A 72089-nucleotide genomic window follows, 5' to 3' on the forward strand; every position below is an offset into this window, starting at 1 on the left:
CAATTCACATCGTCCTCTACGTATTGGTGTGCTTTAATTGTTGATCAAAGGTATATTTACATAAACCCTAATCTTTAAAATCAGATTTTTGTTAAGTTTTCATGGATTAGGTTGTCTATTACTCAAGTCTTGATGTTTGATGAATACTAGATGCGATAAATTGCTCGTTGTGATTGTTTAATGCGAAAACCGAATTTTTTATTGTGTGATCAGTGAATTTTTGATTTTTCAAATGTATGATATTATGTTATAATCAGATTCTTTGCGAAAAACAATTGAGTTTAGGCTTTGGATTCGCTTGATTTCGTTTCCGTATGATTAAGTTATGTCGATTTGAATTATCGTTGTGTTTTTGTTGCTTGATCAGAAATCTGGTATTGATAGAAAACGAATTGGAATGTGAGACTTATACGAATGGAAAGATAATTTAAAAACACTCAAGTTAGACTAGGATATCATGTCGTTTGCTTATGTATAGCCCAAGATATGCTAGAATTATTGTAAATGTAGTTTTATACAGCACTTGCATGAAAATAACCTTGTATGATAAAATGTGTTAACTTATGTAATTAAAACTTTTCATATTTGAAAATTAGACAAAAGGTACTTCAGTTTTCATGTGGATATCATAGGCTAATTGTATCTAGATCTTCGGATAATCGCGTGCGAATGTGACTAATTAAATGAGAATCAAATCTGTAAATTGAACACGGTTTTGTACTCTGTAGATTTTGTATATTGATTGAGAATGTATGCTTCTGGGAAATGAAACTTAACATGATATGTGACTTATTGTTAGTTTATGTCAATCTCTGAAACCTTATGCATTGGGCACAATAGAGCCATACTTTATGTGAGTTCTGATTTGAGCTGAAAACTGAATGTTCAATTTGCACGAATAAACTGTACCAATTGGCTAAACAAAAGTTGCTAGATTTTTGAAATGTGTTACTTTGATTTGTCCTTGAACTATGGCCACTAGTCTTGTATCAATTTCATGTTCCTAACTCCGGTTATAGCCAAAATGAAATCAGTGCACGGTCAGAAACTGACTTGGTAAACCCCAAATGTACCCCTTCTGATTCCTGACTTTTAATTATCGTATGAGACCCTGGCCAGACTTTTTGGAATCTATTTTAATTCTATTTTTGATCTGGAGTTTTCCATGTTTATATGAATTTTGTACTATGAGATAATGTGCTAAGTATGCTACGTGTTCATGGATTTGGTGCACAACGATAAACTGAAATTGTGAAAATGATTATTCATGACCTAAAACGTATTGTATGACTTAGGTTTGACATGTTGAATATATACAATATTTGACATGAACCTACTGATGTTGACTTTAGTTGACCACATTGACCAAGTTTGACTTTCGGTTTGACTTCGGTTCACTTTGTTTGACTTGCATGATATAGTTGACTTTTACTTTAAATCGCGTCGAGTCGAGCAATAAGACAACGTATGCTATGAAACCACACTTCTTTAAGATACATATATTGACCAACCTAAATACATATACTTAGGTTACATTACTCGGGTCTAAACCGTACAAGTCGTTTGACTTTCATTTCGAGCTTTATTCAAAGGTGAGTCTACAGTCCCGCTTTTTATATATGTTTTCAGGAATGAGAATACACACTGTTATATTTACATTTTCAAATTGATTTATATTAACATGAGTACTACACATATGCATACTGAGTTTTGTTCAAAAACCCTCTAGCTTGAATACTTTTAATACCATCCGTGTAAGCACAATTTAGATGGACGGATCCGTTAGGTTGACAATCTCACCCGCTATAAAAACAGTGGTGCATTTACTTTGAACATTAAATACATTTGAACAAGTGTATGACATTTTAGGAGGTAAAGGTGGGTATAGTGGCTTCTATACTCGGATTAATGCTAGTATTCAGGTGCTCGGTGTATGCAGCGATAGAATCTCGTGGTCAAGGAAATTAAACTATTTTTCTGATAACTGTTTTTCAGATACTATACAACGATATTTAAACTGTGGTTTACGAGAAAATGAGATAAAACCTGACAGGGTGTTGTCTACAAATGATTGAAATTTGACATGGTAGCGTCAACAAACTTTTGAAATGAGAAACGGTGTTGCCTAAAAGCTTTAACATTAAACTTTGGTAGTCTTTCACTAGTAAACGTTTTCGAAATGTTATTTCTTAAACATACTATATTGTTTACCTAAAACCTGTAGATTCACTCAACATTATTGTTGACCCATTTTACGTGTTTTATTCTCAGGTATTAATTGCTTCCGCTGTAGAATATTGCTGTTACGTGGAAGTCAAGCCAAGCACTGGGACCAGAGTTAACATTCCGTTAAAGGGATTTGACGGGGTGTTACATTTGTTATCAGAGCTTTGGCTATAGAGAACTAGGATACATTAGTGTGTCTAACCGTAGGGCGCATTAGTGAAGTATAGTCTATAGTTGTGTGTCTTGGATGACTTTTATACACCATACCTGCACTATTCGCTTCACGATGCTCCATGTAGGGCTACACATTACACCACATACATATATGCCTTATACCATACAACATGGACTTGGACTAAATATACTATATCACGAAAGACATACGTACACACGAAGCCAGATTTAACTAAATTAAGTTGACTACGCTATCTTGAACTTATGGAGTGATGTCGAATGGATATATGAGATAGCGTAATGTAATGACCGGGATTACATTACGGTGACTCATATAGAAGTTCCAACATCGCAAAATAAGGAATTGGGAGCGAGTCAAGTAGGTTACTTGGATAAACACCGTTGTGAACACAAACTGTATAACCTTAAATATGAGTAGAGACTTACACTGTGCAAACTAATTGTTATTATAACTTATAAGTAACTTGTAAGCATGACACCACTCCTCACCGCTCGACACTTCCTGCCACCACCTATCACCACCCGTCACTACAAAGACACTACTTAAACATACTTGTCATCTCATACCACTACTCAGTACTGTTTATTGCTGCTAACTACTACTCCATGCTGCCTCTGACTGCTAGTCACGACTGATCGCTACTTCTCACTGCTTGTCATTACTAAATACTACTTACTATTACCCCTTGCTACTTGCTACTTGCTACTACTCAATACTAATCATTACTACTTACCACTACCAAGCACTACTCATCACCATTAACACATCCACGCTTTACTACTCACTACTGTGCATCACAACTCAATTCTGATACGTCTTTAGAGGAGGATTCCTGGTAATAGCCCGTACAATACGTAGTAGATATTGTCCACTCGATTTCCAACTTACCTATCATTCAGTCACCCGCCGATCATGATTTTGTTTCCCAACACGAGCCTACCGATTGATAACTATTATGCCATATTGGGTGCATTAGTATACATGTATATATACTCATGATGCGAGCATGCTATCTAATAACTTATTCGCCACCGCTATCATCACTACTTATCACCATCCATCGCTACTTATCGCTAACCCCATCACTCATTACTACTAGTAATACTACTTGTCATTATATCCTTTCTCATTCTGCCCCAACGTACTTTTCTTACGCAGCAATCATTTTCGTTATACCCACAAACATTACCAACCAGCTTTGAATGCATCGACGCAAACTACACTTCATCTGTTTCCCGCGAGGCACACACGTCTGGGAGATTGTACAACCCTTTTCGAATAAATATCAAATTTTGTTCGGGTTACCATTATACCTTATTCAATTTCGTTTTCCATGAAATTATTCACGAAACTACTCTTACTCACCGATCATAATGCTTATACATGATGTCAACACCGGTGCTGATGGAAGCCTTAACGCTAGAGAAATTGGTCACAACCTTTATAACCCTGTGCCTCCCTTAGACAACATGTACTTTATAGAACTATTGAATTGGGAAATTTTAACCTCGTGGTTGAAACAAACTGGTTATCTGACGATACAACCAAGGCAGCTACGACCAGAAGATTATTCGAATTTCTTTCACCAATAATAATAGTGTACGGAGAAGAGATCAGTACACCGTCATGTTACGCTAATTACTCGAAGGTCCAGAAGTACGTGATATGAGAATGTATCGCAATTCTAGCACATGTGATTAAAGATGAGCCGACATTTAAGAGACCTGAGTATTTCCCGACCATTAGAGATTGCCCTAAGGTTACATGTCCACCCCACCGTGAAGTTGATAAAGGGTTGAATGAGTCGAACATCCGATAATTTTACACGAATAATCTACTAAATGAGAATTTAACCTGTTACCTAAGAGTCAGAAGGACTCCTTGATACCGCTAGGCCAAAGGCCCTCAGATTAATTTGGTGCCAGCAGCTGCACCCGTTACGCGTACGATATACGGACTTGCACCTTTAGAACTACAAGAGCTTCCCGTGGTGAAGAACATCAGAGTTGTAATGCCCTAATTTGCGACCGGTACTAGAAGGTGGGTCACATAGCCATGAATTTCCGAGTTGGAGCTCCAGTCTTGTTTGTTAAGAAGAAGGATGGGTCGATGAGGTTGTGTATCGACAATAGAAAATTGAACAAGTTGACAATCAAGAATCGGTATCCGCAACCGAGAATTGATGCCTTATTTGATCAGCTACAGGGATCCAATTGTTATTCGAAGATTGATTTGAGATCCGGGTATCACCAATTGAGAGTCAAAGAAGTTGATGTCCCGAAGACAGCATTTAGAACACGTTATGGACATTATGAGTTTACAGTGATGTCGTCTGGTTTGAAAAAGACACCGGTAGTGTTTCGGGACCTCATGAACCGTGTGTGTGTAAGCCATACATAGATAAATTCGTCATTGTATTTATTGATGATATATTAGTGTACTCCAAGAACAGAGAAGAGCACGAGCAGCATCTACGTTCGATATTGACTATGCTTAGAGAAGAGCAGTTATATGCAAAGTTCTTCAAGTGTGACTTTTGGTTACCTGAAGCACAATTTCTTGGTCATGTTGTAGGGGCCAATGGAATACAGGTCGATCCAGCAAAGATTGAGTCAGTTAAGAATTGGGAAACTCCAAAGACGCCAACTCAGGTCCGGTAATTTTTGGGTCAAGCTGGTTACTACCGGAGATTCATCAAAGGATTCTCTAAGATAGCCCGATCATTAACCGCGTTGACTCATAAGGGCAAGAAGTATGAGTGGTCAGAACTGCAAGAGTCTGCATTTCAGTTGTTGAAAAAGAAGTTAACAACCGCACCAGTATTGTCTCTACCCGAGGGAAGTGAAGATTTTGTTGTTTATTGTGATGCCTCACGTCAAGGAATGGGTTGCGTGCTTATGCAACGAAATAAGGTTATTGCTTATTGATCGCGTTAGTTAAAGATTCACGAGTAGAACTACACTACGCACGACCTTGAGTTAGGAGCTGTTGTCTTTGCACTTAAAATGTGGAGACACTACCTATTTGGAACCAAGTTCACTATCTTCACTGACCATAAGAGTTTACAGCACATATTCGATCAGAAGCAGCTCAACGTGAGACAGTGACGTTGGATGGAACTACTTAACGATTATAACTGCGAACTTCAATACCATCCAGGCAAGGCGTATGTTGTGGCAGATGCCTTGAGCAGAAAGAAGCGAGAGAAACCTCTTAGGGTTAACGCGCTTAACATAGTTGTCCGTACGAATCTCACATCACAAATCCGCGAAGCACAACAAGAAGCCATGAAACAAGAGAATGTTGATGTTGAATTTCTCAAAGGGATGGACAAGAAGTTTGACATCAAGGAGGAAGGAACACGGTACTTTGCTAACCGAATTTGGGTACCAAAGTTCGGTGGATTGAGAGAACTAGTGTTGGAGGAAGCACACAAGTCGAGATACTCAATTCATCTGGGATTAGATAAGATGTACCAGGATTTGAAGGCGTTTTATTGGTGGCCGAATTTGAAAGCTGACATTGCTACTTATGTCGGGAAGTGCTTGACTTGCGCTAAAGTCAAGGCTAAGCATCAGAAGCCATCAGGATTATTAATTCAACCAGAGATTCCCAAGTGGAAGTGGGAAGGAATTTCCATAGACTTCATTACGAAACTGCCGAGAATGGCAGGAGGTCACGATACTATTTGGGTTATCGTGGATCGTCTCACTAAGTCAGCACACTTTTTACCGATAAGGGAAACTGATAAAATGGAGAAGTTGGCTCAGATCTACATTAAGGAAGTCGTCTCTAGGCATGGAGTGCCTATATCCATTATATCTGACCGCGACAGCAGATTTACTTCCAGGTTTTGGCAATCGTTACAGAAAGCAATGGGGACCCGTTTAGATATGAGTACAGTATATCACCCCTAGACGGATGGCCAGAGCGAACGAACTATTCATACTTTTGAGGACATGTTGAGAGCGTGTGTCATTGATTTCGGAAATGGATGGGATAAGTATTTACCACTAGCTGAGTTCTCATACAATAACAGCTACTATGCAAGCATTACAGCTGCACCTTTCAAGGCATTATATGGAAGAAAGTGTAGATCTCCCGTTTGTTGGAGCGAGTAGGGAGATAGTCAGTTGACAGGCCCTGAGATTATTCAGGAGACAACTGAGAAAGTTCTACAGATTCAGGAACGATTGAGAATGGCTCAAAGTCGTCAAAAGAGTTACGTCGATGTTAGGCGGAAGGACATAGAGTTCCAAGTTGGTGACAAGGTTATGCTTAAGGTATCACCTTGGAAGGGTGTTGTACGATTTGAGAAATGAGGTAAACTGAGTCCTAGATATGTTGGACCGTTTGAGATAACTGAAAGAGTTGGACCAGTAGCTTACAGATTGGAACTGCCACAAGCACTCAGCGGTATTCATGACGTTTTCCATGTATCCAATCTAAATAAGTGCCTAGCCGATGATAATTTGATTATCCCTTTAGAGGAACTACGTATCGACGACAAACTTCATTTCATTGAGGAACTTGTTGAAATCTTGGGCCGTGAGGTCAAACAGTTGAAGCAAAGCAGAATTCCTATCTTTAAAGATCGGTGGAACGTGAGAAGAGGACCAGAGTTCACGTAGGAGCGTGAAGACCAGATGAGGCTGAAATATCCGCAACTGTTTCCCGAGGAAACTACTTCAGTGGACGATCACTAAAATTTCGGGACGAAATTTTCAATAACAGGTGGGTAATATAAAAACCCTGATTTTTCCGTTACTTCTGTTAACCTTCCGTTAGTTTATTTAACGGCGATTATTTAACTTTTATGCATTTACGTGTATTAAATGCGTACCTGATCTTCGAAGGGTTTTAATAATTAATATGGGTTGATATTAATTCGAATAAATATTTCGGATAATGAAATACGATAAAAACGATACGATTTTGATCATAGCTTTTTGAGCAACGAAACGCTCGGGTTTATTTTAATAATTAATTTTATTAATTATTAACTTTTTAAAATAATTAATTTATTGAGTTTTTAATAAATTAAATGATTGGTTGCGTTTAACGATCGGGTTAGCGTTCCGGGCCTTCGGTACGACTAAACGACACTTAAAACGAGCCACAAATTCACGGAATTGCAAAACGAGAGCACGGGACACCATGGCGGGTCCTAATCGGCCGAACCCCACTCCCTCCCCCCTTATATTTCTAAATTTTGAAACTTAGAGGACTTGTTTGTAATTATTATTAATTAAACCCTAATATAAATACTTAGTAGTACCCTAACTACTCAAACCCTACCCCATTCTTTTTATTCAGTTGACTTTTTTTTACTTCTCCTCTCCCTCCCAACCGTCGCCATTCATCACCATCACCATGCCTTCAATTTTCACTTTTTGATTAAACCTCGAACACGAAACTTGCAATTTACATCGTCCTCTACGTATTGGTGTGCTTTAATTGTTGATCAAAGGTATATTTACATAAACCCTAATCTTTAAAATCAGATTTTTGTTAAGGTTTCATGGATTAGGTTGTCTATTGCTCAAGTCTTGATGTTTGATGAATACTAGATGCGATAAATTGCTCGTTGTGATTGTTTAATGCGAAAACCGAATTGTTTATTGTGTGATCAGTGAATTTTTGATTTTTCAAATGTATGATATTATGTTATAATCAGATTCCTTGCGAAAAACTATTGAGTTTAGGCTTTGGATTCGCTTGGTTTCCGTATGATTAAGTTATGTCGATTTGAATTATCGTTGTGTTTTTGTTGCTTGATCAGAAATCTGGTATTGATAGAAAACGAATTGGCATGTGAGAATTATACCACTGGAAATATAATTAAAAAACACTCAAGTTAGACTAGGATATCATGTCATTTGCTTATGTATAGCCCGAGATATGCTAGAATTAGTGTAAATGTAGTTTTATACAGCACTTGCATAAAAATAACTTTGTATTATAAAATGTGTTAACTTCTGTGATTAAAGCTTTGCATATTTCAAAAATATACAAAAAGTAATTCATCTTTCATGTGGATATCATACGCTAATTGTATATAGATCTTCGGATAATCGCGTGCGAATGTGACTAGCTAAATGAGAATCGAATCTGTAAATTGAACACGGTTTTGTACTCTGTGGATTTTGTATATTGATTGAGCATGTATGATTCTGGTAAATGAAACGTAACATTATATGTGACTTATTGTTAGTTTATATCAATCTCTGAAACCTTATGCATTGGGCACAATAGAGCCATACTTTATGTGAGTTCTGATTTGAGCTGAAAACTGAATGTTCAACTTTCACGAATAAACTGTACCAATTGGCTAAACAAACGTTGCTAGATATTTGATATGTGTTTCTTTGATTTGTCCTTGAACTATGGCCACTGGTCTTGTATCAATTGCATGTTCCTAACTCCGGTTATAGCCAAAATGAAATCAGTGCGCGGTCAGAAACTAACTTGGTAAACCCCAAATGTACCCCTTCTGATTCCAGACTTTTAATTATCGTATGAGACCCTGGCCAGACTTTTTGGAATCAATTTTAAGTCTATTTATTATATGGAGTTTTCCATATTTATGTGAATTTTTTACTATGAGATAATGTGCTAAGTATGCTACGTGTTCATGGATTTGGTGCACAACGATAAACTGAAATTGTGAAAATGATTATTCATGACCTAAAACGTATTGTATGACTTAGGTTTGCCATGTTGACCAATATTTGACATGAACCTACTGATGTTGACTTTAGTTGACCACATTGACCAACGTATGCTATAGTTGACTTTGTTTGACTTGCATGATATAGTTGACTTTTACTTTAAATCGCGTCGAGTCGAGTAATAAGACAACGTATGCTATGAAACCACACTTGTTTAAGATACATATCTTGACCAACCTATATACATATACTTAGGTTACATTACTCGGGTCTAAACCGTAGAAGTCGTTTGTCTTTCATTCCGAGCTTTATTCAAAGGTGAGTCTACAGTCCCGCTTTTTATATATGTTTTCAGGGATGAGAATACACGCTGTTTTATTTTCATTTTCAAATTGCTTTATATTGACATGAGTACTACACATATGCATACTGAGTTTTGTTCAAAAAGCCTCTAGCTTGAATACTTTTAATACCATCGGTGTAAGCACAATTTAGATGGACGGATCCGTTAGGTTGACAACCTCACCCGCTATAAAAACAGTGGTGCATTTACTTTGAACATTAAATACATTTGAACAAGTGTATAATATTTTAGGAGGTAAAGGTGGGTATAGTGGCTTCTATACTCGGGTTAATGCTAGTATTCAGGTGCTCGGTGTATGCAGCGATAGAATCTCGTGGTCAAGGAAATTAAACTATTTTTCTGATAACTGTTTTTCAGATACTATACAACGATATTTAAACTATGGTTTACGAGCAAATGAGATAAAACCTGACAGGGTGTTGTCTACAAATGATTGAAATTTGACATGGTAGCGTCAACAAACTTTTGAAATGAGAAACGGTGTTGCCTAAAAGCTTTAACATTAAACTTTGGTAGTCTTTCACTAGTAAACGTTTTCGAAATGTTATTTCTTAAACATACTGTTTGTTTACCTAAAACCTGTAGATTCACTCAACATTATTGTTGACCCGTTTTGGGTGTTTTATTCTCAGGTATTAATTGCTTCTGCTGTAGAATATTGCTGTTACGTAGAAGTCAATCCAAGCACTGGGACCAGAGTTAACATTCCGTTAAAGGGATTTGACAGGGTGTTACAATTTAAAGGGGATAAGTTACAATTGAATGGCCGGCAGTGTGGTGTCCTACAATTCTAATTTTAAAACAACAAGAAGACAAAGTGTAACACACTATGATGAGTATCCAATGCACCCTACTTATATTTTCAACCGTTCCACTAAAGCAATCGAATATTTAATTTTTTTTAATTTGGGCCGAGCTTTCCTTTTTCTCACTTGGGGCTCATGGATCAGCTTAACAGGCTTATCAAGATTGGTCCACATACTAAGGTTTCCATTCCTAATTATATTCTAGTAATCGATCTCCTTCTATATTTTGTTAAAACGTCATCTGATTCTGCTTCAGCTTATATTCCATTTGCATATTCTATTTCCATTCATTTTATTCGAAACCACAACAAACTTCACCGCCACACTTTTCTGCTGCAGCCATATTATTACTTATGCTCTTGTTAAAACTAAAATACTGATTATGGTGGCAAGGATTGAGACGTTGGATTGCGATTAAAGATGATGATTATATTATGATAGACGATGGCATCCACAGCTATAAAGCTGAACCTGTTGTGTTGTGGTGAACAAATGGGGTATTCAAGAACGTGTGTTTCCAGTTCTTCATATTTCTTCCAGCCGCCCCAATTAATTTATATCATATAAAATGGACTCTTTAATCATATTATTACTTGGGGCGTAAACAATCAGGTTGGGCCAAGAATGTTATGTTTGTCTGTCGGGCCGTTGGTTCACCTTTCCTGCTTCTTGCTCGATTACAACTCATAGAGTTGTTACGTTTGTTTTCTATTACAAAATGGTATGATGGTGATATTTGGGTTTAAGTTTAAGAAGAAAGACAAAACGGGTTCATACATGATATATGATTATCAATACAAATTATTTCATGAAAGTAACAAGTGGTTCGTTGGTTTGAATGAGTGGTTGTGAAACAAGAGGACGAGGGATCGAGCCTGGGCGGTGGCGTTTTATTTTAAAAAAACTTGTCTTCAAAGGTTGTACTTTGTTATTTTATTACCATTATTATTATTATTGTTATTATTATTAGTTATCATTTATTATTATTATTATCATAATTATAATTATGATTATTATCATTATTATTATTATGACTAATTATTATCATTACTAGTAGTATCATTTTTATTGATATTATTATTATTATTATCACATCATTATTATTAATATAAGTAATATTATTATTATTAGGGATATAATTATTAATATTATTAGGCGTATCATTATTAGAAAAATTATTATTATTAAAAGTAACATTAATCTTTAAAATTATCATTTTAATTATTATTATTATTATCATTGTTTTAGTAATATTATAATAAAAAAATGGTATTTATATAAAAATATATTTTTACATATATATCCTAACTATATTAATATTACATATTGATTTAAATAAAATGTTATTATTATAAAATATTAACTAAGTTATATATAATAGATAAATACCTTTTAATATAATCATATATATATATATATATATATATATATATATATATATATATATATATATATATATATATATATATATATATATATATATATATATATATATATATATATATATATATATATATATATATATATAATTATCTAAAATATATAAAAAGGTATAATTAAAATTAGAAAGTATATTAAAATTAATATATAAAACTTGTTTAATTATTATTATATGTGTTAATATATATATATATAAATGATATAGGTTCGTGAATCCGAGGTCAACCCTACATTTTGTTCAATGTCGTCATATGTATTTTTACTACAAAATACAGTATGGTGAGTTTCATTTGCTCCCTTTTTAAATGCTTTTGCAATATTTATTTTGGGACTGAGAATACATGCGCTGCTTTTATAAATGTTTTACGAAATAGACACAAGTAATCGAAACTACATTCTATGGTTGGATTATCGAATCGAATATGCCCCTTTTTATCATGTCCGATGTGAGTCCCGGAATGATGGGGATATTCTATATGCATCTTGTTAAGGTCGGTTACCAGGTGTTCAATCCATATGAATGATATTTTTGTCTCTATGCATGGGACGTTTACTTATGAGAAATCTTGTGGTCTATTAAAATGATGGAAATGAATGTTTACGATAAACTAATGAACTTACCAACCTTTTGGTTGACACTTTAAAGCGTGTTTATTCTCAGGTACGAAAGAAATCTTCCGCTGTGCATTTGCTCATCTTAGAGATATTACTTGGAGTCATTCATGACATATTTTAAAAGACGTTGCATTAGAGTCGTTGCGTTCATCAAGATTATTATTAAGTCTATTATAGTTAGATATATTATGAAATGGTATGCCTGCCGTCAACTTTCGATGTAATAAAAGATTTTCTTTTCAAAAACGAATGCAATGTTCGTAAAATGTATCATATAGAGGTCAAGTACCTCGCGATGAAATCAACTGTTGTGAATCGTTTATAATTGATATGGACTTCGTCCGAATGGATTAGGACGGGTCTCTACAGTTGGTATCAGAGCGGTGGTCTTAGTGAACCAGGTTTTGCATTAGTGTGTCTAACTGATAGTCGTTAGGATGCATTATTGAGTCTGGACTTCGACCATGTCTGCATGTCAAAAGTTTTGCTTATCATTTTTGTCAGAAATCATCTGCTTATCATCCTTAGGAAATTACCTGCTCATTATTTTAGTCTAGACACGTTTTACTGCATTGACTGCATGAATAGTGTATAGACAAAATTCATATCTTAACGTATCTGACAATTCATATCTTAGCGTATCTGTTACTGTAGACCTTCCCTGATATCTCTCGTAAATTCCTCCTTAATTTAAGGGATCCTGGTACTATATATATCTATGAAAATTATGCATTGAGAATACCATCCAACTATCAATTGCTGTCACTAAACTCTTCATACCAAAAATCTTTCCTGAGATCGCGTAAGATGGCCTCTACGAATCAACCAAGTTCCTCTGACTCCGAAGATAGCGTGACAGGAGCACACCAACCAATCAACTACCATGATTACTGGAGAAAATGGGGGTGGGTTCGCGACATACCTACCCTATGGAGAAGGGAAGAAGGTACTCCATATCATGAATGGAATCTACCACCTAACCTTGGAGTACTTGACCCGCTCACTGACAAACCCTTTCGCAACACCGTTTATACCCTTTTTGCAAGAATTTTTCGTCTTGCAGCTACTATTAATAGAACTAGAGAAGATATCCAACCTCTACCTCACACTGATAATCAACCAGGGTTAGTAGAAGAAGTTAGAGAACTCCGAGCTCGAGTATTAACTTTAGAGAGCACGGTATACAATTTACAAGCACCAGCAGCATCACCAACACCAGTAACGTCACCAGCCTTGGCACCAGTACCACCAACAACCCAAGTTTCAACAATTCATGCCTCAACATCTCATTCTGTACCTCGAGTATAATCATCATTCTACGAATCGTTCTACATCATTTATCTTCGTTCAACATGACGATTATGTAATTTCCAATGTTTTAGAGATTATATATTCTTGTTCTAACGGTAAATCAAATGAGTTTAATATCATATTGACTCATTAAATCCATGATTACATCTGAAGAAAATATATATGTATATATATTTTCATAAAGATTGTAATTAAAAATTCTTTCGTACAAACTGTTAATGATGAAAATATTTTAACGGGCAGGTAATACCCGAGGAATATTTAGATTTCACATTAATAAGTTACACTGTACATTCTTCGAATCTGATTCAGCAGTCAATTACCATCCTACTTACATCCACAGATATACGAATTTGATTCAACACAGAATAACCATTTTTATTCAATTTCATATTTGGATTTTGATTTATTAAAATCCAACAAGTGGCATAATGAAGAACACATTTGACAAAATAAAAATTTGATAGAAACAAACAAATTTACTACGAAATTTTTGTTAAGAATCCACGCTAACTGTTCCTAGCTAACTGATTACATTTTATTTATCGCAGTTTATTTATCGCAATTTAATTATCGTAATTTTATTTATCGTCATTTAATTTCTGTATTTATTTTACGCACTTTAAATATCGGGACACGTATACAAGGTTTTAACATATCATATCGACGCATATATATATATATTATTTGGAATAACCATGGACACTCTATATGCAGTAATGATCGAGTTCTCTATACAGGGTTGAGGTTGATTCTACAATAATATATATACTTTGAGTTGTGATCGAGTCAGAGACATGTACACAGGTCACGATACGTATTATTTAATTCGAATATTATATATTAAACTATGTATGAATTATTGAATTGCTAACTGTGGACTATTGACTGAGGACCAACATTGGACAATTAAAATGAATTAAAATATTGATTATAACATATGAAACTAAATAATTCTTCAAGTTTGCCACTTGATTTCATCTTAAACCTCATTTGTATCTTCACGATTACATTCTACGTTCAAACCTTTCATGATTCTTGAAAACACCTCAATTTAGAGAATAAACCAACCGCACTTCATCTACGGAAGAAAAGATTGATGCACCTGAAAACACTCAGAACCTGAGTAAATGTTTAACATGTATCTGTGCTAACTCCTTTGGCTTTGTTATTACCAAAAATAACATTGCAATTCTTTTTCAAATTAGTCAATTTTGTCACAGCTCCAGCAAGTCAACTTCGATTTTCATTTGGATTAACCTTATTATAATCTTGATATATATATACGTGCTCTTTTATTGTTATCGGGGAACCTTTTATATCCCACCATATTATCAGTAGAGTTACTAGCAACCTCGTTGCTCCTTGGCTTAAATCTCTCTGACAAATCACTATATTTATCTATTGAAGTCTTATCATATACTCATCCGCATCTTGCAACGAGAACTGCCATACCAATTATCGGGAATCAGCAATCAGTACTTTGAAAACTCACAGCATATCTACATCAATAGTTATATGTATAACATTTATCTCTTAGAATTATGATCTTTCATTCTGAAATTCTGAAAAGCACTCAGTCTACAAATCAATACTCTGAATGTTGAAAAAGCTGAATGAAGCAGCAGAAACCGTAGACAACTGTAAACGACCTTAATCATCAGAAGTTTGATGATAAAGAATAGTATGTTGGAAAAGCTCAGAAAAGTTGGAATTGGAAAACAGATTGAGCTAACCACGAAGGAGACCAAGGACAAATACAAGGACCATACCCTATATTCAAAGAATCCAGGTAATTCTGGATCCATTGAAATCTTTAGAGAATATGTTGCTCCAAAGTCATGTTAAAATCTTGCGGAAAATTTTTCTTCATCAACCTTCAAACTTGAAAATTCCAAAATTTCTTCATAAATATCTTCGATATTTCTGATGATATTTTCATAAATATTCTCGTCCAAAATTATATACCTCTTCGTGCTTCCTGTGTTTCATTATATTGGAAACTTCTGCAAAATCTAAGTGTAATTTATGAATGAATTCTGGAGAAATGTAAAGAAATTGATGCATGAGTTAGTATAATATAATGACACTTGATCAACGTGATTATATTACAGTAAGTCATGTTGAGTTTCTAATGGCACATGATGATTCACAGATCATAACGTCATCATGTGCCATGTTACATTACTCTTTCATTCTGCTTAACTTCTGAACATATCAAGAACATGTTATCTTGATAGTTCTATCATTTCTCTTGAACTCTGGTAATTTAACCAATTAAAATCGTGCTATTACAATTTTTCTCTTAGAACATTAGTCATGTTCATTTGAAACTTCATACCTACAAATTCTGGAGTATTATTCGCTTGACTTAAAGTCGGGAAGAGAAAACCAAATTATGAAACTCCAAAATATAAGGGGGAATATAAAGCTCGATAACAACACATAAATTACAAACCGTGTATATCAATGTTTATCGCAACATAAAGACACGGGAGAATTAAAAACATTATAACCCCAAGGGCGAAGTAGAAGAAAACAGATTCCTTCGGTGGAAGTTGGAAAAGGAGAATGATTGTTGCGATAGTTAGGATAAGGACAAGGATCAGAACTGGATTAAGCATTTTTACAAACTTTAGAAGTATGGATTAAAGAAGAAAGTATAGGGATGGTGAAAATAATAAAATGGAAGAAGTAAATTTATAATGGAAATATCAGACAGAGTAATCGAGGCAGATCACCGTATTTAATTATAGCGATCTTAATTTCCTTATTCGCCGAAGAATCAAATCTTTTAGATTTCGAAGATTTTATTCAAATCCCTTGAATTCCGGAATTCAACCTAAATTCAACCCTGACTCTGTCAAAAGTTAAGAAAAATCTTTACTTTTCCTACTTCAATCTTTTGCGATAGCTTCACTCATACACTTCAAGTAACCGAATCGTTTAATCTATATTACTCGGTAATGATAAAACTCTATTTACCACCCATATTCGCCAGGAAAACATTTTTATTGTTAGCCATGATGACCTCACTCAAATTTCGGGACGAAATTTCTTTAACGGGTAGGCACTGTGATGACCCGAAGATTTTCGACCAAATTTAAACTTGATTTGTATTTGATCTCGACACAATAAGCAAAACCTATTAAATTGAATCTCAAAAACTTTTGAACTTTGCTCATTTAATTGTTTAAACATTTGACTATTCCCGACGATTCACGAACCATTGTTTGAAGGAGAATGAGTGTGCATATATATATAAATATAAGTGTATAATATTATTATTACTTTTAAAATTATTTATATTAATATCTATATCAGTATTATTAATATCATTAATCTAATACGAAAATAGAACACATGTAATTTTTTATATCTTTATATCACTTGTATTATTAAATATTATTGTTATTATTAAGAATTATTAATTAATACTATTATTAGGAACTAATACTTCTTATTATTAATAACATTTTTATTATTAACATTATCATTAGTTATTATTACACTTATTATTATTATTGTTATTATTAATAACATCATATTATTATTATTACTACTAATAATAATATTATTATCAAAAAATATTATTATTATTATTATCATTAAAATTTATTATAATTATTATTATTAATAGTATTATTATTATGTTAGTAGTATTAATAATAATCAGTAAATTCATGACCACTATATTTCATTCTTACTGTATTTAATTGGATTCCAATATCTAATACCAAGTACAAATCACAACTTTTATCACCATAACATCCAAAATCGGTTGAATATCCTGATCAACTTTTAATTTGTTTTAACTTGTCTCTAATGTCCATTGTGAAGCATCATTGAATCAACTTGTTTCAATCATTAACTTTGATCACTTTGCACCACACCTTCGGTTTAACCATCGGACCACAAAACACCTTCCTCATAAAAACCAAACCTCATTCTTGTTCGATCTCCTACGCCATATTTTCTTTCTTTCTTTTCTTCTTCTTTGTTGTTTTTCGTGAACCATATCTACCACCATTAACCTCATTTAACCCGTCACCAACGAGACCATTTTAAAACTCATACATCCATCACCTTATCGAACTACTACTCTTTAAGATAGGATAACCAACACCATTAAAGACTTTTATTCAATTGCAATTACCTTCTGTTTCTTGTTAAAAACAAACGCAAGTAAACATTGAAACCACCTATTGTTTTCCTATCTTTGCAACCGAAACCCAAACATCATGGTTATGCTCTTACTACTTCACTGTTTATGCATCCAAGCCACATTAAATATCACGAACACATCACCACTTTGACCATCTTTCTTTTTGTTTTCTTTTTCGTGAAACCCACTCCAACACCTCCGGTAAACTCCACCTTCACCCATCATTTAAACATCAATCACCAACTACTGCATATCTATTTTGGAATAAAGCCGACAACCCACCACCTTTTTGAGAATTTGATTCGAGATCAAACTATACTCGAACAAAACACCAAACATAATCATCACCTTCACGATAGTCTACTACGTACGGTATTATATTTTCTTGCAATCAACCTGTCATCCTAACTGCAGCAAAGCTGCTGCCATCAGACACCAAACTCACAATATTCACTCGAGAATTGGGTTGCTTTTGGACTTATAATACAACTTGGTTCCATAATAATAATATATAGGAGAACTATCAATGATTTAAAGGGGATAAGTTACAATTGAATGGCCGGCAGTGTGGTGTCTGAAAGGACCCGTTCATATACATTATAAACGATTCACAATAGTTGATTACATCGCGAGGTATTTGACCTCTATATGATACATTTTACAAACATTGCATTTGTTTTTAAAAGACAAACTTTCTTTACATCGAAAATTGACAGACATGTATACCATTTCATAATATCCACTATTCAACTATAAATTGACTTAATAATAATAATCTTTAATGAACTCAATGACTTGAATGCAACGTTCTTCGAAATATGCCATGAAAGACTCCAATTAATATCTTTAAAATGAGCAAATGCACAGCGGAAGATTTCTTTAATACTTGAGAATAAACATGCTTTAAAGTGTCAACCAAAAGGTTGGTGAGTTCATTAGTTTATCATAATCATTCATTTTCATCATTTTAATAGACCACAAGAATTTCATTTCTAGTTCTCATAAATATACGTCCCATGCATAGAGACAAAAATCATTCATATGGATTGAACACCTGGTAACCGACATTCACAATATGCATATAAGAATATCCCCATCATTCCGGGATCCTCCTTCGGACATGATATAAATTTCGAAGTACTAAAGCATCCGGTACTTTGGATGGGGCTTGTTGGGCCCAATAGATCTATCTTTAGAGTTCGCGTCAATTAGGGTATCTGTTCCCTAATTCTTAGATTACCAGACTTAATAAAAAGGGGCATATTCGATTTCGATAATTCAACCATAGAATGTAGTTTCGATTACTTGTGTCTATTTCGTAAAACAGTTATAAAAGCAGCGCATGTATTCTCAGCCCAAAAATATAAAGGGTAAAAAGACAAATGAAACTCACGCATATAAATATTGTAAAACAGTTAATAAAGCATTTGCATGTATTCTCAGCCCAAAATGTATATAAAAAGGGAATAATGAAACTCACCATACTGTATTTTGTAGTGAAAATACATATAACGTCATTGAACTAGTGCAAGGTTGGCCTCGGATTCACGAACCTAAATTAATTATATATAATTATATGTTGGTCAATATTTGTCTAACAATTAGGTCAGGTCATAGTGTACCACAATCCTAATGCTCGAGACTAATATGCAAAAGTCAACAAAAGTCAATTTGACTCAAAATGATTTCCAAAATTTATACATGATTATAATATATTTTAAATATCGTCGTTTTATATTTTTAAATATTTTTAAAAGATTTATTAGAGTAAATAATATAATTCATTTATTAATAAATAAAATTTTATATTAAAATTTATATAATAAAATATACTTTTATATATATTAAGTAATAAAATTTATAGGGTTCATTTAATATCATAAAGATAATATGATAGGTATTACTAAAGTAATTTATTACACGTAGTAAAATATGTTTGTATTACATATTTATTTGATAAAATAATATTTATAATGTTAGTAAGTAAAAGTTGTATTATTTTGTAATAATAATTATTATTATAAAAATATCAATATTTATAATTACTAAGATGATATTATGATAAAACGATAATTCTAATTATGATAACTTTAATATTTATGATAATTTTTAATATTATCTTTAAAATAATAATTCTATTTAAAATGATAATAAAAATGATATTTTATAGTAACAATGACATTTCTATTAAAATGATAATTTTTGTTAAAATGATAATTTTTGTTAAAATGATAGTTTTAATACTAACGATACTTTTAATAATAATAGTAATGATAAAAATAATAAGAACGATAATTTTATCTAAATCAATATCTTATAATATTTTAATTTCATCATGATACTCTTACTCATTATTTCCTAATCGTTTCATTTAATAGCTTTTAATCGTCTTTTATATCGTGTTCATAATAATTAATAATGATAATAATAGTAATCAAAATAATTAGGTGTTACTAATATTAGTTTTAATTACAATAATACTAATAATGATAATTACTATGACATTATTAACGATAATGATAATATAATAATAATAATAACAATAACCATTTTTAAATAATGATATATATATATTAATAATGATAATAATAATAATAATGATAATAATAATAATAATAATAATAATAATAATAATAATAATAATAATAATAATAATAATAATAATAATAATAATAATAATAATAATAATAATAATAATTAGATAATAATAATAATAATAATTAGATAATAATAATAATAATACTAATTATAACTTTAATGATAATAACGATAGTAATAATAATAATAAAAAAACAATTTTTAATGATAAATCCTTTTATTGATAAAGATAATAATAATAATAATAATAATAATAATAATAATAATAATAATAATAATAATAATAATAATAATAATAAGATAAAACTAGAACGACGATAATAACGACAATAATAACGACGATAATAATAATCATTTTTAATAATAATACAAAAATTCGATGGACTATAACTTCAAATCCGTTCATCGAAATCATTCGATATCTAAATAAAAAGTTCTTAATTTTTCGATAGCTTTCCAACGACATGCATATCTTATACCTTATCTCAGTCGCATATATAACTAATTCAGGATTCAACATAACCTAACTAAAGGCAATATCAAAAGTACAAACATGCATAATCCTATATACTCGAGCACTAGTCAGGGATACACTATTATATGTAAAAGTTAAATTATGAGTACTCACGTATCAATATTGAGATTCAATATTGCAGGAAAGGTACGTAGACGCAACGGAGATGATAAACACTATATTGACCTCATGAGCATACCCATGAACCATACCCAATCACCTCCATAGCTATAACCCATAATTTCCATAATCCAATCCCACTCGAAAAACAATTTCAAAATCACTCGGACCGCACTTCGACGTAATATTTTATGTATACTAATAATATCTTGAAATAATACGGAGTAAATATATATATGTAAATCGATTGAGAGAGTTTAGAGAAAAATATTTTCAAGTTTTTATGAAATAATGAAACCTATTAAATTCTATTTATAATAGATTTTTGAATTATTAAAGTGAATTATTAAAGTATGAATTATTAAAGTGAATTATTAAAGTATGAATTATTAAAGTGAATTATTAAAGTATGAATTATTAAAGTGAATTATTAAAGTTAAAGTAAAGTAAAAATAAAGTAAAGGTAAAGTTTAAGAATAGTAAAAGTATATAAAACTATGTACGTATAATACGCGTATAAATATATATAATATTAATTTAAATCGTTATATATATTTAATAAAATAAAATATAAATATCGTTATCTTTATCATACTGGTTAAGTAATGAGTTGTCAAAAGTGGTTCTAGATATTTATAAAAGTTATATACGTTTTAATAATAAAGTTCTTTTTAAACTGAAAACGTTTTTGTACGTTTGAAACTAAATCAAATAAATATAATAATTTTGTTTTCCAAAACCAAATATATTTTTAAGAATCATTTTGTTTAAAGGTTAAAATAATGGAAATCGTTATATCATAAAACGTTTTAGAAAAGTAGAATCATATATATTCATAATAGGTTTCAAGTTTTTAAATTACAGTCTGTTGGTGAAGCATGGGATAAAGTTCAAAGGTTAAATAAACGTATGAAATCATCTTAATGAAAAATGTCGAGTTACTTACTTGTCGATATCCAACATCTAAGTTAGTTATACTTCACGTTCTTACTTATAAATCACTTTACCATTTTCCGAATGTTGTAAAAAATAATAGATTTCTTAAATTACAGTGGACCTCATAACATAGACCCGTAATCATATCACAATGTATCTGATAAATTAATCATTTGATATTATCTTCTAATTCCATCGATAAACATATTGAAACAAATACGTTCATGTAAAGTATTATACGTTTAATACTTTATTAATATTCTCAAGTTATAATATATATACATATATATATATACATATTTATTTATATATAACGGTTCGTGAATCGTTGGAATTTGGTCGAGGTTATAATGAATGTATGAACACAATTTAAAATTCTTGAGATTTAACTTAACAAACTTTGCTTATCGTGTTGGAATAATATAAAGATAAAGTTTAAATTTGGTTGGAAATTTCTGGGTTGTCACAGTACCTACCCGTTAAAGAAATTTCGTCCCGAAATTTGAGTGGAAAGGTCGTGAATGATAATAATTATGTTTTCATGATGCATACAGGCTGAAAATTAGAGTTTTATCATCAGCGAATAATTTGGATAAACAATCCATTTATATGAAGAGTACGAATGAAGCTAACATAGAAGAGTGAAATGAGTAAGTGTAGATTCATCTTATCATTTGACGTAGATATGATTGATTTCCAGATTTCAAGGGATTTGAAGAAAATCTTTGTAATAAGATTTGATTCTCAAGTAACAAAGGGAATTAGGACCCGCTTTAAATGCGATCGTCCATTTTAATTGTTCTGTCGGAGATTTTCTTATAAATTTACCTCCTTCGTTTTCTTACAACTCACACCTTCTGTTGATGCATTTTATGCAAGTCCCTAGACATCTACCCGCGTCCATTGCAGGTACAACAGTTTACAGGCCACCATGATCGTTCGTTATTATCCTATCCGTGTTTGTATGTGGTTACAGGAACTGCAGGAACGAGATTTGGATGTTTGACTATGTTAGACTTAGTCAGATGTCCGAGTGAAGCCTCACTCGTACAGATGACAGGCTCATATGCACGGTTGATGCTGAGCTAAGTCACAATTACAACCTAAATGAGAAGACACGAGTGAGTGATCACCCGTATGGCTGATGAAGCCAACTCATATGTGTGATGGATGAATCATACGGGTGAGTCAATAGCAGGGGTATATAAAGTCTTATGTTCTTTATTTTAGGTTAAGCCTCTCATTTGTTACACACACTCAGATCTAGTGAGCTCCTCCGATTCTCTCTCAACCCAAATCACCCAGGTGGTGAATAATAGCTCTAAGTGTTGATCTAATCACAATTGATTTAGTTGTGGTATGACTAAATTAATCCCAAAAAGCTTAACCTATTCACTAGAGGGTTTGATTCATTTATTCTGTCATTGTGTGAGTTAAATCTGTTGATTTCTAAGTTCCTAGTCATGTTTCATCACCTTCTATTCTTTCCCCCTCAACTCATATTTTAAAGTATTCATCAATATGCTCCATCCAGTTCTGATTCTCGATATACTTCTAACTTTCATATCGGTCATTCTTCTTTTTCATCTACCGCCGGAAGAATCTATTTACTTCTACTATACTCTTGGGTTTATAGTGTTTCTAGTTCTCCCGTGTCTTTATATTGCTATATGCATCGATATATATGGTTTATAACTTTTGGTTTGTCATTGGACTTTATATCTTCCCTTATATTTCAAAGTCTCTGTTTCTATCTTCTATAATCATTGTCATCCACAGTTAATGCTCTCTTTTATTTGCTGCAATTTATACCCCAATTTCTATTTCGGAGTTTTGTCCTTTCGTTTCTTCTTCTTGCGATTAAGCACCGCTTGTAATGGTCCAGAATTTGCAGATATGAATTTTGAAATGAACATTGTTAATGTTCTAGGAAGAAAATTGTAATGGCACGATCTTGACTTGTCAAATTACCAGAATACCTCAGAAAAAGCCGAATCATCAAGAAATATTTTCTTGATATTTTAGAGGTTAAATAGAATACAAGAGTCGTATAACATGGCACATAATGATGTTATGATCTGTGAATCATCACGTTCCATTTAGAAACTCAGCATGAATTACTGTAATATAATCACGTTGATCAAGTGTCATTATATTATACTAACTCATGCTTCAGTTTCCAACACTACTTCAAAAATATTCATATTTTAAACTCAAAGGTTTACAGAGTATAGGAACTAAACAGTTTCCTTTTTGATGTAATACAGATAGCGCAAAGAGATAAATGATTCCAGATAAGAATAGTTATGGAAATATCTTCAGAAATATGGAGGATATTTATAATGAAAGATACGATGATATCTTAGAATTTCTAATATCAGAGGATGATGAAGTATGTTGTCTGTAAGGGTTTAGTGTCAGGAGCAAGGTATTCGTTAATGACTTCAGCAGACACTGAATCATTTGGATTCTTTGAAGGCAGGTTCAGTCTTTGTGATTTTTCCACAGCCTCCTTCATACTTTGCTCAATCCGTTTTCCAGTTCCAAAACTTCTCTATTTCTGAGCTTTGCTAATACACTAATCTTTATCATCAAACTTTTTACTGCTAAGGTCGTTTATAGTTTTTGTTACTTCATCAGCATTTCGAGAACTAGTTCGCGGTTCAGAGTGTTTTTCAGAAACTTCACATTCGAAGTATGTAAGCCTTGGAAATAGACGTTATGTATAACTGTTGGCGTCAACATGCTGTGAGATTTCAAATACTGATTTCTAATTCTCAATGATTCATATGGCAATTCTCGTTACAAGAGGCAGATGAGTAAATGATGAGGTTTCGTTAAATATAATGATTCTTCGGAATGCCCAAGATCAGTGAAGTTGTTGGTAAGTTTATTGCTAATGTGGTGGAATATGAAAGGTTCTCCGGTAACAAAAGGGTAATCACATATATCAAAATTATGATAAGGCTACTCCGAATGAAAAAATCGAAGTTGTCTTGCTGAAGCTGTGATATAATTTGCTACTTTGCAAATGAATTGCAAGGTTATTTTTGCTAATAAATGCCAAAAGATCTGACACAGATATGTGTTGAATTATGACTTTGGTTTCGAGAGCTTTTTAAGTACATAACTGTGGGTAATATGTGGTTGGATCATCATCTCGATTGCTCATTATTTGAAGTGTCTTCAGAGATTTTCGAAGGGTTTGAACACAGATTGTAATCGTTTATATACATTTGTTGTTCTAACACACTTTTGAAGTCAAAGTATAGCTTTGAAAGATGTAGGAATCTAAAAGTGATGGTACCGGTTATATCTCAAATTGAATTATGAGATTTTAAAATCAGAATATGTAATTGGGTTTGAATGAGTATGGTTGTTTTGATTTCTATGAAAGAATGTATATTATTGTGAAAGTAGGAAGTATAATTGATAATTTGCTTAATCTGATTCGAAGAATGTAACATATTAATTGTGAATTTATATATATCTCTCGGGTATTACCTACCCATTAAAAAAAATTTCACAATTAATATTTTGTACATAAGAATTTTATTACAGTCTTTATGAAAATATATATGTATATATTCTTCTCAGATGTAACATAGATTTTAATGAGTTAATACTAAATTAAACTCATTCGATTTACGGTTGGAACTAGAATTGAATAATTCCTTGAAGGCTTTAGAGGTTACATAAGTATTTCTTCAATAATATTGAAATTATGAATCAATACTTCGTTATTTGTTGAGATGTGATGTTGGTTTTTGTTAAATTCTTGTGAACTTCGCAAAGTACGAATGATGTTATCTGAAAAGTTTCGGTTACATCAATGATGAAGTGTAAAATCAAATATATACTTGATTTATTAGGAATTGGAATTTGTTGAATTGAGACAGAGATTGTAGTTAACGATGGTTAAGTCGCGGGTGAGGGACGTACATTATTGCATATTTGTAATATGAATTAACCGAGTAGTTAAGATTCACACACAATAGCTTAGCACGGAAAGATTTATTTTTTATTTCAAAATATATATATATATATAAAATATATATATAATTTCTTCAGAGGGAATGAGTTAATTCTTCATAACTTGTTGATACAATATACACGTTATTGATTCGTAATGATGTAAACAGTGATTCTTGAACTGACGGAGTTTGTGATGTTATAGGTGTTGTTGATTCTGATGTTGACTGTACTGACGATGCTGGTGACGCTAACGGTACTGTTGATGATATTGGTAAAACAAGTTTAACTTGTTAATCACACACCATTTTTGTCAGGGTTTCTACTCTTCCTTCTATCATTTTGGTTCGCTTAACTGATTTATGGTTAGGGCTAGATTAGATAATCTCTAAGACTTTAGATATTATATAATCGCCGCGGAATGTTTCTCCAATGAAGTTATGAATTAATACTTCGTCAGTTATTGTTGTTGGTACTCCTTGGTATCTATAGTGCGTATGACGTTGATGCTCGTGGGACAGATTGTGAAGTTGAGGTTTACAACGCGGTTGTGGTTGGAGGTGGTAATGGTACTGTTGGCGTTGATGATGGTGGTACTGGTTATGTTGCTGATGCTGGTGCTGGTGTTTGTAATCTCTGCACAATATTCTCCAAAGCCACTACCCGAGCGTGAAGTTCGTTGACTTCTTCTATTATTCCAGGATGATTGTCGGTCAGAACGAGCGGATAAATAAAATCTAGAATTTGATGTAGTATATAATCGTGACGAGATACCCTGGAAATGAGAGAGAAAATGGTGTCTCGAACAGGTTCGCCGGTAAGTGCTTCAGGTTCTTCGCCAAGAGGGCAATGTGATGGATGGAAAGGATCGCCTTCTTCTTGTTTCCAATGATTGAGGAGGCTACGAACCCATCCCCCAATTCATCCAGAATAGGTGATGACTGATTGGTTGATCCATTCCAGTCACACTGCTTTTGGAGCTTGAGTGAGATTCTATTTCGGAATCCGAGTGACTTGAACTGATGACAAATTCCATTTCGTACGATTGGATAAAGGATTTTTCGATATAAAATGATTTTTTGGCTATCGGGTAGTATTCTATTTACATAGGATATCTATATATAGAGATCAAAAGATTTCATAGATTATGGAGGAATTTGTGGGATATGTCAGGCAAAGTTTAAAGTAACAGATTCAATAAGATATGATTTAGCAGATACGTTAAGATATGAATTTTGTCTATACACTACTCATGCAATTAATGTAGCAAGACGTGTCTAGACTAATAATGATAAGCAGGTAATTTCCTATGGATGATAAGCAGATGATTTCCGACTAGAAATGATAAGCAAAACTTTTGACATGCAGACACGGTCGAAGTCCAGACTCACTAATGCATCCTAACGACTTATCAGTTAGACACACTAATGCAGACCTAGTTCGCTAAGACCACGGCTCTGATACCAACTGAAAGGACCCGTTCATATACATTATAAACGATTCACAATAGTTGATTACATCGCGAGGTATTTGACCTCTATATGATACATTTTACAAACATTGCATTTGTTTTTAAAAGACAAACTTTCTTTACATCGAAAATTGACAGACATGTATACCATTTCATAATATCCACTATTCAACTATAAATTGACTTAATAATAATAATCTTTAATGAACTCAATGACTTGAATGCAACGTTCTTCGAAATATGCCATGAAAGACTCCAATTAATATCTTTAAAATGAGCAAATGCACAGCGGAAGATTTCTTTAATACCTGAGAATAAACATGCTTTAAAGTGTCAACCAAAAGGTTGGTGAGTTCATTAGTTTATCATAATCATTCATTTTCATCATTTTAATAGACCACAAGAATTTCATTTCTAGTTCTCATAAATATACGTCCCATGCATAGAGACAAAAATCATTCATATGGATTGAACACCTGGTAACCGACATTCACAATATGCATATAAGAATATCCCCATCATTCCGGGATCCTCCTTCGGACATGATATAAATTTCGAAGTACTAAAGCATCCGGTACTTTGGATGGGGCTTGTTGGGCCCAATAGATCTATCTTTAGAGTTCGCGTTAATTAGGGTATCTGTTCCCTAATTCTTAGATTACCAGACTTAATAAAAAGGGGCATATTCGATTTCGATAATTCAACCATAGAATGTAGTTTCGATTACTTGTGTCTATTTCGTAAAACAGTTATAAAAGCAGCGCATGTATTCTCAGCCCAAAAATATAAAGGGTAAAAAGACAAATGAAACTCACGCATATAAATATTGTAAAACAGTTAATAAAGCATTTGCATGTATTCTCAGCCCAAAATGTATATAAAAAGGGAATAATGAAACTCACCATACTGTATTTCGTAGTGAAAATACATATAACGTCATTGAACTAGTGCAAGGTTGGCCTCGGATTCACGAACCTAAATTAATTATATATAATTATATGTTGGTCAATATTTGTCTAACAATTAGGTCAGGTCATAGTGTACCACAATCCTAATGCTCGAGACTAATATGCAAAAGTCAACAAAAGTCAATTTGACTCAAAATGATTTCCAAAATTTATACATGATTATAATATATTTTAAATATCGTCGTTTTATATTTTTAAATATTTTTAAAAGATTTATTAGAGTAAATAATATAATTCATTTATTAATAAATAAAATTTTATATTAAAATTTATATAATAAAATATACTTTTATATATATTAAGTAATAAAATTTATAGGGTTCATTTAATATCATAAAGATAATATGATAGGTATTACTAAAGTAATTTATTACACGTAGTAAAATATGTTTGTATTACATATTTATTTGATAAAATAATATCTATAATGTTAGTAAGTAAAAGTTGTATTATTTTGTAATAATAATTATTATTATAAAAATATCAATATTTATAATTACTAAGATGATATTATGATAAAACGATAATTCTAATTATGATAACTTTAATATTTATGATAATTTTTAATATTATCTTTAAAATAATAATTCTATTTAAAATGATAATAAAAATGATATTTTATAGTAACAATGACATTTCTATTAAAATGATAATTTTTGTTAAAATGATAATTTTTGTTAAAATGATAGTTTTAATACTAACGATACTTTTAATAATAATAGTAATGATAAAAATAATAAGAACGATAATTTTATCTAAATCAATATCTTATAATATTTTAATTTCATCATGATACTCTTACTCATTATTTCCTAATCATTTCATTTAATAGCTTTTAATCGTCTTTTATATCGTGTTCATAATAATGATAATAATAGTAATCAAAATAATTAGGTGTTACTAATATTAGTTTTAATTACAATAATACTAATAATGATAATTACTATGACATTATTAACGATAATGATAATATAATAATAATAATAACAATAACCATTTTTAAATAATGATATATATATATTAATAATGATAATAATAATAATAATGATAATAATAATAATAATAATAATAATAATAATAATAATAATAATAATAATAATAATAATAATAATAATTAGATAATAATAATAATAATAATTAGATAATAATAATAATAATACTAATTATAACTTTAATGATAATAACGATAGTAATAATAATAATAAAAAAACATTTTTAATGATAAATCCTTTTATTGATAAAGATAATAATAATAATAATAATAATAATAATAATAATAATAATAATAATAATAATAATAATAATAATAATAATAATAATAATAAGATAAAACTAGAACGACGATAATAACGACAATAATAACGACGATAATAATAATCATTTTTAATAATAATACAAAAATTCGATGGACTATAACTTCAAATCCGTTCATCGAAATCATTCGATATCTAAATAAAAAGTTCTTAATTTTTCGATAGCTTTCCAACGACATGCATATCTTATACCTTATCTCAGTCGCATATATAACTAATTCAGGATTCAACATAACCTAACTAAAGGCAATATCAAAAGTACAAACATGCATAATCCTATATACTCGAGCACTAGTCAGGGATACACTATTATATGTAAAAGTTAAATTATGAGTACTCACGTATCAATATTGAGATTCAATATTGCAGGAAAGGTACGTAGACGCAACGGAGATGATAAACACTATATTGACCTCATGAGCATACCCATGAACCATACCCAATCACCTCCATAGCTATAACCCATAATTTCCATAATCCAATCCCACTCGAAAAACAATTTCAAAATCACTCGGACCGCACTTCGACGTAATATTTTATGTATACTAATAATATCTTGAAATAATACGGAGTAAATATATATATGTAAATCGATTGAGAGAGTTTAGAGAAAAATATTTTCAAGTTTCTATGAAATAATGAAACCTATTAAATTCTATTTATAATAGATTTTTGAATTATTAAAGTGAATTATTAAAGTATGAATTATTAAAGTGAATTATTAAAGTATGAATTATTAAAGTGAATTATTAAAGTATGAATTATTAAAGTGAATTATTAAAGTATGAATTATTAAAGTGAATTATTAAAGTATGAATTATTAAAGTTAAAGTAAAGTAAAAATAAAGTAAAGGTAAAGTTTAAGAATAGTAAAAGTATATAAAACTATGTACCTATAATACGCGTATAAATATATATAATATTAATTTAAATCGTTATATATATTTAATAAAATAAAATATAAATATCGTTATCTTTATCATACTGGTTAAGTAATGAGTTGTCAAAAGTGGTTCTAGATATTTATAAAAGTTATATACGTTTTAATAATAAAGTTCTTTTTAAACTGAAAACGTTTTTGTACGTTTGAAACTAAATCAAATAAATATAATAATTTTGTTTTCCAAAACCAAATATATTTTTAAGAATCATTTTGTTTAAAGGTTAAAATAATGGAAATCGTTATATCATAAAACGTTTTAGAAAAGTAGAATCATATATATTCATAATAGGTTTCAAGTTTTTAAATTACAGTCTGTTGGTGAAGCATGGGATAAAGTTCAAAGGTTAAATAAACGTATGAAATCATCTTAATGAAAAATGTCGAGTTACTTACTTGTCGATATCCAACATCTAAGTTAGTTATACTTCACGTTCTTACTTATAAATCACTTTACCATTTTCCGAATGTTGTAAAAAATAATAGATTTCTTAAATTACAGTGGACCTCATAACATAGACCCGTAATCATATCACAATGTATCTGATAAATTAATCATTTGATATTATCTTCTAATTCCATCGATAAACATATTGAAACAAATACGTTCATGTAAAGTATTATACGTTTAATACTTTATTAATATTCTCAAGTTATAATATATATACATATATATATATATACATATTTATTTATATATAACGGTACGTGAATCGTTGGAATTTGGTCGAGGTTATAATGAATGTATGAACACAATTTAAAATTCTTGAGATTTAACTTAACAAACTTTGCTTATCGTGTTGGAATAATATAAAGATAAAGTTTAAATTTGGTTGGAAATTTCCGGGTTGTCACAGTGTCCTACAATTCGAATTTTAAAACAACAAGAAGACAAAGTGTAACACACTATGATGAGTATCCAATGCACCCTACTTATATTTTCAACCATTCCACTAAAGCAATCGAATACTTCATTTTTTTAAAAATTGGGCCGAGCTTTCCTTTTTCTCACTTGGGGCTCGTGGATCAGCTTAACAGGCTTATCAAGATTGGGCCACATACTAAGGTTTCCATTCCTAATTCTATTCTAGTAATCGAACTCCTTCTATATTTTGTTAAAACGTCATCTGATTCTGCTTCAGCTTATATTCCATTTCCATATTCTATTTCCATTCATTTTATTCGAAACCACAACAAACTTCACCGCCACACTTTTCTGCTGCAGCCATATTATTACTTATGCTCTTGTTAAAACTAAAATACTGATTATGGTGGAAAGGATAGAGACGTTGGATTGCGATTAAAGATGATGATTATATTATGATAGACGATGGCATCCACAGCTATAAAGCTGAACCTGTTGTGTTGTGGTGAACAAATGGGGTATTCAAGAACGTGTGTTTCCAGTTCTTCATATTTCTTCCAGACGCCCCAATTAATTTGTATCATATAAAACGGACTCTTTAATCATATTATTACTTGGGCCGTAAACAATCAGGTTGGGCCAATAATGTTATGTTTGTCTGTTGGGCCGTTGGTTCACCTTTCATAGAGTTGTTACGTTTGTTTTCTATTACAAAATGGTATGATGGTGATATTTGGGTTTAAGTTTAAGAAGAAAGATAAAATGGGTTCATACATGATATATGATTATCAATATGAATTATTTCATGAAAGTAACAAGTGGTTCGTTAGTTTGAATGAGTGGTTGTGAAACAAGAGGTCGAGGGATCGAGCCTGGGCGGTGGCGTTTTATTTTAAAAAAACTTGTCTTCAAAGGTTGTACTTTGTTATTTTATTACCATTATTATTATTGTTATTATTATTAGCTATCATTTATTATTATTATCATAATTATAATTACAATTATGATTATTATTATTATTATTATTATGACTAATTATTATCATTACTAGTAGTATCATTTTTATTGATATTATTATTATTATCACATCATTATTATTAATATAAGTAATATTATTATTATTAGGGATATAATTATTAATATTATTAGGAGTATCATTATTAGAAAAATTATTATTATTAAAAGTAACATTAATCTTTAAAATTATCATTTTCATTATTATTATTATTATCATTGTTTTAGTAATATTATAATAAATAAATGGTATTTATATAAAAATATATTTTTACATATATATCCTAACTATATTAATATTACATATTGATTTAAATAAAATGTTATTATTATAAAATATTAACTAAGTTATATATAATAGATAAATACCTTTTAATATAATTGTGACGACCCAGAAATTTCCGACCAAATTTAAACTTAACCTTTATATGTTTCCGACACGATAAGCAGAATTTGTAATGTTGAATCTCAAAAAGTTTGGAACTACATTCATGTAATCAATTACCCTTTGACCGTGTTCGATGATTCACGAACAATTATGAGTATATAGATATGTATATATAATATTTAATATTAACTGAAAACATTAACAAAGTATTAGATATATGATACTTTACATGAACGTATTTGTTTTGATATATTTATCGACAGAATTAAGAGATAATATCAAATGATTGAATTATCAGATACATTATGATATGATTACGGGCCATGTTATGAGGTCCACTGTGATTTAAGAAATCTATTCTTTTTGACAACATTCGGAAAATGGTGAAGTGATTTATAAGTAAGAACAAATGTGTCAATTTACGGGAACTAGACAAGGGTTAGTGGAAATTCCTGTTTAATTTCCAAGGCATGTTTTATAATATTTTCCTCGTGACCTTGATAAGATAACTATGTTAACTTTCATTTTATTTAATATGAAAATAAGAACGTGGAGTGTAAATAACTTAGATGTTGGATATCGACAAGTTAAGTAACTCGACATTTTTCATTAAGATGATTTCATACGTTTATTTAACCTTTGGAATTTATCCCACGCTTCACCAACAGACTGTAATTTAAGAACTTGAAACCTATTATGAATATATATAATTCTACTTTTCTAAAATATTTTATGATATAACAATTTCTATTATTTTAACCTTTTAACAAAATGATTCTTAAATATATTTAGTTTTGGAAAACAAAATTATCATATTTATTTGATTTAGTTTCAAAAGTACAAAAAAAAAACTTTTTCAGTTTAAAAAGAACTTTATTATTAAAACGTATATATCTTTTATAAATATCTAGAACCACTTTTGACAACTCATTACTTAACCAGTATGATAAAGATAACGATATTTATATTTTATTTTATTAAATATATATAATGATTTAAATTAATATTATATATATTTATACACGTATTATACGTACATAGTTTTATACGTTTACTATACTTTAACTTTACCTTTACTTTTTTTTTTACTTTACTTTAACTTTAATAATTCATACTTTAATAATTCACATTAATAATTCATACTTTAATAATTCACTTTAATAATTCATACTTTAATAATTCACTTTAATAGTTCATACTTTAATAATTCACTTTAATAATTCACTTTAATAATTCATACTTTAATAATTCACTTTAATAATTCATACATTAATAATTCACTTTAATAATTTAAAAATATACTATAAATAGAATTCAATAGGTTTCATTATTTCATAGAAATTTGAAAATATATTTCTCTAAACTCTCTCAATCGAATTACATATATATATATATATATATATATATATATATATATATATATATATATATATATATATATATATATATATTTTTTTTCTTTGTATTATTTCAACATATTATTAGTATACATAAAATAATACGATGAAGTTATATTCAGACGATTTCAAAATAAGTTTTCAAACGGGATAGAGCTAAGGAAATTATGGGTTATAGCTATGGAGGTTATGGGTATTAGTCGAGGGTATTGCTCGTGAGGTCAACCTAACGTTTATCATTTTCGTTGCGTCTACGTACTTTCCTGCAATATTGAATCACAATATTGATACGTTCGTGAATTCGAGACAAACCCTGCACTTGTTCAGTGCCGTCATATACATAATTGCTACGAAATACAATATTGTGAGTTTCATTACTCCCTTTTTATATATATTTTTGGGCTGAGAATACATGCACTGTTTTATAACTGTTTTACGAAATGGACACAAGTACTAAAAACATATTCTACGTTGAGTTGTACCACTTTGCATATTTTTCCCTAATAGCTTGGTAACTAATATTTACATGTTGTAAGAGCATGTAAGCGCGAATCCTATTGATAGATCTATCTAGTTTGACAACCCCAACCGGGCTAGTCGCTCTAGTATCGTAAACGGTTGCATAGTACTTCGTTTTTACTACACTTGGTACAGTGTAGGGAGATTTCATAATAAAGGGAATATGCCACATTAATTGTTAAGTATGGTTACCGAAGCGCTCAACAAATTATAGAATACTTTTATACACTTGCGAGTGTACGGATATTTATGGAAACTGAAATCTTGTGGTCTATTACTATTACAGAAATGATTGATTATGATAAACTAATGAACTCACAAACCTTTTGGTTGACACTTTAAAGCATGTTTATTCTCAGGTATTAAAGAAATCTTCCGCTGTGCATTAGCTCATTTTAAGGATATTACTTGGAGTCATTCATGACATACTTTGAAAGACGTTGCATTCGAGTCGTTGAGTTCATCAAGATTAATATTAAGTCAATTATAGTTGGATGTAATATGAAATGGTATGCATGCCGTCAATTTTTGATGTAAAGAAAGTTTGTCTTTTAAAAACGAATGCAATGTTTGTAAAACGTATCATATAGAGGTCAAATACCTCGCGATGTAATCAACTATTGTGAATCGTTTATAATGTATATGAACGGGTCCTTTTAATAATCATATATATATATATATATATATATATATATATATATATATATATATATATAATTATCTAAAATATATAAAAGGTATAATTAAACTATTTATTAATATAACATACAAATTAGAAAGTATATTAAAATTAATATATTAAACTTGTTTAATTATTATTATATGTGTTAATATATATATAAATGATATAGGTTTGTGAATCCGAGGACAACCCTACATTTTGTTCAATGTCGTCATATGTATTTTTACTACAAAATACAGTATGGTGAGTTTCATTTGCTCCCTTTTTAAATGCTTTTGCAATATATATTTTTGGGACTGAGAATACATGTTCTGATTTTATAAATGTTTTACGAAATAGACACAAGTAATCGAAACTACATTCTATGGTTCGAATATCGAATCAAATATGCCCCTTTTTATCATGTCCGATGTGTGTCCCGGAATGATGGGGATATTCTATATGCATCTTGTTAAGGTCGGTTACCAGGTGTTCAATCCATATGAATAATATTTTTGTCACTATGCACGGGACGTTTACTTATGAGAAATCTTGTGGTCTATTAAAATGATGGAAATGAATGTTTATGATAAACTAATGAACTCACTAACCTTTTGGTTGAAACTTTAAAGCATGTTTATTCTCAGGTACGAAAGAAATCTTCCGCTGTGCATTTGGTCATCTTAGAGATATTACTTGGAGTCATTCATGACATATTTCAAAAGACGTTGCATTAGAGTCTTTGCATTCATCAAGATTATTATTAAGTCAATTATAGTTAGATATATTATGAAATGGTATGCCTGCCGTCAACTTTCGATGTAATGAAAGATTGTCTTTTCAAAAACGAATGCAATGTTTGTAAAATGTATCATATAGAGGTCAAGTACCTCGCGATGAAATCAACTGTTGTGAATCGTTTATAATCGATATGGACTTCGTCCGGATGGATTAGGACGGGTCTCTTCATAAATGAAACTACTTTATATGGGTGAATGATCGAAGCCGAATATGCCCCTTGTTAGCTTGGTAGCCTAAGAATTTGGGAACAGACCCCCAAATTGACGCGAATCCTAAAGATAAATCTATCGGGCCCAACAAGCCCCATTCTGGAATTTGGAATGCTTTAGTACTTCGATTTTATCATGTCCGATGGGGGTCCCAGAATGATGGGGATATTCTATATGCATCTTGTTAATGTCGGTTACCAGGTGTTCACCGTATGAATGATTTTTATCTCTATGTATGGGATGTATTGAAATATGAAATCTTATGGTCTATTATTATGATTTGATAATATATCGGTTAAACCTATAACTCACTAACAATTTTTGTTGACGTTTTAAGCATGTTTATTCTCAGGTGATTATTAAGAGCTTTCGCTGTTGCACACTAAAATAAGGACAAGATTTGGAGTCCATGCTTGTATGATATTATGTAAAAACTAAATTCAAGAAACTTATTTTTGATGTAATATATTCTTATTGTAAACCATTATGTAATGGTCGTGTGTAAACGGTATATTTTAGATTATCATTATTTGATAATCTACGTAATTCTTTTTAAACCTTCATCGATAAAATAAAGGTTATGGTTGTTTTAAAAATGAATGCAGTCTTTGAAAAACGTCTCATATAGAGGTCAAAACCACGCGACGAAATCAATTAATATAGAACGTTTATAATCAATATGAACGGGACATTTTAGTTGGTATCCGAGCGTTGGTCTTAGAGAACCAGAAATTTGCATTAGTGTGTCTTATCGAGTTTGTTAGGATACATTAGTGAGTCTGGACTTCGACCGTGTTTTCTTTAAAAACGATTGCATAACACTTTTGTTGGAAACTATATATTATTAACATGTAAATATTATGTGATATATTAACCTCTTAATGTGTTTGATATTGTGTGATAGATGTCTACCACTAGTACAAATCTCATCGACTCACCTAATAATAATGAAGAGTCGAATATAATTTGAGAAGATTCACAAATTCCCGAAGAGGAACCGGAAGAAGAGGAACCGGAAGAAGAGGAATCGGAAGAAGAGGAATCAGAAGAGGAGGAACCGGAAGAGGAGGAATCGAAAGAAGTAGAGGTTCCGGAGGAAGAAATATTGATACCTATAGTAAATCGATTAAATAAAAGAAAATCATCAACCAACGGACCAAAGTTAAAAATGGTCAATGGTGTTTCCGCCGAGGAAACAAAATATTGGGAAGATTACCAATTTTCCGATGAATCGGATTCCGATGAAGATTCCGATGATGTTATAGAAATTACCTCGACCCAATTTAATATGGCAAAGGAAAATAATAAGGGAAAAGGTATAAAAATAGAGAAACCTGACTCCAACCCCGATGAACTTTGTATGTATCGGCAACGTCCGTATTTCCTAAATAGTAACAATAACCCGGGAACCTCTAAACCACCAGGCTTTTCTAAACCATTGTGGAAAATGATGGCTCGTATTAGAGGAGCACCATATATCCCTAGAAAATTAGGAAAACGAACCAAGTCCGAAGAAGAAGAAACCAGTGATTCAGATTAGAGAGTTGTAATCATGTTGTGTATTATATGTATTGTAGTGTGCTTGTACTTTTATGTTCTATGTAAAAATTTCTTGTATTGTTTGTTAATTATCTTTTACAAATATAAACCTTGTCTATTTTACAGTATAAAAACAAAATGGACGTTAAGGATAAACAAACAAAAAATTTAGAAGACCTACCAGGAGATATGATTGATGAAATCTTGTCTAGAGTCAGACAGAATTCATCAACACAATTAGTTATGGCAAAATTAGATTGTCAAACGTTTGAAGACATTCCAGGCATGCCTTAGTATATAAAAGGCTTTCCTTTGAAAGATGTGGTATATCACATTGGGGAGACTTTAAGTTACGCCAAGTTTTCTTTAATGCATTTAGTGCGGGAAACCCAGATGCAATTTTATGCTACGGGTTACGAACCTATTTTGACTCAACATATCCCAACATAGGACTCCGTTCTTTAGAAAGAGCTTCTAACATGCAACATAAAGAAGCATGTTATGCTTACGGGTTAATAATGTTCGCTTCTCATCAAATTGAGAAAAAGAACATTGGGTTGAAACTTTTAAATAAAACATTTTCACAAGTGACGGACTCAGTAGTTGGGGTAAGAAACAAGGTTTTTAGATTGCTACGAGGCTGTTGGGCATTACGAAACCCTCGTCCTTTTGACGACATGACAACATGCTGCCTAACCAATGGTCATAACGGTTACTTTCCACAAGATCAAGGATGGGAAGTCGTCTTAGTAAAACCAGAATGCATGACTTGTTTCTGGACTTATGAATTACGTGTCTTTATTTCTTTAGCTGAGCAACTTGCGTATTAACTAGAATTGCCTTTATAGCTGCCGTGTAGTAAAGTTACTGTAGTGACCCGAACTTTTCCATGTTTATATATATTAATTGAGATTGATATTTACATGATTAAATGTTTCCAACATGTTAAGAAATCAAACTTGTTAAGACTTGATTAATTGAAATATGTTTCATATAGACAATTGACCACCCAAGTTGACCGGTGATTCACGAACGTTAAAACTTGTAAAAACTATATGATGACATATATATGGATATATATATATTTAACATGATACTATGATAAGTAAACATATCATTAAGTATATTAACAATGAACTACATATGTAAAAACAAGACTACTAACTTAATGATTTTTAAACGAGACATATATGTAACGATTATCGTTGTAAAGACATTTAATGGATATATATCATATTAAGAGATATTCATACATGATAATATCATGATAAAATAATAATTTAAAATCTCATTTGATATTATAAACATTGGGTTAACAACATTTAACAAGATCGTTAACCTAAAGGTTTCAAAATAACACTTACATGTAACGACTAACGATGACTTAACGACTCAGTTAAAATGTATATACATGTAGTGTTTTAATATGTATTTATACACTTTTGAAAGACTTCAATACACTTATCAAAATACTTCTACTTAACAAAAATGCTTACAATTACATCCTCGTTCAGTTTCATCAACAATTCTACTCGTATGCACCCGTATTCGTACTCGTACAATACACAGCTTTTAGATGTATGTACTATTGGTATATTGTAACGACCCGGAAATTTCCGACCAAATTTAAACCCTAATCTCTATATGTTTCCGACACGATAAAGCAAAAACCCTAATGTTGATTCTAGCAAGTTTGAAATCTATATTTGAATAATTAGTTACCCTTTGACCATGCCTGGCGATTCACGAACAACTGTTTATAAATAGATATATATATATATAAAAATATATATAAATAAATATATTTATGTTAGTAATCATTTATATGAAATTATTATTATTATTATTATTATTATTATTATTATTATTATTATTATTATAAATATATATGTGTGACTTCTCTAATATATGTGGTATTATATATAAAATATATAAATATTAAATTTTAAAATGGGTGTAATTATTGTTATTTTATATAATACATAAATATGAAATTTAATATATATTAATTGATATAATATTATTATTTATATCATTATTATCATAAAATTTATATTATTTTTATTATCAACAATGATAATTATCATTTTCATAATTATTATTATTGTTAATATTACCATGAACATTATTATTAATAGTTATCAATTATTATTAGTAATACTAATAGAATTATTATTATTAATAAATTATATTTATTTATTATTAAAAATAATATACTCCGTAACAGATATTATAGAATTAAATCTTTTGTGTATCCACGTTTTTTTGTTGTTATCTGATTCTGTTAAAAACGATTGAAAATTTTGAACATGTCCCTATCTGCTTTTATTCACCTTGTTCTTTTCCTCTTGTATCGAATAATCTGATACCACATCTTCAGTGTAAAACAATCGACCCACATCTGCTTTCCTATCTGATATATGTTTTTTTTTTATTATTTTTTTACCGTTCTGCAACAACAAACCGGGTACCACATTTTTTTTTAAATCGAGCTATTCAGACGATTATTTGATGAATTCCAAATTATCTTAACTATCAAAAACAATTACATCAACCAGTATTAGTTAAGGCTATTAAATTAAATTGAATTTTTTTTTTTTTAGTCGTAACCTCTTTTCCTTAAACTTTTTAGCCAAAACTCGAGTTTTTAGTGAATCTTAAAATCCTTAAATGCTGTTCGTTTGGAAATAAGGTGTCTAAACGATCTGAGAAGTATCATATTCCAATTCTTCTTAACGAGTTGGAATTTAGGAGTCAAAGATCAATTTTAAAAAAAACAATCGATTATTCATCATCAAAATTTGAATTCGTTTATGTGTTTTATGTTCAATTGGTGATATAGAAAGTTTTTAGGAACGAATTAAAATCTATTTCGCATAGAAAGTTTTGTCTAAAACAGCTTCGATTTGTAAATTTGATTTTGGGCTTCATCGTGTTCACCCCGAATAAAATGCTTCTGGTTCATGTATTTTTTTTTCCGGTTCTGTTAAACCAACTCGTTAACATTCGATTATTATCTGTTCCGGATTATAATCCTAAATTAGTTACTAAATTAATTAAATTGAGAAGATACTCTGGTCGACCTTGATTTTGGGAATAGAATGAAAGAGAAGACAAATAAAAAGAATAAGTTAAATAAATTCGGGATGAGGTTTAGACAGATGAAACACGACAGAGCAATGGTTAAGGGTTATGTCGGGTGAACGGGAGGTCTAGGGTTCGAGTCTCGTATGCCTCATTCTTTTTACAGAAGCCTTTCTTTAAAGGGTATATATTTTCTTTTTATTAATGTTATTATTATTATTACTGTTATTATTATTATTATTATTATTATTATTATTATTATTATTATTATTATTATTATTATTATTATTATTATTATTATTATTATTATTATTATCATTATTAGTATCATCATTAAAATTATTATTTTAACAAAAGTAATTTTTGTTAAATTCTTCATTTTCATTATTATTATAGGTATTAACAAGTTACTTATCATTACAACTATTATTATTAATAAAATCATTATTTTTTTAGTATCATTATTGTTATTATAAGAATTATCATTATTATTATTATTATTATTATTATTATTATTATTATTATTATTATTATTATTATTATTATTATTATTATTATTATTATTTTCAATAATATGATTTTATATAATTTTTATTATCAATAATATTATCATTATTACAATAATATTATTACTACAAACAAAGTGATTATTAATATTTTCATTAAAATTAATATTTTCATTATCACTATTAAGATTATTATTATACCAAATAAGTGATATATATATATATATATATATAAGAAGAATATAGTTATACAACTATATATTGATATTTGTATAATAAATACTATTTATTTTAAGTTACTAAAATAACAATTAATACACATAATTTAACCATATTATTAATTATGTATAAAATGAAAATATATAAGTAAATAATAAAACTTATAAATTATTATAACAATTACATAACTAAATATATATATAGTAGTTGATTATGATTATATGTTTTAATAAATATATATACAAATGATATAGGTTCGTGAATCCGAGGCCAGCCTTATACTCGATCAATGATGTTATATGTATTTTTACTACAAAATACATTAGGTGAGTATATAGTCCCTTTTAAACTCTAAATATTTCGGGATGAGAATACATGTATTTTATGTTTTACGATATGGACACAAGTAACTGAAAAATATATTCTACGTTGAGTTGTACCACTGGCATACTTCCCTGTAGCTTGGTAACTAATATTTACAGCGGTATTGTAAACGCGAATCCTGTTGATAGATCTATCGGGCCTGACAACCCCAACCGGACTGGACGACCAGTATTCAACGGTTGCACAGTACTTCGTTTCGGTAACTACACTTGGTACGGTGTAGTAAGATTTCATAATAAAGGGAATATGCGACGTTGATTAAATGTTAAGTATGGTTATCAAGTGCTCAACAACTTAGAATATTTTTATTAAAATGTTTACATATGAAATCTTGTGGTCCATAGTTATAACGCTGCTAGCATCAAACCTATATATCTCACCAACTTTATGTTGACGTTTTAAAGCATGTTTATTCTCAGGTATGTATAGAATCTCCCGCTGTGCATTTGCTCATGTTAAGGACATTACTTGGAGTCGATCATCGCAATGGAACCAAATGTTGATGATTTCGTCCAGGGGATAAGGACGGGTCGTCACATATATACACTCCAATGATCAGCTCTTAGCAGCCCATGTGAGTCACCTAACACATGTGGGAACCATCATTTGGCAACTAGCATGAAATATCTCATAAAATTACAAAAATATGAGTAATCATTCATGACTTATTTACATGAAAACAAAATTACATATCCTTTATATCTAATCCATACACCAACGACCAAAAACACCTACAAACACTTTAATTCTTCAATTTTATTCATCTAATTGATCTCTCTCAAGTTCTATCTTCAAGTTCTAAGTGTTCTTCATATATTCTACAAGTTCTAGTTACATAAAATCAAGAATACTTTCAAGTTTGCTAGCTCACTTCCAATCTTGTAAGGTGATCATCCAACCTCAAGAAATCTTTGTTTATTACAGTAGGTTATCATTCTAATACAAGGTAATAATCATATTCAAACTTTGGTTCAATTTCTATAACTATAACAATCTTATTTCAAGTGATGATCTTACTTGAACTTGTTTTCGTGTCATGATTCTGCTTCAAGAACTTCGAGCCATCCAAGGATCCGTTGAAGCTAGATCCATTTTTCCCTTTTCCAGTAGGTTTATCTAAGGAACTTAAGGTAGTAATGATGTTCATAACATCATTCGATTCATACATATAAAGCTATCTTATTCGAAGGTTTAAACTTGTAATCACTAGAACAAAGTTTAGTTAATTCTAAACTTGTTCGCAAACAAAAGTTAATCCTTCTAACTTGAATTTTAAAATCAACTAAACACATGTTCTATATCTATATGATATGCTAACTTAATGATTTAAAACCTGGAAACACGAAAAACACCGTAAAACCGGATTTACGCCGTCGTAGTAACACCGCGGGCTGTTTTGGGTTAGTTAATTAAAAACTCTGATAAACTTTGATTTAAAAGTTGTTATTCTGAGAAAATGATTTTTATTATGAACATGAAACTATATCCAAAAATTATGGTTAAACTCAAAGTGGAAGTATGTTTTCTAAAATGGTCATCTAGACGTCGTTCTTTCGACTGAAATGACTACCTTTACAAAAACGACTTGTAACTTATTTTTACGACTATAAACCTATACTTTTTCTGTTTAGATTCATAAAATAGAGTTCAATATGAAACCATAGCAATTTGATTCACTCAAAACGGATTTAAAATGAAGAAGTTATGGGTAAAACAAGATTGGATAATTTTTCTCATTTTAGCTACGTGAAAATTGGTAACAAATCTATTCCAACCATAACTTAATCAACTTGTATTGTATATTATGTAATCTTGAGATACCATAGACACGTATACAATGTTTCGACCTATCATGTCGACACATCTATATATATTTCGGAACAACCATAGACACTCTATATGTGAATGTTGGAGTTAGCTATACAGGGTTGAGGTTGATTCCAAAATATATATAGTTTGAGTTGTGATCAATACTGAGATACGTATACACTGGGTCGTGGATTGATTCAAGATAATATTTATCGATTTATTTCTGTACATATAACTGTGGACAACTAGTTGTAGGTTACTAACGAGGACAGCTGACTTAATAAACTTAAAACATCAAAATATATTAAAAGTGTTATAAATATATTTTGAACATACTTTGATATATATGTATATATTGTTATAGGTTCGTGAATCAACCAGTAGCCAAGTCTTACTTTCCGACGAAGTAAAAATCTGTGAAAGTGAGTTATAGTCCCACTTTTAAAATCTAATATTTTTGGGATGAGAATACATGCAGGTTTTATAAATGATTTATAAAATAGACACAAGTACGTGAAACTACATTCTATGGTTGAATTATCGAAATCGAATATGCCCCTTTTTATTAAGTCTGGTAATCTAAGAATTAGGGAACAGACACCCTAATTGACGCGAATCCTAAAGATAGATCTATTGGGCTTAACAAACCCCATCCAAGTACCGGATACTTTAGTACTTCGAAATTTATATCATATCCGAAGGGTGTCCCGGAATGATGGGGATATTCTTATATATGCATCTTGTTAATGTCGGTTACCAGGTGTTCACCATATGAATGATTTTTATCTCTATGTATGGGATGTGTATTGAAATATGAAATCTTGTGGTCTATTATTATGATTTGATATATATAGGTTAAACCTATAACTCACCAACATTTTTTTTGACGTTTTAAGCATGTTTATTCTCAGGTGATTATTAAGAGCTTCCGCTGTCGCATACTTAAATAAGGACGAGATTTGGAGTCCATGCTTGTATGATATTGTGTACAAACTGTATTCAAGAAACTTATTTTGTTGTAACATATTTGTATTGTAAACCATTATGTAATGGTTGTGTGTAAACAGGATATTTTAGATTATCATTATTTGATAATATACGTAAAGCTTTTTAAACCTTTATTGATGAAATAAAGGTTATGGTTTGTTTTAAAATGAATGCAGTCTTTGAAAAACGTCTCATATAGAGGTCAAAACCTCGCAACGAAATCAATTAATATGGAACGTTTTTAATCAATAAGAACGGGACATTTCAGTTGGTATCCGAGCGTTGGTCTTAGAGAACCAGAATTTTGCATTAGTGTGTCTTATCGAGTTTGTTAGGATGCATTAGTGAGTCTGGACTTCGACCGTGTTTACTTGAAAAATGATTGCTTAACAAATTTTGTTGGAAACTATATATTTTTAACATGTGAATATTATGTGATATATTAATCTCTTAACGCGTTTGATATTATGTGATAGATGTCTACCTCTAGAACAAGTTCCATTGACTCACCTAATAATAATGAAGAGTCAAATGTAAATTGGAATGATTCGTGGACTAATTCACAAGTTCCCGAAGAGGAACCGGAAGAAGAGTCAGAACCGGAAGAAGAATCGGAACCGGAAGAAGAATCGAAACCGAAAGAAGAATAGGAACCGGATGAAGAAACAGAACCGGTGAGGGAAATAATAAAACGGTTAAGTAAAAGAAAATCCTCAACCAACCGACCAAGGTTAATTATGGTCAATGGTGTTTCCGCCAAGGAAGCAAAATATTGGGAGGATTACCAATTCTCCGATGAATCGGATTCCGACGAGAATTCCGATGATGTTATAGAAATTGCCCCAACTGAATTTAAAAAGGCAAAAGAAAATAATAAGGGAAATGGCATAAAAATAGAGAAATCTAATTCCAACCCCGATGAACTTTATATATATCGTCAACCCTTGAAGTCCTTAAGTTGTAACAATGACCCGGGAACCTCTAAACCACCAGGTTTTTCTAAACCAATGTGGAAAACGACGGCTCGTATTAGGGGAACATCATATATCCCTAGAAACTTGGCAAAATGAACCAAAACCGAAGAAGAAGAAGAAGAAGAAGCAAGCGAGTCGAAATAAGATAGTTGTATTCGTGTGGTGTAATATATGTAATATAGCGTGCTTATGCTTTATGATATATGTAAAAAATTGCTTGTATTAATAAATATTTTTTTTATGAATCTAACTCTTGTCTATTTTACAGTATAAAACACACAAAATGGATAGACAACCCAATATTTTAAGAGACCTACCCGGAGACATGATTGATGAAATCTTGTCTAGAGTCGGTCAGAATTCTTCGGCACAACTATTTAAGGCGAGATCAGTTTGTAAGACATTCGAAAAACGTTCCAAGAATGCCTTGGTTTATAAAAGGCTTTCGTTCGAAAGATGGGGGATATCACATTGGGAAATCCATAAGTTACGATGTGTTTACTTTGACACATATATTGCGGGGAACCCAAATGCTATTTTACGCAATGGGTTAAGAAATTATTTTGACTCAATATATCTGAATATTGGACTTCGTGATTTAGAAAAAGCGGCTAACATGCAACATAAAGAAGCATGTTATGCTTACGGATTAGTAATGTTCGCTTCTCACCAAAGTGAGAACAAGAACATTGGGCTACAACTATTAAACAAAACGTTCCCACAAGTGACGGAGTCGGTAATTGGGGTAAGAAATGAGGTTTTTAGATTGTTACGGGACTGTTGGACATTACGTAACCCTCGTCCCTTTGACGACGTTACAACACGCTGTCTTATCAACGGCCATAACGGTTATGTTCCACAAGACCAAGGATGGGAAGTAATCCTAGTAAAACCAGAATGCATGACTTGTTTCTGGACGTATGAATTATGTGTCTTTATTGCCTTTGCTGAACGACTTGTGTACTAGCTAGAATTATCTTCACAACCATCTTGTATCAAATTTATTGTGTGCTATATTTCATGCTATATGTAAAATAAGCGGTATTGTAAGTTTGTAAAATATTGTGTAAAAGTTTGAACGCGAAATATTATTATAATCAGTTTTTCATATAGAATTGTAGTAGTTGAATTGTATATTAGCTACTAAGTATGAACTTAACGGGTAGGTACTACCCGAATTTAAACTTATAAAACGCTAATATGAAGAAAAAGCTTTTATAAATGAGTTCATATTATGCTACGAAATACTATTAACTACTCTTAATATTCTGTATGATTAACTTGTTCCATTTGACTATTTTGAAGGAAATGGCACCGACTACTCGACACACCGTGAATATGAATGAGGAGGAATTCCGTACTTTTCTAGCTTCAAACATAGCCGCAGTACAGGCTGCGCTACATACCAACAATAACCTTGGATCTAGCAGTACAGGAAATCGTGTAGGATGCACCTACAAAGAATTCACTGCCTGCAAACCTTTGGAATTTGATGGAACCGAAGGACCGATCGGATTGAAATGGTGGACCGAGAAGGTCGAATCGGTGTTTGTCATAAGTAAGTGTACTGAAGAGGACAAAGTAAAGTACGATACGCATACCTTCACAGGTTCTGCGTTAACATGGTGGAATACCTATCTAGAGCAAGTGGGACAAGATGATGCGTACGCACTACCGTGGTCAGCATTCAAGCACTTGATGAACGAGAAGTACCGTCCCAGAACCGAGGTCAATAAGCTCAAGACAGAACTTAGAGGGTTACGAAACCAAGGATTTGATATTACCACGTACGAAAGACGATTCACAGAATTGTGCCTATTGTGTCCGGGAGCATTCGAAGATGAGGAAGAGAAGATCGACGCGTTTGTGAAAGGATTACCGGAAAGAATCCAAGAAGATATAAGTTCACACGAGCCCGCCTCCATACAACAGGCATGTAGAATGGCTCACAAACTAGTGAACCAGATTGAAGAAAGGATTAAAGAACAGACTGCTGAAGAGGCCAATGTGAAGCAAGTCAAAAGAAAGTGGGAGGAAAACGGTGATAAGAATCACCAATACAACAACAACAGCAATTACAACAATAATCGCAACAATTATCCCAACAATCGCAACATCAATCGCAACTACAACAAACGGCCCAACAACAACAACAACAACAACAGCAACTACAACAATCATCCCAATAACAATAATAATCGCAACAACAACAACAATCAGAAGCAGCTATGCCAAAGGTGTGAAAAGTATCACTCGGGGTTCTGCACCAAATTTTGCAACAAGTGTAAAAGAAATGGTCATAGCGCGGCGAAGTGTGAGGTCTACGGACCAGGGGTTAATAGAACGAAATGAACAAATGGTGTCAGAACGAGTAATGGTGGAGCAAGTAGTGTCAGAGCAAGTTATGCCAATGTAGTTTGTTATAAATGTGGAAAACCGGGCCACATTATTAGAAATTGCCCAAACCAGGAGAACACGAATGGACAAGGCCGCAGAAGAGTTTTCAATATTAATGCGGCAGAGGCACAGGAAGACCCGGAGCTTGTTACGGGTACGTTTCTTATTGACAATAAACCTGCTTACGTTTTATTTGATTCGGGTGCGGATAGAAGCTATATGAGTAGAGATTTTTGTGCTAAATTAAGTTGTCCATTGACGCCTTTGGATAGTAAATTTTTACTCGAATTAGCAAATGGTAAATTAATTTCAGCAGATAATATATGTCGGAATCGAGAAATTAAACTGGTTAGCGAAACATTTAAGATTGATTTGATACTAGAAGAGTTAGGGAGTTTTGATGTGATAATCGGTATGGACTGGTTGAAAGAAGTGAAAGCAGAGATCGTTTGTTACAAAAATGCAATTCGCATTATACGAGAAAAAGGAAAACCCTTAATGGTGTACGGAAAAGGGCAACACAAAGCTACATCTTATTAGTAATTTGAAGGCACAAAAACTAATAAGAAAAGGTTGCTATGTTGTTCTAGCACACGTTGAGAAAGTACAAACTGAAGAAAAGAGCATCAATGATGTTCCCATTGCAAAAGAATTTTCCGATGTATTTCTGAAAGAATTACCGGGGTTACCCCCACATCGATCCGTTGAATTTCAAATAGATCTTGTACCAGGAGCTGCACCAATAGCTCGTGCTCCTTACAGACTCGCACCCAGCGAGATGAAAGAACTGCAAAGCCAATTACAAGAACTTTTAGAGCGTGGTTTCATTCGACCAAGCACATCACCGTGGGGAGCTCCTGTTTTTTTGTCAAGAAGAAAGATGGTACATTCAGGTTGTGTATCGACTACCGAGAGTTGAACAAACTTACCATCAAGAACCGCTACCCACTACCGAGAATCGATGACTTATTTGATCAACTACAAGGCTCGTCTGTTTATTCAAAGATTGACTTACGTTCCGGGTATCATCAAATGCGGGTGAAAGAAGATGATATTCCAAAGACTGCTTTCAGAACACGTTACGGTCATTACGAGTTTATGGTCATGCCGTTTGGTTTAACTAATGCACCAGCTGTGTTCATGGACCTTATGAACCGAGTGTGTGGACCATACCTTGACAAGTTTGTCATTGTTTTCATTGATGACATACTTATTTACTCAAAGAATGACCAAGAACACGGTGAACATTTGAGAAAGGTGTTAGAAGTATTGAGGAAGGAAGAATTGTACGCTAAGTTTTCAAAGTGTGCATTTTGGTTGGAAGAAGTTCAATTCCTCGGTCACATAGTGAACAAAGAAGGTATTAAGGTGGATCCGGCAAAGATAGAAACTGTTGAAAAGTGGGAAACCCTGAAAACTCTGAAACACATATGCCAGTTTTTAGGACTAGCCGGTTACTACAGAAGGTTCATCCAAGACTTTTCCAGAATAGCAAAACCCTTGACTGCATTAACGCATAAAGGGAAGAAATTTGAATGGAATGATGAACAAGAGAAAGCGTTTCAGTTATTGAAGAAAAAGCTAACTACGGCACCTATATTGTCATTGCCTGAAGGGAATGATGATTTTGTGATTTATTGTGACGCATCAAAGCAAGGTCTCGGTTGTGTATTAATGCAACGAACGAAGGTGATTGCTTATGCGTCTAGACAATTGAAGATCCACGAACAAAATTATATGACGCATGATTTGGAATTAGGCGCGGTTGTTTTTGCATTAAAGACTTGGAGGCACTACTTATATGGGGTCAAAAGTATTATATATACCGACCACAAAAGTCTTCAACACATATTTAATCAGAAACAACTGAATATGAGGCAGCGTAGGTGGATTGAATTGTTGAATGATTATGACTTTGAGATTCGTTACCACCCGGGGAAGGCAAATGTGGTAGCCGATGCCTTGAGCAGGAAGGACAGAGAACCCATTCGAGTAAAATCTATGAATATAATGATTCATAATAACCTTACTACTCAAATAAAGGAGGCGCAACAAGGAGTTTTAAAAGAGGGAAATTTAAAGGATGAAATACCCAAAGGATCGGAGAAGCATCTTAATATTCGGGAAGACGGAACCCGATATAGGGCTGAAAGGATTTGGGTACCAAAATTTGGAGATATGAGAGAAATGGTACTTAGAGAAGCTCATAAAACCAGATACTCAATACATCCTGGAACGGGGAAGATGTACAAGGATCTCAAGAAACATTTTTGGTGGCCGGGTATGAAAGCCGATGTTGCTAAATACGTAGGAGAATGTTTGACGTGTTCTAAGGTCAAAGCTGAGCATCAGAAACCATCAGGTCTACTTCAACAACCCGAAATCCCGGAATGGAAATGGGAAAACATTACCATGGATTTCATCACTAAATTGCCAAGGACTGCAAGTGGTTTTGATACTATTTGGGTAATAGTTGATCGTCTCACCAAATCAGCACACTTCCTGCCAATAAGAGAAGATGACAAGATGGAGAAGTTAACACGACTGTATTTGAAGGAAGTCGTCTCCAGACATGGAATACCAATCTCTATTATCTCTGATAGGGATGGCAGATTTATTTCAAGATTCTGGCAGACATTACAGCAAGCATTAGGAACTCGTCTAGACATGAGTACTGCCTATCATCCACAAACTGATGGGCAAAGCGAAAGGATGATACAAACGCTTGAAGACATGCTACGAGCATGTGTTACTGATTTCGGAAACAGTTGGGATCGACATCTACCGTTAGCAGAATTTTCCTACAACAACAGCTACCATTCAAGCATTGAGATGGTGCCGTTTGAAGCACTTTATGGTAGAAAGTGCAGGTCTCTGATTTGTTGGAGTGAAGTGGGGGATAGACAGATTACGGGTCCGGAGATTATACAAGAAACTACCGAGAAGATCATCCAAATTCAACAACGATTGAAAACCGCCCAAAGTCGACAAAAGAGCTACGCTGACATTAAAAGAAAAGATATAGAATTTGAAATTGGAGAGATGGTCATGCTTAAAGTTGCACCTTGGAAAGGCGTTGTTCGATTTGGTAAATGAGGGAAATTAAATCCAAGGTATATTGGACCATTCAAGATTATTGATCGTGTCGGACCAGTAGCTTACTGACTTGAGTTACCTCAACAACTCGCGGCTGTACATAACACTTTCCATGTCTCGAATTTGAAGAAATGTTTTGCTAAAGAAGATCTCACTATTCCGTTAGATGAAATCCAAATCAACAAAAAACTTCAATTCATCGAAGAACCCGTCGAAATAATGGATCGTGAGGTTAAAAGACTTAAGCAAAACAAGATACCAATTGTTAAGGTTCGATGGAATGCTCGTAGAGGACCCGAGTTCACCTGGGAGCGTGAAGATCAGATGAAGAAGAAATACCCGCATCTATTTCCAGAAGATTCGTCAACACCTTCAACAGCTTAAAATTTCGGGACGAAATTTATTTAACGGGTAGGTACTGTAGTGACCCGAACTTTTCCATGTTTATATATATTAATTGAGATTGATATTTACATGATTAAATGTTTCCAACATGTTAAGAAATCAAACTTGTTAAGACTTGATTAATTGAAATATGTTTCATATAGACAATTGACCACCCAAGTTGACCGGTGATTTACGAACGTTAAAACTTGTAAAAACTATATGATGACATATATATGGATATATATATATTTTACATGATACTATGATAAGTAAACATATCATTAAGTATATTAACAATGAACTACATATGTAAAAACAAGACTACTAACTTAATGATTTTTAAACGAGACATATATGTAACGATTATCGTTGTAAAGACATTTAATGGATATATATCATATTAAGAGATATTCATACATGATAATATCATGATAAAATAATAATTTAAAATCTCATTTGATATTATAAATATTGGGTTAACAACATTTAACAAGATCGTTAACCTAAAGGTTTCAAAACAACACTTACATGTAACGACTAACGATGACTTAACGACTCAGTTAAAATGTATATACATGTAGTGTTTTAATATGTATTTATACACTTTTGAAAGACTTCAATACACTTATCAAAATACTTCTACTTAACAAAAATGCTTACAATTACATCCTCGTTCAGTTTCATCAACAATTCTACTCGTATGCACCCGTATTCGTACTCGTACAATACACAGCTTTTAGATGTATGTATTATTGGTATATACACTCCAATGATCAGCTCTTAGCAGCCCATGTGAGTCACCTAACACATGTGGGAACCATCATTTGGAAACTAGCATGAAATATCTATTAAAATTACAAAAATATGAGTAATCATTCATGACTTATTTACATGAAAACAAAATTACATATCCTTTATATCTAATCCATACACCAACGACCAAAAACACCTACAAACACTTTCATTCTTCAATTTTATTCATCTAATTGATCTCTCTCAAGTTCTATCTTCAAGTTCTAAGTGTTCTTCATATATTCTACAAGTTCTAGTTACATAAAATCAAGAATACTTTCAAGTTTGCTAGCTCACTTCCAATCTTGTAAGGTGATCATCCAACCTCAAGAAATCTTTGTTTCTTACAGTAGGTTATCATTCTAATACAAGGTAATAATCATATTCAAACTTTGGTTCAATTTCTATAACTATAACAATCTTATTTCAAGTGATGATCTTACTTGAACTTGTTTTCGTGTCATGATTCTGCTTCAAGAACTTCGAGCCATCCAAGGATCCGTTGAAGCTAGATCCATTTTTATCTTTTCCAGTAGGTTTATCCAAGGAACTTAAGGTAGTAATGATGTTCATAACATCATTAGATTCATACATATAAAGCTATCTTATTCGAAGGTTTAAACTTGTAATCACTAGAACAAAGTTTAGTTAATTCTAAACTTGTTCGCAAACAAAAGTTAATCCTTCTAACTTGAATTTTAAAATCAACTAAACACATGTTCTATATCTATATGATATGCTAACTTAATGATTTAAAACCTGGAAACACGAAAAACACCGTAAAACCGAATTTACGCCGTCGTAGTAACACTGCGGGCTGTTTTGGGTTAGTTAATTAAAAACTCTGATAAACTTTGATTTAAAAGTTGTTATTCTGAGAAAATGATTTTTATTATGAACATGAAACTATATCCAAAAATTATGGTTAAACTCAAAGTGGAAGTATGTTTTCTAAAATGGTCATCTAGACGTCGTTCTTTCGACTAAAATGACTACCTTTACAAAAATGAGTTGTAACTTATTTTTCCGACTATAAACCTATACTTTTCTGTTTAGATTCATAAAATAGAGTTCAATATGAAACCATAGCAATTTGATTCACTCAAAACGGATTTAAAATGAAGAAGTTATGGGTAAAATAAGATTGGATAATTTTTCTCATTTTAGCTACGTGAAAATTGGTAACAAATCTATTCCAACCATAACTTAATCAACTTGTATTGTATATTATGTAATCTTGAGATACCATAGACAGGTATACAATGTTTCGACCTATCATGTCGACACATCTATATATATTTCGGAACAACCATAGACACTCTATATGTGAATGTTGGAGTTAACTATACAGGGTTGAGCTTGATTCCAAAATATATATAGTTTGAGTTGTGATCAATACTGAGATACGTATACACTGGGTCATGGATTGATTCAAGATAATATTTATCGATTTATTTCTGTACATCTAACTGTGGACAACTAGTTGTAGGTTACTAACGAGGACAGCTGACTTAATAAACTTAAAACATCAAAATATATTAAAAGTGTTATAAATATATTTTGAACATACTTTGATATATATATGTATATATTGTTATAGGTTCGTGAATCAACCAGTGGCCAAGTCTTACTTCCCGACGAAGTAAAAATCTGTGAAAGTGAGTTATAGTCCCACTTTTAAAATCTAATATTTTTGGGATGAGAATACATGCAGGTTTTATAAATGATTTATAAAATAGACACAAGTACGTGAAACTACATTCTATGGTTGAATTATCGAAATCGAATATGCCCCTTTTTATTAAGTATGGTAATCTAAGAATTAGGGATCAGACACCCTAATTGACGCGAATCCTAAAGATAGATCTATTGGGCTTAACAAACCCCATCCAAAGTACAGGATGCTTTAGTACTTCGAAATTTATATCATATCCGAAGGGTGTCCCGGAATGATGGGGATATTCTTATATATGCATCTTGTTAATGTCGGTTACCAGGTGTTCACCATATGAATGATTTTTATCTCTATGTATGGGATGTGTATTGAAATATGAAATCTTGTGGCCTATTATTATGATTTGATATATATAGGTTAAACCTATAACTCACCAACATTTTTGTTGACGTTTTAAGCATGTTTATTCTCAGGTGATTATTAAGAGCTTCCGCTGTCGCATACTTAAATAAGGACGAGATTTGGAGTCCATGCTTGTATGATATTGTGTAAAAACTGCATTCAAGAAACTTATTTTGTTGTAACATATTTGTATTGTAAACCATTATGTAATGGTTGTGTGTAAACAGGATATTTTAGATTATCATTATTTGATAATCTACGTAAAGCTTTTTAAACCTTTATTGATGAAATAAAGGTTATGGTTTGTTTTAAAATGAATGCAGTCTTTGAAAAACGTCTCATATAGAGGTCAAAACCTCGCAACGAAATCAATTAATATGGAACATTTTTAATCAATAAGAACGGGACATTTCAGTTATTATGTGCTATATTTCATCCTATATGTATTATAGCGGTATTGTAAGTTTGTAAAATATTTTGTATAAAGTTTGAACGCGAAATATTATTGTAATAAGTTTTTCATATAGAAACGTAGTAGTTGAGTTGTATAGTAGCTAGTAAGTATGAACTTAACGGGTAGGTACTACCCGAATATAAACTATAAAATGCTAATATGAAGAAAAAACTTTTATAAATAAGTTCATATAATGCTACGAGATACTATTGACTACTCTCAAGTTCTATATGATTAACTCAATTCTTTTAGCTATTTTTGAAGGAAATGGCACCTGCGACTCATCAGAATTTGAACATGAGCGAGGAAGACTTCCGTGTTTTCCTTGCAGCAAACATAGCCTCAGTACAGGCTGCGATGCAAAATAACAATAACTCTGAATCTAGCAGTGGAACTAATTCCACAAGAAATCGTGTAGGATGCTCCTACAAAGAATTCACTGCCTGTAAACCTTTGGAATTTGATGGAACTGAAGGACTAATTGGATTGAAACGGTGGACCGAGAAAGTCGAATCGGTGTTTGCCATAAGTAAGTGTACTGAAGAGGACAAAGTTAAGTACGCTACGCATACGTTCACAGGTACTGCGTTAACGTGGTGGAACACCTATTTTGAACAGGTAGGACAAAATGCTGCTTATGCACTACCGTGGTCGGCATTCAAGCAATTGATGAACGAGCAGTACCGTCCTAGAAACGAAGTCAATAAACTCAAGGTAGAACTTAGGGAGCTACGAACACAAGGGTTCGACATTACCACATATGAACGACGATTCACAGAGTTGTGCCTATTGTGTCCGGGAGCGTTCGAAGATGAAGAAGAGAAGATCGACGCGTTTGTAAAAGGGTTACCAATAAGGATTCAAGAAGATGCGAGTTCACACGAGCCCGCTTCCATACAAAAGGCAAGTAGAATGGCGCATAAACTCATAAATCAGATTGAGGGAAGAATTAAAGAGCAAGATGCCGAAGAAGCCAACACGAAACAACTCAAGAGAAAGTGGGAAGAAACCAGTGACAAGGGTCACCAATACAACAACAACAACAATTACAACCACAACCGCAACAACAATCGCAACAATAACCGCAATCCTAACAATAACTACAACAAACGTCCCAATAACAATAACAACTACAACAACCGTTCCAACAACAATAACAATCTCAACAACAACCTCAATAACAACAACGGCAACAAAAACCAAAAATGCAAAAGGTGTGAAGAGTACCACCAGAATGGGTTATGCATGACATTTTACACCAAGTGTAAAAGAACTGGCCATGGTGCGAAAAAGTGTGAGGTCTACGGACCAAAGTTTAACAGAACTAAAGGAACAAATAGTGGTGAAACAAGTAATTCCGCCTTTGTTTGTTATGGATGTGGAAAATCGGGCCACATTAGAAGTAATTGCCCGAATCAGGGGAATACTAATGGGCAGGGCAGCGAAAGAGCTTTCAATATTAATACGACAGAAGCGCATGAAGACCCGGAGCTTGTTACGAGTACGTTTCTTATTGATAATAAATCTGCTTATGTTTTATTTGATTCGGGTGCGGATAGAAACTATATGAGTAGAGATTTTTGTGCTAAATTAAGTTGCCCATTGACGCCTTTGGATAGTAAATTTTTACTCGAATTAGCAAACGGTAAATTAATTTCAGCAAATAATATATGTCGGGATAGAGAAATTAAACTGGGGGATGAAATGTTTAAAATTGATTTAATACCAGTCGAGTTAAGGAGTTTTGATGTAATAATTAGTATGGACTGGTTGAAAAAGGTGAGAGCAGAGGTCGTTTGCTACAAAAATTCGATTCGCATTGTGCGTGAAAAAGGAAAACCATTAATGGTGTACGGAGAAAAGAACAATGCAAAATTAAATCTTATTAGTAGTTTGAAGGCGCAAAAACTAATAAGAAAAGGTTGTTACGTCATTCTAGCACGCATCAAGGAAGTTAAACCTGAAGAAAAGAACATCAGTGATGTTCCCGTCGCAAAAGAATTTCCCGATGTATTTTCGAAAGAATTACCGGGATTACCCCCACATCGATCCGTTGGATTTCAAATAGACCTTGTACCAGGAGCTGCACCAATAGCTCGAGCTCCATACAGACTCGCACCCAGCGAAATGAAAGAATTACAAAGTCAATTACAGGAACTTTTAAAGAGTGGTTTCATTCGACCAATTACATCACCATGGAGAGCTCTTGTTCTATTTGTCAAGAAGAAAGACGGTACATTCAGGTTGTGTATCGACTACCGAGAGTTGTACAAACTTACCATCAAGAACCGTTACCCATTACCGAGAATCGACGATTTATTTGATCAACTACAAGGCTCGTCAGTTTATTCAAAGATTGATTTACGTTCTGGGTATCACCAAATGCGGCTGAAGGAGGATGACATTCCGAAGACTGCTTTTAGGACGCATTATGGTCATTACGAGTTTATGGTTATGCCGTTTGGATTGACTAACACACCAGCTGTGTTCGTGGACCTCATCAACCGAGTGTGGCCATATCTTGACAAGTTTGTCATTGTCTTCATCGATGACATACTTATTTACTCGAAGAATGATCAAGAGCATGAAGAACATTTAAGAAAAGTGCTAGAGTTGCTAAGGAAAGAAAAACTGTACGCTAAGTTTTCAAAGTGTGCATTTTGGTTAGAAGAAGTTCAATTTCTCGGTCATATAGTGAATAAAGAAGGTATTCAGGTGGATCCAGCAAAGATTGAAACCGTTGAAAAGTGGGAAACCCCAAAAATTCCGAAACACATACGCCAATTTTTAGGACTAGCTGGTTACTACAGAAGGTTCATCCAAGATTTTTCCAAAATAGCAAAACCCTTGACTGCATTAACGCATAAAGGGAAGAAATTTGAATGGAAGGATGAACAAGAAAAAGCGTTTCAATTGTTGAAGAAAAAGTTAACTACGGCACCTATATTGTCATTACCTGAAGGGAATGATGATTTTGTGATATATTGTGATGCCTCAAAGCAAGGTGTCGGTTGTGTATTAATGCAACGAACGAAGGTAATTGCTTTTGCGTCTAGACAATTGAAGATTCACGAGCAGAATTATACGATGCATGATTTGGAATTAGGCGCGGTTGTTTTTGCATTAAAAACCTGGAGGCACTACTTATATGGGGTCAAAAGTATTATATATACCGACCACAAAAGTCTTCAACACATATTTAATCAGAAACAACTGAACATGAGGCAGCGCAGGTGGATTGAATTGATGAATGATTACGACTTTGAGATTTGTTACCACCCGGGGAAGGCAAATGTGGTAGCCGACGCCTTGAGCAGAAAGGACAGAGAACCTATTCGTGTAAAAGCTATGAATATAATGATTCACACTAACCGTACTACTCAAATAAAGGAGGCGCAACAAGGAGTTTTAAAAGAGGGAAACTTAAGGGATGAAATACCCAAAGGATCGGAGAAGCATCTTAATATTCGGGAAGACGGAACCCGGTATAGGGCTGAAAGAATTTGGGTACCAAAATTTGGAGATATGAGAGAAATGGTACGTAGAGAAGCTCATAAAACCAGATACTCAATAAATCCTGGAACGGGGAAGATGTACAAAGATCTCAAGAAATATTTTTGGTGGCCAGGTATGAAAGCCGATGTTTCTAAATACGTAGAGGAATGTTTGACGTGTTTTAAGGTCAAATTTGAGCATTAGAGACCATCAGGTCTACTTCAACAACCCGAAATCCCAGAATGGAAATGGAAAAACATTACCATGGATTTCATCACTAAATTGCCAAGGACTGCAAGTGGTTTTGATACTATTTGGATAATAGTTAATCGTCTCACCAAATCAGCACACTTCCTGCCAATAAGAGAAGATGACAAGATGGAGAAGTTAGCACGACTGTATTTGAAGGAAGTCGCCTCCAGACATGGAATACCAATCTCTATTATCTCTGATAGGGATGGCAGATTTATTTCAAGATTTTGGTAGACATTGCAGCAAGCATTAGAAACTTGTCTAGATATGAGTACTGCCTATCATCCATAAACTGATGGGCAGAGCGAAAGGATGATACAAACGCTTGAAGACATGCTACGAGTATGTGATATTGATTTCGGAAACAGTTGGGATCGACATCTACCGTTAGCAGAATTTTCCTACAATAACAGCTACCATTCAAGCATTGAGATGTCACCGTTTGAAGCACTTTATGGTAGAAAGTGCAGGTCTCTGATTTGTTGGAGTGAAGTGGGGGATATACAGATTACGGGTCCGGAGATAATACAAAAAACTACCGAGAAGATCATCCAAATTCAACAACGGTTGAAAACTGCCCAAAGTCGACAAAAGAGCTACGCGGACATTAAAAGAAAATATATAGAATTTGAAATTGGAGAGATGGTCATGCTTAAAGTTGCACCTTGGAAAGGCGTTGTTCGATTTGATAAACGGGGGAAATTAAATCCAAGATATATTGGACCATTCAAGATTATTGATTGTTTCGGACCAGTTGCTTACCAACTTGAATTACCACAACAACTCGCGGCTGTATATAACACTTTCCACGTCTCAAATTTGAAGAAATATTTTGCTAAAGAAGATCTCACTATTCCGTTAGACGAAATCCAAATCAACGAAAAACTTCAATTCATTAAAGAACCCGTCGAAATAATGGATCGTGAGGTTAAAAGATTTAAGCAAAACAAGATACCAATTGTTAAAGTTCGATGGAATGCTCGTAGAGGACCTGAGTTCACCTAGGAACGAGAAGATCAGATGAAGAAGAAATACCCGCACTTATTTCTAGAAGATACGTCAACACCTCCAACTGCTTAAAATTTCAGGACGAAATTTATTTAACGGGTAGGTACTGTAGTGACCCGAACTTTTCCATGTTTATATATATTAAATGAAATTGATATTTATATGATTAAGTGTTTCCAAAATGTTAAGCAATCAAACTTGTTAAGACTTGATTAATTGAAATAGGTTTTTAATCCTTCTAACTTGACTTTTAAAATCAACTAAACACATGTTCTATATCTATATGATATGCTAACTTAATGATTTAAAACCAGAAAACAAGAAAAACACCGTAAAACCGGATATACGTCGTCGTAGTAACACCGCGGGCTGTTTTGGGTTTGATAATTAAAAACTATGATAAACTTTGATTTAAAAGTTTTTCTTTTGGGAAAATGATTTTTCTTATGAACATGAAACTATATCCAAAAATCATAGTTAAACTCAAAGTGGAAGTATGTTTTTCAAAATGGTCATCAAGACGTCGTTCTTTCAACTGAAATGACTACCGCTTATAAAAACGACTTGTAACTTATATTTCCAACTATAAACCTATACTTTTTCTATTTAGATTCATAAAATAGAGTTCAATATGAAACTATAACAATTTTATTCACTCAAAACGGATTTAAAACGAAGAAGTTATGGGTAAAACAAGATTGGATATTTTTTTTTATTGTTGTAGCTACGGGAAATATTGTAACAATTCTATACAAATCATATCCTAGCTAACTTATATTGTATTATACATGTATTCTATCCTAGCTAACTTATATTGTATTATACATGTATTCTAATATATTATGTAATCTTGGGATACCATAGACACGTATGCAAATGTTTTGACATATCATATCGACCCATGTATATATATTATTTGGAGCAACCATGAACACTCTATATGCAGTAATGTTTGAGTTAGCTATACCGGGTTGAGGTTAATTCCAAAAATATATATACTTTGAGTTGCGATCTAGCCTGAGACGTGTATACACTGGGTCGTGGATTGATTCAAGATAATATATATCAATTTATTTCTGCACATCTAAGTATGGACAACTAGTTGTAGGTTACTAACGAGGACAGCTGACTTAATAAACTTAAAACATTAAAATGTATTAAAAATTTTGTAAATATATTTTGAACATACTTTGATATATATATATGTATATATTTGTTATAGGTTCGTGAATTGACCAGTGGCCAAGTCTTACTCCCGACGAAGTAAAAATCTGTAAAAGTGAGTTATAGTCCACTTTTAAAATATAATATTTTGGGATGAGAATACATGCAATTTTATAAAATATTTTACAAAATAGACACAAGTAAATGAAACTACTTTATATGGGTGAATGATCGAAGCCGAATATGCCCCTTGTTAGCTTGGTAGCCTAAGAATTTAGGAACAGACCTCCGAATTAACGCGAATCCTAAAGATAGATCTATCGGGCCCAACAAGCCCCATTCTGGAATTTAGAATGCTTTAGTACTTTGATTTTATCAGTCCGATGGGTGTCCCGGAATGATGGGGATATTCTATATGCATCTTGTTAATGTCGGTTACCAGGTGTTCACCGTATGAATGATTTTTATCTCTATGTATGGGATGTATTGAAATATGAAATCTTGTGGTCTATTATTATGATTTGATAATATATAGGTTAACCTATAACTCACCAACAATTTTTGTTGACGTTTTAAGCATGTTTATTCTCAGGTGATTATTAAGAGCTTCCGTTGTTGCATACTAAAATAAGGACAAGATTTGGAGTCCATGCTTGTATGATATTATGTAAAAACTGCATTCAAGAAACTTATTTTTGATGTAATATATTCTTATTGTAAACCATTATGTAATGGTCGTGTGTAAACGGTATATTTTAGATTATCATTATTTAATAATCTACGTAATGCTTTTTAAACCTTTATCGATAAAATAAAGGTTTTGGTTGTTTTAAAAATGAATGCAGTCTTTGAAAAACGTCTCATATAGAGGTCAAAACCTCGCGACGAAATCAATTAATATGGAATGTTTATAATCAATATGAACGGGACATTTCAATATCCTTCTTGCTCATGGATTCAACTCAATTAGAATCAAACGAACCCCTAACAGTTAGTTTAGAATTTGAATCAAAATATATAAATGAAATGAAACTAATCAATCGTTTGTTGAATCGATTAATCAGAAAAGAAAAATTAAATATATAAAAAAAATTCACAGACGTTCGTTTTTTGTAATTTATGAACTCAAATCCTCATTTTAAAATCCAGACACTTTTGTCTTATAATTTCTACATGAAATAGGTTTACAATCATTCCTTTAAACTTTCTGTGTCTTCAATTGAATTTGAATTATAACCGGTAGCTCGAATTTGACCAAAATTCATACGGTTTGACTTTTTATTCAACATCTTTGACTCATGATTTAATAATCAATATGAGAAATTGGAACTTGTAAATTTACAGATAGTTTGATAAATGAATTCCAAACACAATTGCATTTTTGGATTTTTAAAATTAGAATCAAAATCGAGCTTTTTAATAAATGTAGTAAGAACAGAGTAAATACCTGCTGTTCTTCATTTTTCTTAATTAATTTTGCCAAATTTCAACTGATATAAGTGATGACTGATAGTGAGGATGTGAAGTTGATTATTTGTGTTAATATTCAGGTACAATTCCAAGGATTTATCAAATGGTGGTGGACAGGCTTGGTTCACCAGGTACGAAAAGAAAATAAAATAAAATAAAACAGATAACGACCCTTAACTTAATTTGTTTGTTATTGAAATACATGGAATCAATTGGTACTGGTTTGGAAACATAAAAGGAAATTTACTACAGCTCGATAACGATTGCAAACAGATTACGGTTTGTGCTGTTTATTTATATGAATTTATTTATTTATTTAACTGTATACTTAATCTATATATATATATATATATATATATATATATATATATATATATATATATATATATATATATATATATATATATATATATATATATATATATATATGTATACTGTAAATTTGATTTCCTTGTATATCTATAATCATTCTTGATATTATATTAATACTATTAATAATTACAATAATAATAATAATTCATAATATTAATAATAATATTGATACTTCTTTTAATAATATATTAATAACAATAATTTTTAATAATAATATTGATAACGATATTAGTAATAAAGATAATGATAATATGACAATAAATATAGACAAAATTGCTGAAATGGTCCCTGTGGTTTGTATCAAAATGCTGATTTAGTCCCTGTGGTTTTTTTCTATGGATTTCATCCTCGTGGATTGTCAATGTTACTGATTTAATCCCTATTTCTGACGGCCGTCTAAATTAACCGTTAAATCCAGTCACATACTACACACATGAGGGCAGAAATGTAATTTTACAATGTCTCCTTCCCTGCCTTCATCTTTTATCCCAAAAAAGATGAACAAACCCTAATTTTTTATTTTCTTCAAACAACATGGACTACAAAACACATCAAAACCAAACAATCATCACATTAACTAAAATTAAAATTAACACATCATTTGATCAATTCTTAAATATGTAGAAAATACACACATCATTTCAATACAAAACTAAACGTAAATCGACCAATTGATTCACCAGTTGCTAATTGTTTTTTTCAATTCGAGTGGTGACAAAACATATATTTAATTCTTTGTTCCCAAAAGATCATAAGTTAACCCACCTGCTCTCGTCACTACCAATTTGCAATCCCTTTTTTTCTAAGTATTTGTTCCTATTTACATTGTAGTAATTACCACTACACCTCAACGTCATTGAAAACAGATCACGTTCATCATTTCAGTGTAAATCTGGACCAATTTTCACAAACCCCAAAATTGCGAAATCAAGATCTGAGTAAAACTCATTTGAGTATAACCCATCTACCATTCGTTTCAGATCTGGTTTCAAAGGTCACAAATCTGAGTAAAACCCATCCGCCGTTACTTCTCAACGTCTCTTAATCATTGATATCCTCACGCCGCCGTTAGATCTGACGTCTCCGACAATTAAGATAAGCTTCCATACATGCTGCTACTTTTATAGTTGGCCTTTTGAACATTAAAATTGTAAATTATTCCATTTAATTGCATTGTGTTTCCGTTCAAAAAGATTAAAAGAGATTGCACATGTTCTGTTCCAACTTGTGTTAAAAATGAGATTTTGGTTGTATAGATAAAATAATAATGATAATGAGATTAGAGATGAAAGAGATGGAGAAGATGGTGATGAAACAACAAATATAATAAAGATTATAAAGATGGGGAAAATTTGTGACAACCCGGAAATTTCCAACCAAATTTAAACTTTAATCTTTATATGTTTCCGACACGATAAGCAATATTTATTAAGTTAAATTTCAAGAATTAAAACTATGTTCATACATTCATTCAACTTCGACCAAGTTCCAACGATTCACGCACCATTAAACGAATATGATTATATATGTATATGTGTATATATATTATAACTTGAAACGTAAACAAAATATTAGATTAAATACTTTATATGATTGTATCTGTTTCAAAATGTTTATCAATGGAATTAGAAGATAAGATCAAATGATTGAATTATCAGATATATTGAATTATGATTACAAGTCTCTGTTGAAAGGCCCACGTTGATTTGAGAAATCTTTCCATTTTAACAATATTCGAAAAATGGTAAAGTGATTTATAAATAAGAACAAATTGTCAATCATTGAGAACTAGACAAAGGATAGTGGAAGATTGAATCTCATAAAGACTCGATTGATCTATTTAGTTTTAAACGTACAAAAACGTTTTCAGTTTAAAAAGAACTTTATTATTAAAACGTATATAACTTTTATAAATATCTAGAACCACTTTTGACAACTCATTACTTAACTAGTATGATAAAGATAATGATATTTATATTTTATTTTATATATATAATGATTTAAATTAATATTATATATATTTATACGCGTATTATACGTACATAGTTTTATACTTTTACTATACTTAAACTTTACCTTTACTTTATTTTTACTTACTTTAACTTTAATAATTCACTTTAATAATTCATACTTTAATAATTCACTTTAATAATTCATACTTTAATAATTCACTTTAATAATTCATAATTTAATAATTCAATTTAATAATTCATACTTTAATAATTCACTTTAATAATTCAAAAATCTATTATAAATAGAATTCAATAGGTTTCATTATTTCATAGAAACTTGAAAATATTTTTCTCTAAACTCTCTCAATCGATTTACATATATATATTTACTCCGTATTATTTCAAGATATTATTAGTATACATAAAATATTACGACGGAGTGCTGTCCGAGTGATTTCGAAATTGTTTTTCGAGTGGGATAGGATTAAGGAAATTATGGGTTATAGCTATGGAGGTGATTGAGTATGGTTCATGGGTATGCTCGTGAGGTCAATATAGTGTTTATCATTTCCGTTGCGTCTACGTACCTTTCCTGCAATATTGAATCTCAATATTGATACGTGAGTACTCATAATTTAACTTTTACATACTAATAGTGTATCCCTGACTAGTGCTCGAGTATTTAGGATTATGCATGCTTGTACTTTTAATATTACCCTTAGACAGGTTAGGTTGAATGTTGAATTAGTTACACTTGCGGTTGAGATAAGGTATAAGATATGCTTGTCCATGGAAAGCTAGCGAAAAATTAAGAACTTTTCCTTTAGATATCGAATGGTTTCGATGAACGGATTAGAAGTTATAATCAATTGAATTTTCGATATTTTTATTAAAAATGATTATTATTATCGTCGTTTTTATCGTCGTTCTAGTTTTATCTTATTATTATGATTATTATTATCTTTATCAATAAAAGGGATTTATCATTAAAAATTGTTATTTTTTTTTATTATTACTATCGTTATTATCGTTAAAGTTATAATTAGTATTATTATTATTATCCAATTATTATTATTATTATTATTATTATTATTATTAGTATTATTATTATTATCGTTATTAATATATATATCATTATTTAAAAATGGTTATTGTTATTATTATTATTATTATTACTATATTATCATTAAGATAATTATTAGTATTATCGTTAATAATGTTATAGTAACTATCATTATTAATATTAGTGTATTTAAAACAAATATTTGTAACACCTAATTATTTTGATTACTATTATTATCATTATTATGAACATGATATAAAAGATGATTAAAAGCTATTAAACGAAACGATTAGGAAATAATGAGTAAGAGTATCATGATGAAATTAAAATATTATAAGATATTGATTTAGATAAAATTATCGTTCTTATTATTTTTATCATTACTATTATTATTAAAAGTATCGTTAGTATTAAAACTATCATTTTAACAAAAATTATCATTTTAATAGAAATGTCATTGTTACTATAAAATATCATTATTATTATTATTATTATTTTAAATAGAATTATTATTTTAAAGATAATATTAAAAATTATCGTAAATATTAAAGTTATCATAATTAGAATTATCGTTTTATCATAATATCATCTTAGTAATTATAAATATTGATATTTTTATAATAATTATTATTATTACAAAATAATACAACTTTTACTTACTATCATTATAGATATTATTTTATCAAATAAATATGTGATACAAACATATTTTACTACGTGTAATAACTTACTTTAATAATACCTATCATATTATCTTTATGATATTAAATGAACCCTATAAATTTTATTACTTAATATATATAAAAGTATATTTTATTATATAAATTTAATATAAAATTTTATTTATTAATAAATAAATTATATTATTTACTCTAATAAATCTTTTAAAAATATTTAAAAATATAAAACGACGATATTTAAACTATATATTAATCATGTATAGATTTTTGGAAATTATTTTGAGTCAAATTTACTTTTGTTGACTTTTGCATATTAGTCTCGAGCATTAGGATTGTGGTACACTATGACTTAACCTAATTTGTTAGACAAATATTGACCAACACATAAATATATATAATTAATTTAGGTTCGTGAATCCGAGGTCAACCTTGCACTTGTTCAATGACGTTATATGTATTTTTACTACGAAATACAGTATGGTGAGTTATAGTCCCACTTTTAAAATCTAATATTTTTGGGATGAGAATACATGCAGGTTTTATAAATGATTTACAAAATAGACACAAGTACGTGAAACTACATTCTATGGTTGAATTATCGAAATCGAATATGCCCCTTTTTATTAACTCTGGTAATCTAAGAATTAGGGAACAGACACCCTAATTGACGCGAATCCTAAGGATAGATCTATTGGGCCTAACAAACCCCATCCAAAGTACCGGATGCTTTAGTACTTCAAAATTTATATCATGTCCGAAGGAGGATCCCGGAATGATAGGGGATATTCTTATATGTATCTAGTTAATGTCGGTTACCAGGTGTTCACCATATGAATGATTATATTTTTGTCTCTATGCATGGGACGTATATTTATGAGAACTGAAAATGAAATTCTTGTGGTCTATTAAAATGATGGAAATAAATGATTATGATAAACTAATGAACTCACCAACCTTTTGGTTGACACTTTAAAGCATGTTTATTCTCAGGTGTTAAAGAAATCTTCCGTTGTGCATTTGCTCATTTTAAAGATATTATTTGGAGTCTTTCATAGCATATTTCGAAGAACGTTGCATTCGAGTCATTGAGTTCATCAAAAATTATTATTAAATCAATTTATAGTTGGATAGTGGATATTATGAAATGGTATGCATGCCTGTCAATTTTCGATGTAAAGAAAGATTGTCTTTTAAAAACGAATGCAATGTTTGTAAAACGTATCATATAGAGGTCAAATACCTCGCAATGTAATCAACTATTGTGAATCGTTTATAATGTATATGAACGGGTCCTTTATTTTTACTTTACTTTAACTTTAATAATTCACTTTAATAATTTATACTTTAATAATTCACTTTAATAATTCATACTTTAATAATTCACTTTAATAATTCATACTTTAATAATTCACTTTAATAATTCATACTTTAATAATTCACTTTAATAATTCATACTTTAATAATTCACTTTATTAATTCATACTTTAATAATTCACTTTAATAATTCAAAAATCTATTATAAATAGAATTCAATAGGTTTCATTATTTCATAGAAACTTGAAAATATTTTTCTCTAAACTCTCTCAATCGATTTACATATATATATTTACTGCGTATTATTTCAAGATATTATTAGTATACATAAAATATTACGACGGAGTGCTGTCCGAGTGATTTCGAAATTGTTTTTCGAGTGGGATAGGATTAAGAAAATTATGGGTTATAGCTATGGAGGTGATTGAGTATGGTTCATGGGTATGCTCGTGAGGTCAATATAGTGTTTATCATTTCCGTTGCGTCTACGTACCTTTCCTGCAATATTGAATCTCAATATTGATACGTGAGTACTCATAATTTAACTTTTACATACTAATAGTGTATCCCTGACTAGTGCTTGAGTATTTAGGATTATGCACGCTTATACTTTTAATATTGCCCTTAGACAGGTTAGGTTGAATGTTGAATTAGTTACACGTGCGGTTGAGATAAGGTATAAGATATGCATGTCCTTGGAAAGCTAGTGAAAAATTAAGAACTTTTCCTTTAGATATCGAATGGTTTCGATGAACGGATTAGAAGTTATAATCAATTGAATTTTCGATATTTTTATTAAAAATGATTATTATTATCGTCGTTTTTTTCGTCGTTCTAGTTTTATCTTATTATTATGATTATTATTATCTTTATCAATAAAAGGGATTTATCATTAAAAATTGTTATTTTTTTTATTATTACTATCGTTATTATCGTTAAAGTTATAATTAGTATTATTATTATTATCCAATTATTATTATTATTATTATTAGTATTATTATTATTATTATCGTTATTAATATATATATCATTATTTAAAAATGGTTATTGTTATTGTTATTATTATTATTACTATATTATCATTAAGATAATTATTAGTATTATCGTTAATAATGTTATAGTAACAATCATTATTAATATTAGTGTATTTAAAACAAATATTTGTAACACCTAATTATTTTGATTACTATTATTATCATTATTATGAACACGATATAAAAGACGATTAAAAGCTATTAAACGAAACGATTAGGAAATAATGAGTAAGAGTATCATGATGAAATTAAAATATTATAAGATATTGATTTAGATAAAATTATCGTTCTTATTATTTTTATCATTACTATTATTATTAAAAGTATCGTTAGTATTAAAACTATCATTTTAACAAAAATTATCATTTTAATAGAAATGTCATTGTTACTATAAAATATCATTATTATTTTTATTATTTTAAATAGAATTATTATTTTAAAGATAATATTAAAAATTATCGTAAATATTAAAGTTATCATAATTATAATTATCGTTTTATCATAATGTCATCTTAGTAATTATAAATATTGATATTTTTATAATAATAATTATTATTACAAAATAATACAACTTTTACTTACTATCATTATAGATATTATTTTATCAAATAAATATGTGATACAAACATATTTTACTACGTGTAATAACTTACTTTAATAATACCTATCATATTATCTTTATGATATTAAATGAACCCTATAAATTTTATTACTTAATATATATAAAAGTATATTTTATTATATAAATTTAATATAAAATTTTATTTATTAATAAATAAATTATATTATTTACTCTAATAAATCTTTTAAAAATATTTAAAAATATAAAATGACGATATTTAAACTATATATTAATCATGTATAGATTTTTGGAAATTATTTTGAGTCAAATTTACTTTTGTTGACTTTTGCATATTAGTCTCGAGCATTAGGATTGTGGTACACTATGACTTAACCTAATTTGTTAGACAAATATTGACCAACACATAAATATATATAATTAATTTAGGTTCGTGAATCCGAGGTCAACCTTGCACTTGTTCAATGACGTTATACGTATTTTTACTACGAAATACAATATGGTGAGTTATAGTCCCACTTTTAAAATCTAATATTTTTGGGATGAGAATACATGCAGGTTTTATAAATGATTTACAAAATAGACACAAGTACGTGAAACTACATTCTATGGTTGAATTATCGAAATCGAATATGCCCCTTTTTATTAAGTCTGGTAATCTAAGAATTAGGGAACAGACATCCTAATTGACGCGAATCCTAAAGATAGATCTATTGGGCCTAACAAACCCCATCCGAAGTACAGATGCTTTAGTATTTCGAAATTTATATCATGTCCGAAGGAGGATCCCGGAATGATAGGGGATATTCTTATATGTATCTAGTTAATGTCGGTTACCAGGTGTTCACCATATGAATGATTATTTTTGTCTCTATGCATGGGACGTATATTTATGAGAACTGGAAATGAAATTCTTGTGGTCTATTAAAATGATGGAAATAAATGATTATGATAAACTAATGAACTCACCAACCTTTTGGTTGACACTTTAAAGCATGTTTATTCTCAGGTGTTAAAGAAATCTTTCGCTGTGCATTTGCTCATTTTAAAGATATTGCTTGGAGTCTCATAGCATATTTCGAAGAACGTTGCATTCGAGTCATTGAGTTCATCAAAGATTATTATTAAATCAATTTATAGTTGGATAGTGGATATTATGAAATGGTATGCATGCCTGTCAATTTTCGATGTAAAGAAAGATTGCCTTTTAAAAACGAATGCAATGTTTGTAAAATGTATCATATAGAGGTCAAATACCTCGCAATGTAATCAACTATTGTGAATCGTTTATAATGTATATGAACGGGTCCTTTCAAAATTGAAGAAAGAGATTAGATGGAAACAATTTTATTTGGGGAAGAAGAGTAGGTGATATATACAGTAATACTAATACTAATAAAGATGATAAATTAAACGAAAATAAGAAAAAAAATGCAAAAGACGGATTTACCCTCGTGTGCGTAGCATGTGACATGAGTTAACGGAGTTTTTTAACGGCCGTCAGCCAGAGGGACAAAATCAGCAACATTTGCAAACCACGAGGATGAACTCAGTCGAAAAAAAAGCTTAGGGACTAAATCAGCATTATGGTACAAACCACAGGGATCGTTTTAGCAATTTTGTCATAAATATAATAATGATGATAAATAAGATTGAAATGCCCCGTTCATATTAATTATAAACGTTTCATATTAATTGGTTTCTTTGCGAGGTTTTGACCTCTATATGAGACGTTTTTCAAATCTTGCATTCGTTTTTTTAAAAACAACCATAACCTTTATTATTGAATAAAGGTCTTAATGACATAATTTAGATTGTCTATCAAAGACAATCTCCTCAAATAAATAAGTTTTTACACAACCCATTACAATATGATCAAATATATTACAACAAATACTCCGAATGCAAGTTTAAACAATATAAACAATTATGCGGACTCTAAATCTTGACCTTGGGTTGGCATACGATAGCGGAAGCATTTTTAATATTCACCTGAGAATAAACATGCTTAAAATGTCAACAAAAATGTTTGTCAGTCATAGGTTTAATTTCTATATAATAATCATAACATTTAATAAGCCACAAGATATCATTTAATTAAATGCGCAGGATCATTACAACGGCAAAAAAAATCATTCATACGATGAGTTGCCTGGTAACCGGCCTTAACATAGAGCGCTTAAGATATCTGGCATCATACATTCCACTATTCAAATGTATGACAAGAACCCTTCGAAGTACTAAAGCATTTCCACTATTCGAAAATGGGGGTGGTTGGTGCCCGTAGATCTACCTTTAGGATTCGCGTCAATTAGTGTTTTTCACTAATTCTTAGGTTACCAAGCATAATAATAATAAGTACAGATATCCGGTATAACAAAACAATCGTAGAATGTAGTTCCATGAACTTATGCTTATTTTGTAAAACATTTATAAATTTTGCATGTATTCTCATCCCAAAATAATTTAGATAGTAAAAATGGGACTATAACTCACTTGTGATGATTTCCGAATAGATGG

Source organism: Rutidosis leptorrhynchoides, chromosome 4, assembly GCF_046630445.1.
Source record: "Rutidosis leptorrhynchoides isolate AG116_Rl617_1_P2 chromosome 4, CSIRO_AGI_Rlap_v1, whole genome shotgun sequence".
NCBI classification, from domain to species: Eukaryota; Viridiplantae; Streptophyta; class Magnoliopsida; order Asterales; family Asteraceae; genus Rutidosis; species Rutidosis leptorrhynchoides.